Below are 72,089 nucleotides of genomic sequence, written 5' to 3'. Positions count from 1 at the left end.
TTGGTCAGAGAATTCAAAATCAAATGGTGGACAGGATTCAATTAAGAATTTGGAGACCAAGCTAACGTCATCAGATTCTTAACTACATGTGATAAACTCAAGTGGACCAAACAGCTACCTACTCCAACCACTACGGTACCTACTACAACCACTTCTCCACCTACTCCAACTACTATGGCACCAACTCCAACAACTACTCCAATAAAGAAAGAAAAAGAAAAAGATACCGAGATGGTATCCGAGGCAAGCTCAAATGACTTTCTGATGAAAAAGATGATTCAAGATCCAAGACTACTCAAAGAATATTTGGACTATCTACAAAAGCAAGATAAAAAGGAAGAAACCAACAAAATTGACGAGTCAGCAGAATCATCCGAATCTACTTTCGATCCCTTCGGAGGACCATGCGGACAAGATCCAAATGATTTTTGAAAAAGATGTCGGCCACAAATAAAGTGTCTACCAAAAAGTAAAATGAAATTCAAATGAAGATGAAATGAGAAGTCCCGAGCCTCTATAAATAGAATCAAAATTCAGAAGGAAGGCATCGGCGAAATCATCGACCATAGATCAGTGAAAATCCCCTTACTTTGCAATCATCCTTTTCAAGTTCAACCACTCCTTTGTATTCAAGCATCTCTACTTTTTTATATTCAATAATGAAGATTCAAGGTTTTACATCTATCAAGCTTCCGTTGTCTACTCTCACTCAATATTCTTGTAAGTCCATTTACATTAAAACTATTATTTTTCTATGCAATCATTAATAGATAGCAGCCTGGGTTGAAGTGGTATCAGAGCCACACTCTCGTTGCATGCATATTTAAGACTTTGAATTACTATTACCTTATTTGAATTATTCTCTATTTTGATTTGGCTAATTCATGCATTTATGTTTACATATTTTTAAACTTTTACTGAAATCATTGGTAAGACTTTGATGCCTTGTGAGACCGTTGGTAAGTCCAGGATAGGATGTTCCCGGCATAGTGCTCGGTTGTTCCTGATTAGGTAAATCTTTAAATAAATATTAAACATGGCTGCATTTCTTAGACAATTAAAAATAGGATCTAATTCAAAGCAAGCTAATATAGTACAAAGTCATGAATATCATATGCCTATAAATAATTCAGATTGGACTATTCCAGAAGAAAGAATAGAACATATTTATAGAATAGGTCTGTTAGATTTCAAAACAGCCTTATCAGTTAAAACACATGAAGAAACAATATCCATTCAAGAAGAATATCAATCAATTCCATTACTAAATCATAGTACAATTCAGAAATATTTAAGTAAAGGATATCGATACATTCATATAGGTTTGATTCAAATTGCAGTGAAACCTCTATTTCATTTAGGAGTAGATGCTCCAATATATTTAGCATTAAGAGATACTAGACTCAAAAGATATAAAACTTCTTTACTTTCTATGATTCAAACAAATGTATGTAATGGACCAATATATTTTAAGTGTGCTCCAAATTTTTCAATAGACTTAACAGACCCACATATTCTAAACTCAGTTATATTAGATATTCACCTACAAGGAAATGAATTTGAAAAACATACAAAGAATTTTGCAGTAATATATAGACTATATTATAGACCCTTATCTTCACATCTAAATCCCAAATTTATAATGACTCCAACTCTTAAAGAAGAAACAACTTTATTACAAGTAGATGCAGATAGACCTACAACTTATACTCCAAAAAGATTAAAATGGAATGAAATAACAATACCAAGTGAATTTGAAATAAAAAAACCCACAAATAGCAAGAAATATAGAACAAACTACCGCAGAAGATATTATAGAAAACCCGATGGAAATACTTTAATAAGATTTGCTTCATTAAGAGAAAGACCTAGTTCAAGTTATTCATGGTTACCAGCAAGACATTCTAATTATGAATCAACTGAAATAAATTTTCCCTTAGAAAGTACCTCAAATTTTAAATATAAAACTCCTATTCCAGAAGTTATAAATCAGACTCAATCAGAATATTCTCCAACCCAATCACAAATGAAAGGAGAAATAAATGTAATAAACAAACCATATAAAATAAATCATAAATATTTGCAAGAAGATTTTGAAGATGAGGATAATACAGAAAAAAGAATTTGGTTCTTTCAATTAGAATCTGAATATAAGAACAAATTAATTATAGAATGGAAAAATGAATTAGATAAGCAAAAATTTGATTTTCCTTTCTTTACATGGCTAACATTTTATATGTCAAAATTAGGAATAAATTATATATATAATACACCTCAAATAAATGTCCAAACTAATTTATATAAAAAATGAAAATTAAAAGACGAACAAATAATAACATCTATAGAAATTCTACCTCCAAACGTGCTTATGGGATTTCAGACATATCTAAAAAGAGCAAAGGGGGAAGAATATACAAAGCCAATTTTATTTCATATGGAGTTCAAAGTTCCATGGATCTTTTGCTGGAGTTTCAAAATCCATCAAGAATTAGAAAAACCACTTCCAATGTCATTGGTCAGAGAATTCAAAATCAAATGGTGGACAGGATTCAATTAAGAATTTGGAGACCAAGCTAACGTCATCAGATTCTTAACTACATGTGATAAACTCAAGTGGACCAAACAGCTACCTACTCCAACCACTACGGTACCTACTACAACCACTTCTCCACCTACTCCAACTACTATGGCACCAACTCCAACAACTACTCCAATAAAGAAAGAAAAAGAAAAAGATACCGAGATGGTATCCGAGGCAAGCTCAAATGACTTTCTGATGAAAAAGATGATTCAAGATCCAAGACTACTCAAAGAATATTTGGACTATCTACAAAAGCAAGATAAAAAGGAAGAAACCAACAAAATTGACGAGTCAGCAGAATCATCCGAATCTACTTTCGATCCCTTCGGAGGACCATGCGGACAAGATCCAAATGATTTTTGAAAAAGATGTCGGCTACAAATAAAGTGTCTACCAAAAAGTAAAATGAAATTCAAATGAAGATGAAATGAGAAGTCCCGAGCCTCTATAAATAGAATCAAAATTCAGAAGGAAGGCATCGGCGAAATCATCGACCATAGATCAGTGAAAATCCCCTTACTTTGCAATCATCCTTTTCAAGTTCAACCACTCCTTTGTATTCAAGCATCTCTACTTTTTATATTCAATAAAGAAGATTCAAGGTTTTACATCTATCAAGCTTCCGTTGTCTACTCTCACTCAATATTCTTGTAAGTCCATTTACATTAAAACTATTACTTTTCTATGCAATCATTAATAGATAGTAGTCTGGTATTTTGACCAGACTCAGTTTTTATCATAAAATTCTGATATCCTCCATTCACCTACCGTATTTTTCTTTTCCCCTTTGATTCTCTAAATCTGTTGTTATCCAATTCAACAAAACAAAGTTCCAGCCTCTTGATTCTACCGCATATTTTTGACTTGATAATAACTTATTTTTCTTCCTTTATGTATCAGAAACATGTGCAGACTACATTTTCTCTCCAACTCTAGCTGGAAAGCAGTGTGAAAATGAGAAAACTGGCTAAGCAAATTGCAGAAATTCGGCTGCCATACGCGTTTTCACTTTTGACCTCACTTCAACTGCAATTTTCTATATGATAGTCATCGAATTGGCTGTTATGCAAAATGCAAAAGTTGTAACCCTTTGAATTAGCATTGCAATACTTCATGAATCATCTAATTTTGAGATCGGTGGGCAGAGATATGGTCGAAATACCATATATTGGTCAATTCCGGGCTTCAGCTTTTGACCATCCATATAAGTTTCTGTGTTTTGACTTTTTGACCAAGAAAACTGCTGAATTGGACTTTGATGTCTTCATACCAAATGTAGATATATCTCTTAATTTCAAAGTGGTACCAAGATCACCTCGATCCGATCATTACAGCTCGACATATAACCGAAATACCAAGATATGTCGAAATTGTCTTTACTTGAATTCCCTCAATTGAATGTTTTGTACTTCATGCCTTCTTTAAACCACTTCAATTCATCAATTATCATCCAATTTCTTCTCAATTCACTCCAACTGATGATTGAGTCCTTAAACCTATGAAAACATGAAGTTCTTTCCGTTAAAATCTATATAAATGTAATTTTTGCCAATTAAATCGCAACATAGATATCTTGACCAAAATCCTAGTTAATTAACTATAAAACTAGATAAAACACACCAATACTAACTAATAAAATATACTAAAAATACGTAAAATATCCACTTATCAAATACCCCCACACTTGAATCATTGCTTGTCCTCTAGCAACAAGAAATACTAACCAACAATGATGCAAACTTTTAAACATATGTGCACAATTCAGTTTCATTTTCTCAAGACAAGGTAAATAACCATTATGCAATCTTTCATTAATCCTCAAGTACTCATAATATCAAGAAAAGTAGAGTCAATCATACCGCAATTATAACAAATTCAAATCAATTTCTCATTCTTATCCAATTTTACAAGCAAGTAACTCATATGGTAAATAAAATACTTCCTAAACTTATGATCATCTTTTTATTCTATTTAAAAAAATATTTATTCATATAACATATCTAAATATTACTTAAGACGTGAGAATACTTTTTGATGCGAGAATCAACTTTTTTAGATGAAAATCACCGGTTACTCAACATTTCACATATTCAAGTTGATTTGCATACTCTTAATTCAAGTACCGTTTTACGTGAAAGTCGACATTTGTAAATGAAGACACCCGGTTACTAAGTATAAGAATCATTGGAGTAGAACAAATCTTATTTTATTTTTTTCTTCTTTTTTTTTCATTTTTTCTCTTTTTTCTTTCCATTTTTTTTCTCTTTTTCTTTTTATAGCAAAGATAATAATAATTTTCTCAAAAGAATAATCATGAGAAGAGTATTACACTTAGTGACCATATTTATCACTTAACTTATAAAATCTATTTAAGAGAAGAAATTTCATTAAATATGCAAAAAAATAGGCATAATTTTCTCCACTTTACAAGATATACTTTCCTACAAATGCACAAATTATAATCACATAATAATTATTTCCAAATTAAATGAGAAAAGAAGTTTCCAAATCACATATATTATCTCAAATGTAGAAGAAATTTGAACTACTAATGATAAGAAACTTGTTACCCCTTGGATAAATTGAAAAAAAAAATTTGAAACATTTTTGGGGTAACTTTGCAATTCTGGACAAGAAAAATTTTGAATTTTAACACAAGTCCACTATTTACAACTAATAAGTCAATCACATATAATGTATATAATCTCAATTCTTCCCCCCACACTTAACATGTACATTGTCCTCAATGTGTAAAAAGGAAAACTAAGATAAAGAAAATAATAGTCCCCTATTGTTGTGATTGAATATGAAGCTTCAAGATACATTGTCCATTTTTCTCCCATGCTTCATGAGTTCCATTTGATAACCATTAGTAATATTAACCTAAAGATGGAAAATGAAAAACAAAAGTGATAACAAAGGCTTAATAAAACAAAACTGCGATCCGTAACTTCAAGCCATTGTTTTGGTGACGTACCTATATAAAATACACAATAAGCAACTCAAGGTATAAGAAAATATATGAGGAAAAGAAGAAAAAGAGAATCAAGGAAACTACATTTTTTTTAAAAATAAACGTGCTCAGAAAACGCGACTCATCAAAACGCGCCATCAAGCTGTGGTTTGTGAAGTCGCTTTTCTTCATAAAATTTGCAGCATTGAAAATGCGACATCCATTCGCGTATTTAAGGCGCGTTTTTGGTTTCTAATGCAGGCCTGAAAACGTGACTTAGGTGAAAATGCGACTTCAAGTCGTGTTTTATTGGCGCATTTTCTTCAATATGGGTGCAGAATTGAAGACACGATTTGCTGAAAACGTGGCTCCGAGGCGCGTTTTTCAAGCCAGGTGCGTTTTCTTCTGCGAATTTTTGCAGAAATCCAACTTTTGAAAAATTACAAATGGTACCCCAATTTCACAAAATGCATCATAGATCATTTGTTTGCTAAAATACTCAATGCATGCATATGTAAAATGATCAAAACATTCATTTTAATCCCTTCTAACGAATCAAAAACAACAATTACTCAAATCGAGGGGTTGAGTTCCTTGATCAAATTTCGCCCTTTTCACCTCATTTGGTCACTTTTGCTTCTATTTCCAATACCTACAAATGAAAAACAACAAAATATCTCAAACTCATACTTTAAACATAACATCACACCAAAATAACATAAATAGCTAAAACATTGGATTGCCTCCCAATAAGCGCTTTTATTTATAGTCGTTGGCTCGACTATTGAATCTCATTTTTCAAGGAGGCTTATTTAAAGAATAATCCACCATTTTAGGTCGTGGTGGATCATTAAAAGGTGATTTTATAGCAAAAGTCACATGTTCTAATGATATAAGAGATGGAAGTGACTTACCTTTTCCAAGTGTTTCATAAATATTATCTTGGAAATGCACAACTTGAGAACTTACCAAAGGGAATGCCATGAGAGTATCTTGGGCAGCAATACCCTTAGAACCTATACCTTCCATGCACTCCTCAAGAGGGGTGAAAAATGAGTCATTAAAACTCATCTCTTGAGGTTCAAGATTAGTTCCAAAGATATTATCATGTGACATGGATATTTGCGCATTAAAACAAAGTTGAGATTCATCATTTTCATCAAAATGCAATCCATTTTCACATATAACATTCCCACTATTCATGTTAGGGTCATTTTGCATATCATTAGAAGAAATAACTTCACACAACGCATGCAATTGCTCTTGTATTCTACCAAAGTGAGAAGTTAATTCATCTATTCTTTCCTTAACCCTATCAAAACGGTCGGCAGTTGCATTAGCTAATTTTTCTGCAGCTAACTTCCAAGATGGTTTTGATTCATATTGGACACATTCGGATGGATAATCATAAAATCATGAAGAATCATTATAAGTACATTGATTATTCCAACTATAAGCATAAGAATTGCTCAAATTATCACCATATTGATCAAAACAAGGATTGCAATGCCCCAATTCAACACAATAATCCACATTTTGTGCTTGTCTACATATATTAGTAGCATGATAACCTCCACACAAGTCACAAATTATATGATAAGAGTTAAAAATATTAGCATTCCTCCTTTGCTCAATTTCATGCATAATTGTGACCATTTGAATTTGTAATGTTATAACATCAAGTTTAGCTTTTAAGCACTTCAAACCATTTTCAAAAGATATACCTTCGGTAATTTCTGAGTTACCTAGATTCAATGAGCTTTGCACGTAGTAACCATCAATTGTCAATCTTCCATTTCTCAAGCATTGTCCTCCATATTGACCTTCCCTCCTAATCACCTAAAATTACTTTTAAATAATCTCAAAAACAAGATTAGTTAAGAAGGATAGATTCAAAGACACAAACTAAAAAAAATAAAAATTAACTCAACAAAATACTAAAAATGACATAAAACACATAAGACACAACAAAAACAACAAGAATAAGAAAAATTGTCTAAATTAATAAAGTTGCTCTTAGCACCGATATTGACAATTCTTCCCTGGCAAAGGCACCAAAAACTTGACGTGCGCGGGGTATACATATATAATTATGCTCATTTCAATCAAATTTTACATTTATAAATTCTTAAATACTCCACATGCGATTTATCGTAAGTATACGAATCGTGAGCGAGTATAGGGTATTAATGGTCGATCCCACAGGGAAGAGTGCAATTATCGGTGTTTTTCAAACTCCTTTATTATTTAAACTACCACAAATATAAAATTTATGAAAATAACACTAGAAAGCTCCTAGAGATATGGAATTTCTTACCACTCTTGCAAATGACATTACCGGTTAGTTGTATGATATTATCTTGACTAGTTATGGTGTAATTTCCTAATGTATGTGAAACCTACTCTCGCAGTAAATCAACTATACTTGTAACTAAACCATACCTACTCTCGTGGTTATGATTTAATTTCAAGCTCATTTCTTCTATGAAATTACATGAAACAAGTCACTTAAATCACATAGGTGCACCTCTACTCTAGTGAGTGAACTCCCCATGTTTATTACTTTTTTGAACTAGTGTTAAATTCCAATTCTCATTGCAAATTTATCACCTTTAGATAATCACAACTAATGGCCAGTTTGTGACGTCCCCACTTCTCCCTAAGGCGAATCAGAGGGTATCTGCGGAACGTCTGCTCAACTCTTGCCATGACTCAAGTAGTTTCCATTCAAGCTTAAAGCAAAATCATTCAACAACACTAGATAAGTAAGAAAGTGCGAAAACTCCCAAACTTAACAATATACAAAACGCTTATCCAATCATTACATTAAATTCCCAAAAGGTACATCATTACCCAAAATATACTACATCTCGGTACATCAAACATCCAAACCATATATTAGGTTTCCGAAGTACAACCAGTAAGAGGTCTAGCCCAAAATATATTAAAACCCTAAGCTAGAAGTGTATCAAAAGAGTTCCTCCAAGTATCATTCCATGCCCAATCCTGTTAAGGAAAACAAATCTACAGGGTGAGCGAAACGCTCGTGAGGCCAAGGACACACATGCAAGCAAATAGTTCAAGTAACAAACCCAATTAACAGGTCAAATAATAAAGTACAAGTAATTGCCAATTCCAATGAAATGTAAACAGAAACAATTCAAGGATATGGTAGCTCTCAGGAGCTAAGTTCCACTTGCATTGCCAGGGACATTCGTATACCTTCCAGCGATGACTCTCCGTCAACCGGTGGGTATTTCCAATTCGTAGATCACCACTTATTTCTCTCCATCCATCATTTCACCCTCTCGGATCCATAACCAACAGGCATGTAAAGGCGATACTCTACAAGTATGCCAAGCAAGATCTCAAAAGATCAAGTTTCAGGTCCCAAGATTTACCAAATTTTCCCGACCAAGACCTCACGATTGGCTGCGAGATTACGAGGTATAACCATTGGGTTTTGGGCGTCCCCACAGGTCAGGTTTTCAAAAATAAATCAAGTTTTAGTCGATGAGATTTTCTCTGCATTCGACTTTAGGTCATGTACATGTAAAATCCAGCAATTTCATGTAATTCATGTAGCAAGTCATGTATCGATCCAAGTAAAGGAGATAAAGTGTGGTAAAGTACACACTTTCCCCAACAAGTACAGTTCAAGTAACAACAGGTTTAAGTAGAGTTCATGTAGGCAACAGATCTCAAGCGAAGTGCAAGTAAACATGCACTTGACACTTACCAATATAAGTAATGAGGAAGAAATGTCCATCGGAGCTTTAGGCGTTCACTGTAGGATCCTCTTGAAGGTCCTCGTGTGCGCCTGAGCAAATAATAATAAACTATCATTCACAAATCCCTACTATTAAAGAAGATCGTATCATAGTACAATCTTAGAAAGTCTCGTGAAACGAGCCTAACTTATCCTAAATCGAGGCTCTCAAGTGGGGTTTCAAAGTATAGGAGAAATTTAGTTTTCATCTTGGAAATTAAGTATAAATCGTTCAAGTAATATCGAAGGAATAAGGAGTACTTGAAAACTCTATTTCCCTGGAATTCGGAAAATTTCAGTTTTGATACAATACATTAGAAAAATCGTATCTCATGTTTTACAAGTCAAAAATTGGAAAACTTGGTACCGTTGGAAACCTCTTCCAAGGTACTAAAAGTTCCTAGAATAAACGTTTCTAAGATTCCAAATGGAAAATATTTAAAAATAAGCTCAAAGTCGCTGTTTTGGTTCATAAGACAGATTTAGGTTGGTTTTTGGCCAACTTTAAAAATTCGGAAAAATTCACTTGATTGGAACTAGCTTTTGAAATTTGGAACCTTTTTAGATTCGTAATCTAAGTTTACAACAAAATAAGCGGAATGAGAAACGGAGTTTTGAGTACTAAGATATGGCAGTTCAAAGTTACCAAAATTCCCTTGTGAAACATGGGTTTTCCAAACTCGAGTCATGAACTTTGGTAACTTATTTGAGCCATGAAACGGCCTCGGAATAACACCATAATTAGCAGTATAATACTACCATATAAGGGTTGTCCCTCTACCAAATTTCATGGAGAAATAACTTCGGAAAGGTAGTCAACCAAACAACCCAAGTTTCGAAGAATCCTAAGGCAAAACTGTCTTGAGCTTTTTGTTTTCCATTCCAAACATTTGGCCAAGGAAAATCCTTCAAACATGGTTCATTGGTGCAGGAAACGCCTAAGGAACATTCATGGTACATTTGATAATTGTTTTAACTCCAAGAAACTCAATTGGCAAGTCCCCACCAAGTCTAGCATCAATTCTGCCCAAAATTTAGGGTTTTCAAGAACAGGGCAGGTTTCGTATTTTGATCACAAATCACTCAATTCAACTCAGAATTGAGCACGGTTGATGGCGTTGGAAAATACATTCATAAAACTATAATTTCACAGAAGAAATCATTTTGAAATTCAGCACACAACTAGCTCAAATTCGAGCCTCAAGTTGTAGCTTTTGAACTTCATTCTAGGAAAACAGAGAAACATGACAGTCATCTTTAAACGGTTGGTACGGTGTACTCGGGTGGAATGAGGGATTGAATTTTATACCAAATGAAAGTTGGGAATGTCTAGTTACCAGTACCACAAACGTCACTCGATTCCGACATCGGAGCGATGAATTATAGCCTAAACAAGATGGCTGTCTGGTAGTGACGGGAATCATTTCCCAGTTTTGACAGATTTTCTAAATCTCAACATGCACGCCCCAAATTACGTAAAATTTTGATGAAACTTTAAACACAACCTATATTTCACATTTGCATCAGAAACAAGTCAATTGGAATTTAAGAAAGTACACTAAAATGCACGAAAATAGCAGGGCAGAATCGGCACCTTCACATGCAACTCCTCATTTGACTTCCTTTTCATTTTTGCCACTTAACTCTACTAAATTCGCACTTAATCAACACAATTAGCATTCAATCCTATCAAATCAGATCATCGAAGTCATTGTGGGATTTCATAGAGCCCACTCACCCATTTTCCAACAATTTAAAACTGCCTATGAGAATCCAAGAGCTCATGAGTGTATTCTATCTTCCATAAAGTAAGAATTAAGTGGTTGATCATTACTTACTTTCTTAGAGAGCCAAGACCGAAATTTTCGGTCACTTTGAGCTGGAGAAAAACCGTGAGAGGCAGCTCCTTTCCTAGCTTATCTTGATCACCAAGTGATTTGAGGGTTGCATGTAAAATTTGGAAGTGATTGAGCAAGGAATTGAGGAGAGAGAGTGGAGGAATTTTCTGGTCTTGCTCTTCCTTTGTTGCTCGGCTGTTTGTGAGTATGAGAGGAAGGAAATGCTGATGGTATGAGCTTCTAAGGTAAGCTTAAAACGTGTGGCTCAATTGTACTCAAAGCTGTCCACTAAAATAATGCACGTACGCGTGCGTTTCGTGCTCGATTCCTCGCGGGTTTATTGCACTAGTGCACTAAACCTCTAATGCACTTACATTCATATTATTATTATTCACTCTTAATAGTCCCAAAATAATGGCCTAAGGTTCCTCAATTACTCGTGTGCGTAAAAACGCGTATTTCCAATTTAAGTGCGAGATAGTGAAATTTCTAAGAAGTTTCTATGACGGTAATATAACTAATTAACCTTTGAACACTTAAATGTAAAAATACCTATTTTGAGACTAATGCTCAAGTCTCCAATTTTCCAAACTTATTGTATTCTCGAATCGATTATTTACTCCAGTCGCGTATTTACTATTTTCACTTAACGAGCCTTCAGAAATTAAATTTCGAAACGAGTCACTTTAAAAATACAACTAAGCTATGGATACATTTAATTAGGCCTAAAAAGGTTAGAAAATAATAATCGGAGCATTTGGCCAAATAAATAATTAAATGAGTTAGAATTTGGAGTTTAAATTAAATATTTTTTTTTGTGAGTCTTTACATCCTCTCCCCCTTAAGAAAATTTTGTCCTCGAAATTTACCTTGATCTGCGAACAAGTCTGGATACTTTGCTCGGATTGTCTCTTCAACTTCCCAAGTCGCTTTATCTAACTCGTGGTTCCTCCAGAGAACTTTTACTAAAGGTATCTGCTTATTTCTCAATTCTTTCACCTTTCTATCCAGAAGTTTCACTGGTTTCTCCTCATAGGTCAAAGTCTCATTAATCTCAATATTCTCCGGTTGCAATATGTGAGAAGGGTCAGGATGGTATTTCTTAAGCATGGATACATGGAAAATATTATGGATCCGAGATAAACTCGGTGGCAATTCCAACTTATAGGCTACACTCCCCACACGCTGGATAATCTTATAAGGCCTTACGAACCTTGGTTATAGTTTCTTCCCCTTTCCAGACATCAAGCTCACTTTCAAAGGTGTGATCTTGAGAAACACTAGATCTCCAACTGCAAATTTCAAATCCTTCCTCCGGTTATTTGCGTAACTCTTTTGACGACTTTGTGCGGTTTGAATTCTCTGACGTATTAACTTTACTTTCTCATTAGCTTCCTCAATTCATGGCACTGTAGTCGGGTTCAAGATCTTTCGTTCACCTATTTCGTCCCAACAAATCAGAGACCTACACTTTCGACCATAAAGTGCTTCATACGGGGCCATTTGAATAGAAGAGTGGTAACTATTATTATAAGCAAATTCTACCAAAGTTAAATACCTGTTCCAACTTTCCCCAAAATTCAACACACAAGTCCTCAACATATCCTCAAGGGTTTGAATCGTCCGCTCGGACTGTCCATCGGTCTGGGGATGGTAAGTAGTACTAAAACTCAATTTAGTCCCCAACACCTCTTGCATCTTTTGCCAGAACTTCGAAACAAATCTTGGATCTCTATCGGACACGATACTGACAAGGATTTCATGTAATCTAATGATCTCATCCAAATATAACTTGGCCAACTTCTCCAATGGGTACCTCATGTTAATCGGCAGAAAATGAGTCGATTTGGTCAATCTATCCACTATCACCCAAATCGCATCATGGCCTCTTTGTGTCCTCGATAATCCTGATACAAATTCCATAGTGATGTTCTCCCATTTCCACTCAGATATTTTCCAAAGGTTGCAAAAGTCCTGATGGTTTCTGATGTTCGGCTTTAATCTATTGACAAATTAAACAGGTTTGGACAAATTGGGCAATTTCCTTTTTCATGCTCTCCCACCAATACAATCTCTTCAAATCTTGGTACATTTTATTCCCTCCAGGGTGTACCGTAAACTTCGATCGGTGTGTCTCCTCTAAAATTTTCTTCTTAAGCCCTTCATCTTTTGGCACCACTATCCGATTCTGAAACTTCAAAATACCACTTGATCCCAAATCAAAATCCGACTTTTCTCCCTTTTTGACACTTTCCACCCACTTTTACACTTCAGGGTCCTTTTCCTAAGACTCTTTAATACGTCCCATCAAGGTGAAATTCACTACAATGTTCCCAAGAATTATTTTCCTCGGTTCCAATCGAGGATTCCAATAACTAATTTCTTCTAACAAGTGAAGCTCCTTAATCATCAATCCGGCCACTTGTACTTGACGACTTAGAGCATCAGCCACTATATTGGCTTTTTCTGGATGATACTTTATCGTGCAATCATAGTCTTCAAGAAATTCCATCCATCTACATTGCCTTAAATTCAGCTCCTCCTGAGAAAATAAGTACTTAAGGCTTTTGTGATTAGTGAAAATCTCGAATGTCACCCCGTATAGGTAATGCCTCCATTTTTTTAAAGCAAATACACAGCCGCTAACTCTAGATCATGGGTCGGATAATTTCCTTCATGTGGTTTCAATTTCCTAGAGGCGTAGGCTATCACTTTGTTATTTTGCATTAAAATGCAGCCTAATCCTTCCTTGGAAGCATCTGTATAGACCACAAAGTTATCTTTTCCATTCGGTAGGGCTAACACTGGCGCCCTAGTCAAACGTCTTTTCAATTCCTGGAAGCTCTCTTCGCATTTAGGACTCCAAATAAACTTTTCACTTTTCTTGGTCAGCTCAGTCATGGATACAGCAATCCTAGAAAATTCCTGGATAAATCTCCGGTAATACCCTGCCAATCCTATAAAATTTCGAATCTCAGTAGGGTTTTCCGGTCGTTTCCACTTCGAAACAGCTTCAACTTTAGCTGGATCCACTTTAATCCCATCTTTAGAAATTATGTGTCCCAAGAAAGTCACTTCTTTTAACCAAAACTCACACTTGCTAAACTTAGCATACAATTGGTGCTCCCTTAGAGTTTGCAAAACAATCCTCAAGTGTTTCTCATGATCCTCCATATTCTTAGAATACACCAAAATATCGTCAATAAAGACTACGACAAATTGGTCCAAATAAGGTTTAAAAATCCTATGCATCAAATCCATGAAAACAGCAGGTGCATTCGTTAACCCAAACGGCATTATGGCAAACTCAAAATGCCCATATCTTGAGTTAAAAGCAGTTTTGGGTATATCCTTCTCCAAAATCCTCAATTGATAGTAACCCTGTCTCAAATCCAACTTCGAGAATACTATCGCCCCTTGCAATTGGTTAAACAGCTCATCAATGTGGGGCAGTGGGTACTTGTTCTTAATTGTAACATTATTTAAGCCTCGGTAATCTATACACAATTTCAAACTCCCATCCTTTTTCTTAACAAATAAAATCGGGGCTCCCCACGGTGAATCACTTTCCCTTATAAAATCTCGTTCCAACAAATCCTGTAGTTGTAATTTTAATTCTTTCAATTCGGCTGGAGCCATTCGATATGGCGGCTTAGAAATAGGTGTTACTCTCGGGGTCAAATCAATCTTAAAAGTTATATCCCGTTCCGGGGGCAAAAACTCTAACTCTTCAGGAAAAAACATCTAGAAAGTCTTTCACTACAGGCATGTCCTCCAAATTCACCTTATCACTAGGGGTGTTAATAAGGAAGGCCAAATATCCTTGAGCTTCTCTACTTAATAATCTTCTAACCCGAATTCCTGAAATAAGTGCAGACGAAGCCAACTTACCCCTCACATCCAGCTTCAGGGTTGCCTCCCCTGGAATACCCAATTCTACAGTCTTTGTCCTACAATTCAACTGGGCATTATAACGGGCTAGCCAATCCATCCCTAAAATCACATCATACCCCTTAATTGCCAAACCTATCAAATCGGCCAACAATTTTCATTCCCCAACGCAAATTTCACAATCCCTATATACCAGGTTAGCAATTAAACTTTTGTCTCCAGTAGGCGTTTTAACTTCCAAATCATAAGGTAACTTAATTGGTTTCAAGTCTATTCCATTCATGAAATTAGGGTTTACAAAAGAATGAGTCGCACCCGGATCAATCAAAATCTTAGCTAAACGGTGGAAGACGGGAACCGTACCTTCAACCACCTCAGTTGCATCTGATATCTACTGATGATCCAGCGCATAAACCCTATTCGGTACCTTAGGTCGACTTCCTCCAGCACTGGTCTATTTGGAGGTTGACTTTTCTGGCCTCTGAGTGTTACCTCCAATCTTCGTTTTACTTGGACAGTTCACAAGTTGGTGCTCCGTGCTACCACAAGCCAAATACTTTCCAGACTTTCTCCAACATTCATTCTCAGAGTGGTTGGATTTTCCATAATATCCGCAAGTGACTTGAGGGGTCACGGCTGAACCACTAGAAAGCGCTCCCCTAGTATGAACCGGTCCACTACGACCTCCTCTGGATAAATCTCCCCTAGAAGGTCCAGTAGTCCTTATTCCTCCCATTCCTCTTCCAACTTTAGAAGGCTGTGAACTCTTACTAGTCTGTCCAGAAGTACGACTAGAAAAGTTCATCTTCGTATTGTGAAAGTCTTTAACTTGCATTCTTGCAGTTTCCACTCGCTGCGCTTTCTCTGAAGTCTCAGTAAAGGTGGAGATTTGGGCTGTAGCCAAGCCCTCCTGAATCTCTACGTTAAGTCCCTGCACAAACCGCCTTATCCTCTTTCTTTCATTGGTTACCAATTCAGGGGCATACTTAGAAAGCTTAGTAAATTTTCCTTCGTACTCAGCTACACTAAGGGTCCCTTGTTTCAACTTGATAAATTCATCCTCTCTCTTTTCTTGAATAAGGGGTGGAAGAAATTTTTCATTAAACTCTCTCGTGAAATTCTCCCAAATCCAAAGGATTTGAACTCTCCCCCCTTTTCCTTTTATTATGTCCCATCAAGCACGAGCCACTCTCTCAAATTGGAAAGCGGCAAAATTCACTTGCCTATCCTCAATATAGTCTAAGACGGCGAATATATTGGTCATTCTTTCCAACCAATTCTCCGCTACCTCAGGATCAGGTTCACCAATGAATTTAGGCGGATTAAACTTCAAAAATCTTTCTAAGGCTCAGTCCTCTCCTCTTTCCCGTTCCCCAGGTTGGTTAAGTGGTCTAGGACCTTGCCTATCAGCTAAGCGTTCTAGGATGTCAGTCATTCTATTGATGATAGTGGCCATTTCATTTTCCTCAATATTTTCCTGGCCTTGGGTCGGTCCAGTTGCCGATTCCTAGTCATCTCCCTGAGGTTGGGCCTGTCTAGTCCCTCGCCCACGGTCTCGACCACTTCTTAGTCCTTTCATAACCTAGGCGTGCCTAGTGCAAGAAATGAACCAATTTCACGAGAAATGCTTAAAACAAGAACCAATCACGAGAGCATTGAAAATAACAGTAATTTACATTCATTATCACTTCAAGTTCATATAATTAGCAAGTCATGGGAAAATTACAAAAATATAGCACGCACGGGCTACAAAAGTACTTTTAGTCACAGAAAACTATAGTAAAAGCAAGTGCCACAAAAATTGGCCACACAGTCATGCAAAATACAATGACCTCCGCACTTAGCATCACCCCTACTAATCCTATCTACACCAGTCAAAAGGGTCAAAAGAGTCGATCACTAGGGATCTAGTCCACAGTAGGACTACCAGGCGAAATCTCCTCCTCAGGATCCTCCTCCTGGACCGGGCTCTGAACTATATCCGCCACTCCCTCTATCATCTCAGTGGCATCAGCCATGATCTCGGAAGCCCGATCACGGACCTCCTCTCCTAATCTAGTGAGTCGAGCCCTAATACTCTGGAGCTCCTCACGAACAACTGCAGCTGTAGCCACCTCGCCCTGTACTACCTCCTCAAGCTCAGCGATCCTCTCGCCCTGAGTACTAACCATCTGTCTAAACTCGTCCACCTCTGCCTGTAAGTCTAAGTTGGCAGTCACCAACTGACGACGCTCATCGTCCAATGCTAGCACAATGTGGTTCGGGTAGGCAAATGTCACCCTACATGGGTAACGAGAATATCTATTATAAGGCGTATATCGCACACGAGCTCCTCCCCTAATAGCTCGGTAGTAAATGGGCCTAGAAAGCTCTACATGACCATTAGCATAGCCATTCCCGTTAGTTGTCGGAGCTCCGTTTCCATTTTCCATCCCTGCAAAACAATTACACTTTTTGGTTAGAACCTTAATCGCTAACTCGCACGGATGTCACTTAGGGTATGTCCAACTCAGTCACTAGTTCGCCCAAATATCACTTAAGGTATGACTAAGTCGTCCGATTTCAGATCTTAAGGGTAGAGTATCTAGTATGTCTCCCATATAGATCTCTAACCTAGTGCACTGATACCAACTGTGACGTCCCCACTTCTCCCTAAGGCGAACCAGAGAGTATCCACGGAACGTCTACCCAGCTCTCGCCAGGACTCAAGCAGTTTCCATTCAAGCTTAAAGCAAAATCATTCAACAACACTAGATAAGTAAGAAAGTGCGAAAAACTCCCAAACTTAACAATATACATAACGCTTATCCAATCATTACATTAAATTCTCAAAAGGTACATCATTACCCAAAATATACTACATCCGGGTACATCAAATATCCAAACCATATATTAGGTTTCCGAAGTACAACCAGTAAGAGATCTAGTCCAAAATATATAAAAACCCTAAGCCAGAAGTGTATCAAAAGAGTTCCTCCAAGTATCATTCAATGCCCAATCCTGTTAAGGAAAACAAATCTACAGGGTGAGCGAAACGCTCGTGAGGCCAAGGACACACATGCAAGCAAATAATTCAAGTAACAAGCCCAATTAACAGGTCAAATAATAAAGTACAAGTAATTGCCAATTCCAATTAAATGTAAACAGAAACAATTCAAGGATATGGTAGCTCTCAGGAGCTAAGTTCCACTTGCATTGCCAAGGTCATTCGTATACCTTCCCGCGATGACTCTCCGTCAACCGGTGGGTATTTCCAATCTGTAGATCACCACTTACTTCCCTCCATCCATCATTTCACCCTCTCGGATTTGTAACCAACAGGCATGTAAAGGCGATACTCTACAAGTATGCCAAGCAAGATCTCAAAAGATCAAGTTTCAGGTCCCAAGATTTACCAAGTTTTCCCGACCAAGACCTCACGATTGGCTGCGAGATTACGAGGTATAACCATTGGGTTTTGGACGTCCCAATAGGTCAGGTTTTCAAAAACAAATCAAGTTTTAGTCGATGAGATTTTCTCTGCATTTGACTTTAGGTCATGTACATGTAAAATCCAACAATTTCATGAAATTCATGTAGCAAGTCATGTATTGATCCAAGTAAAGGAGATAAAGTGTGGTAAAGTACACACTTTCCCCAACAAGTACAGTTCAAGTAATAACAGGTTCAAGTAGAGTTCATGTAGGCAACAGATCTCAAGCGAAGTGCAAGTAAACATGCACTTGACACTCACCAATATAAGTAATGAGGAAGAAATGTCCCTCGGAGCTTTAGGCATTCACTGTAGGATCCTTTTGAAGGTCCTCATGTGCGCCTGAGCAAATAATAATAAACTATCATTCACAAACCCCTACTATTAAAGAAGATCATACCATAGTACAATCTTAGAAAGTCTCGTGAAACGAGCCTAACTTATCCTAAATCGAGGCTCTCAAGTGGGGTTTCAAAGTACAGGAGAAATTTAGTTTTCATCTTGGAAATTAAGTATAAATCGTTCAAGTAATATCGAAGAAATAAGGAGTACTTGAAAACTCCATTTCCTTGAAATTCGAAAATTTTTAGTTTTGATACGATACATTAGAAAAATCGTATCTCACGTTTTACAAGTCAAAAATTGGAAAACTTGGTACCATTGGAAACCTCTTCCAAAGTACTAAAAGTTCCTAGAATACACTTTTCTAAGATTCCAAATGAAAAATATTTAAAAATAAACTCAAAGTCGCTGTTTTGGTTCATAAGGCAGATTTAGGTTGGTTTTTGGCCAACTTTGAAAATTTGGCAAAATTCACTTGATTGGAACTAGCTTTTGAAATTTGGAACCCTTTTAGAGTCGCAATCCAAGTTTACAACAAAATAAGCGGAATGAGAAACGGAGTTTTGAGTACTAAGATATGGCAGTTCAAAATTACCAAAATTCCCTTGTGAAACATGGATTTTCCAAACTCGAGTCATGAACTTTGGTAACTTATTTGAGCCATGAAACGGCCTCGGAATAAAACCATAATTAGCAGTATAATAATACCATATAAGGTTTGTCCCTCTACCAAATTTCATGGAGAAATAACTTCGGAAAGGTAGTCAACCAAACAACCCAAGTTTCGAAGAATTCTAAGGCAAAACTGTCTTGAGCTTTTTGTTTTCCAATCCAAACATTTGGCCAAGGAAAATCCTTTAAACATGGTTCATTGGTGTAGGAAAAGCCTAAGGAACATTCATGGTACATTTGGTAATTGTATAACTCCAAGAAACTCAATTGGCAAGTCCACACCAAGTCTAGCATCAATTCTGCCCAAAATTTAGGGTTTTCAAGAACAGGGCAGGTTTCGTATTTTGATCACAAATCACTCAATTCAACTCAGAATTGAGCATGGTTGGTAGCGTTCGCAAATACATTCATAAAACTATAATTTCACAGAAGAAATCGTTTTGAAATTCAGCACACAACTAGCTCAAATTCGAGCCTCAAGTTGTAGCTTCTGAACTTCATTCCAGGAAAACAGAGAAACAGGACAGTCATATTTAAACGGTTGGTACGGGGTACTCGGGTGAAATTAGGGATTGAATTTTATACCAAATGAAAGCTGGGAATGTCTAGTTTCCAGTGCCGGAAAAAACACTCGATTCCGACATCGGGGCGATGAATTATAGCCGAAACAAAATGGCTGTCTGGTAGTGACGGGAATCATTTCCCAGTTTTGACAGATTTTCTAAATCTCAACATGCACCCACCCAAATCACGTAAAATTTTGATGAAACTTTAAACACAACCTATATTTCACATTTGCATCAGAAACAAGTCAATTGGACTTCAAGAAAGTACACTAAAATGCATGAAAATAGCAGGGCAGAATCGGCATCTTCACATGCAACTCCTCATTTGACTTTCTTTTCATTTTTGCCACTTAACTCTACTAAATTAGCACTTAATCAACACAATTAGCATTCAATCCTATCAAATCAGATCATCAAAGTCATTGTGGGATTTCATAGAGCCCACTCACCAATTTTCCAACAATTTAAAGCTGCCCATGAGAATTCAAGAGCTCATGAGTGTATTCTATCTTCCATAAAGTAAGAATTAAGTGGTTGATCATTACTTACTTTCTTAGAGAGCCAAGACCGAAATTTTCGGTCACTTTGAGCTGGAAAAAAACCATGAGAGGCAGATCCTTTCCTAGCTTATCTTGATCACCAAGTGATTTGAGGGTTGCATGTAAAATTTGGAAGTGATTGAGCAAGGAATTGAGGAGAGAGAGTGGAGGAATTTTCTGGTCTTGCTCTTCCTTTGTTGCTCGGCTGTTTGTGAGTATGAGAGGAAGGAAATGCTGATGGTATGAGCTTCTACGGTAAGCTTAAAACGTGTGGCTCAATTGTACTCAAAGTTGTCCACTAAAATAATGCACGTACGCGTGCGTTTCGTGCTCGATTCCTCGCGGGTTTATTGCACTAGTGCACTGAACCTCTAATGCACTTACATTCATATTATTATTATTCACTCTTAATAGTCCCAAAATAATGGCCTAAGGTTCCTTAATTACTCGCGTGCGTAAAAACGCGTATTTCCAATTTAAGCGCGAGATAGTGAAATTTCTAAGAAGTTCCTATGACGGTAATATAACTAATTAACCTTTGAACACTTAAATGTAAAAATACCTATTTTGAGACTAATGCTCAAGTCTCCAATTTTTCAAGTTTATTGTATTCTCGAATCGATTATTTACTCCAGTCGCGTATTTACTATTTTCACTTAATGAGCCTTCAGAAATTAAATTTCGAAACGAGTCACTTTAAAAATATAACTAAGCTGTGGATACATTTAATTAGGCCTAAAAAGGTTAGAAAATAATAATCAGAGCATTTGGCCAAATAAATAATTAAATGAGTTAGAATTTGGAGTTTAAATTAAATAATTTTTTTTGTGAGTCTTTACACAGTTAATTATGATTAGAAAATCAAAAGTGATAAATAACAGCATAAAATTTGGTTGCCTATTTCTCCCATAGCTGAGATTAGGGTAATCTCTCCAGTCCGGATTGTATGTATTCAAATACGGATCATATGACTTTTTTGGTGCGGGTACGTGACCAGTCATGTTTACTTGCTCCGCACTCTCTTCTTGAATCATTGGACACATCTCTGTAGAATATTCCGTGGCAATACAAATCCCACACACCTTGGCTTGTGGTGTATTTTCTACAGCCAATTACCTAACAAAAGATGTTAACTCGGATAACTACTGTTGGATAGAGGATGTTTCTATCTCATTTATTCTATGAATCGGGACATCCTCCCTTGTACTAAACTGTTGCAAGTTCTCGTCCATCCCTTCAATCAACTCCCACGCTTCTCGAGGAGTCTTGTTCACCAACGCCCCTCCACTTGTAGTATCAATAATATTCCTATCTCTGAAAAGTAGCCCTTTGTAAAAGTACTAGATGAGTAATTGCTCACTTATTTGGTGTTGAGGGCATTTGATGCATAACTTCTTGAATCTCTCCCAGTAATCATAGAGCGACTCTCCTGGATGTTGTTAGATACCGCATATCTCCTTCCTCAAACTTGCAGCTCGAGATGCAGGAAAATACTTTTCTAGAAATTTTTTATTCAGCTGCTCCCAAGTGATGATACTACCTGGAAGGAGATAGTACAGCTAGTCTTTTGCTAAGTCCTTGAGAGAGAAGGAGAATGCCCTCATTTTTATCTGTTCTTCCGTAATTCCTGAGAATTTCATACTGTTGCAAACAACATCGATCTCTTGCAATTGCTTATGAGGCTCCTCACCTGATAAACCATGGATAGATGGTAAAAGATGAATTAAATCAGATTTTAATTCAAATGCGGTGTTGTCATTTAAATTCGAAAAAATAATGCATAAGAGCTACTGATTTAAATTAGGAGCAGTCAACTCTCTTAATGTTCGTGCATTAGCCATAGTGACTTCTTCTTGATCCGAGTCACTCGAAATATCACCAAGCGAGCTTGTTGATTCAACTTTCAGATCAAGTCTCTGAGATGTAGCACTAGTTTGCTCTTCTATGAGCTGTTTGGTCTCATTTCATGTTCTGCACGCTGTCTTCTCTACTTCAGGGTCGAAAAATACTAGAAAATTAAAACAAAAAAAAAATTAAAAAGAAACAAATTAACTAACGTCAGTCCCTGGCAACGGCGCAAAATATTGATAGATTATCGATCCTGTACAATAATAAATACCTGTTCAAATAAAATATAATTTCTGTAGATAGTAGTAAGTAGGGTCGAATCCACAGGAATTGGGGATATTTGTCTCTTTTAAAATTCAAAGTTTTCTTTATAAGAATAGTAATAATTAAACAGCTCAAATAAAAATAAATTGCCAACTGGAATTTAAATGACAAATTATTAAAACCAAAGTAATAATAACTAAGCTCTAGCCAAAAAATAACTTCGGTAATGGTTTACCCAATTGATCGTCGATGCAGAAATAATTCCAACTATTAACTAATAAATAAGTTATAATTGCCTAACAAGCGATGACAGTCAACTCCTCCTTACTGTGTCGGTGATTAAGGTACGTCCATCAATCACTACTCCAATCGATAAATAATTCTGGGTACGCTTATAAGATTTAATTTTTCAATTGCCTTACGTATTAGAGGAACTCTATTCTAACTAAATAATATACTACCAGGGTTATTTTAAATTAGTCCGCGTATTTCCCTGGCACAAATTCAATCATGCCAGTTGCCACTATTTTAGAGCAATTAAACATTTGTGGATTTAACGCTCCAATTGACATTAAGTTGCTAAAGTAATTCAATATCCAGGTCCAGGATACTTAATTAATAAAACAACAATAAGCACTACAATTAGAGAATATGCAAATACCAGTAAATAAGAGGAATAAATAAAATTAATGAGATCTCACAATTTTTAGATGAACCAAAGCTTTCGTTATTCCTTGACTAGAAAAAGAGATTTAGTTCATCTCCGTCAAAACAAGCTCATGTGAAATTGCAGAAATAATTATCGTGTACATTGTCTTCAATTGAGATGAAAAATCCGATGGAATAAGTCACAAGAATAAGATGAAAAAGTCAAAAACAAAAGTAGTCAAGATGGTCTGCTGTTTTTCCTCCCTAATTTCTACCTCCTATCCAACTACTAAGAGGAATAAAAGGGAAGACTCCTAGGCTTCGCTGACCTCCTTCCTCTTTGGAAACTACCAAAAGAAGAAAAAGGTCATTTTTCACCCCTCTTGAGGAGTGCATGGAAGGTATAGGTTCTAAGGGTATTGCTGCCCAAGATACTCTCATGGCATTCCCTTTGGTAAGTTCTCAAGTTGTGCATTTTCAAAGTAATATTTATGAAACACATGGAATAGGTAAGTCACTTCCATCTCTCATATCATTAGAACATGTGATTTTTGCTATAAAGTCACCTTTTAATGATCCACCACGACCTAAAATGGGGGATTATTCTTTAACCAAGCCTCCTTGAAAAATGAGGTTCAATAGTCGAGCCAACGACTATAAATAAAAGCTCTTATTGAGAGGCAACCCAATGTTTTGGTTATTTATGTTATTTTGGTGTGATTTTATGTTTAAAGTATGAGTTTGAGATATTTTGTTGTTTTTCATTTGTAGGTATTGAAAATTGAAGCAAAAGTGACCAAAAGAGGTGAAAAGGGCGAAGTTTGATCAAGGAACTCAACCCCTCGATTTGAGTAATTGTTGTTTTTGATTCGTTAGAAGGGGTTAAAATGAATGTTTTGATCATTTTACATGTGCATGCATTGAGTATTTTAGCAAACAAATGATCTATGATGCATTTTGTGAAATTGGGGAACCATTTTTAATTTTTCAAAAGTTGAATTTCTACAGAAATTCGCAGAAGAAAACGCACCTGGCTTGAAAAACGTGCATCGGAGCCACATTTTCCGCAAATTGTGTTTTCAGTTCTGCACCCATATTGAAGAAAACGCGCCAATAAAACGCGACATGAAGTCGCGTTTTCACCTAAGTCACGTTTTCACGCCTGCATTAGAAACCTAAAACGCGCCTTAAATACGCGAATGGAATTCGCGTTTTCAATGCTGGAGAGAAAATGTAGAATTTGGTTTTCTAATCATAATCTAATATACAAAGCCAAAGGGGGAAGCCAAAGAGGATGTTTTTGATCACTTAAACATGTTCATTAGAAGCCAAAGAATTAGGGTAATATGGGGGGATATTAAAATCCAGATAAGTTTCTGTGCTTCGACTTTTTGACCAAGAAAATAGCGGAATTGGACTTTGATGTCTTCACACCAAATGTAGATATATCTCTTAGTTTCAAAATGATACCAAGATCACCTCGATCCGATCATTACAGCTTGAGATATAGCCAAAATACCAAGATATGTCGAAACTGTCTTTACTTGAATTCCCTCAATTGAATGTTTTGTACTTCATGCCTTCTTTAAACCACTTCAATTCATCAATTATCATCCAATTTTCTTCTGAATTCACTCCAACGGATGATTGAGTCCTTAAACCTACAAAAACATGAAGTTCTTTCCGTTAAATCTATATAAACACAATTTTTGCCAATTAAACCGTAACATAGATATCTTGACCAAAACCCTAGTTAATTAATTATAAAATTAGATAAAACACACCAATACTAACTAATAAAACATACTAAAAATACGTAAAATATCCACTTATCAAATGCCCCCACACTTGAACCATTGCTTGTCCTCAAGCAATAAGAAATACTAACCAACAATGATGCAAACTTTTAAACATATGTGCACCATTCAGTTTCATTTTCTCAAAACAACGTAAATAACCATTATGCAATCTTTCATTAATCCTCAAGTACTCATAATATCAAGTAAAGTAGAGCCAATCATACCACAATTAAAACAAATTCAAAGCAATTTCTCATCCTTATCCAATTTTACAAGCAAGTAACTCATATGGTAAATAAAATACTTCCTAAACTTATGATCATCTTTTTATTCTATTTAAAAAATATTTATTCATATAACATATCTAAATATTACTTAAGACGTGAGAATGCTTTTTGACACGAGAATCAACATTTTTAGATGAAGATCACCGGTTAGTCAACACTTCACATACTCAAGTTGCTTTGCATACTCTTAATTCAAGTACCGTTTTACGCGAAAGTCGACATTTGAAGATAAAGACACCCGGCTACTAAGTATAAGAATCATTGGAGTAGAACAAATCTTATTTTATTTTTTCTTCTTTTTTTCATTTTTTCTCTTTTTTCTTTCCATTTTTTTTCTTTTTTTATAGCAAAGATAATAATAATTTTCTCAAAAGAATAATCATGAAAAGAGTATTAGACTTAGTGACCATATTTATCACTTAACTTATAAAATCTAATTAAGAGAAGAAATTTCATTAAATATGCAAAAAAAAATAGGCATAATTTTCTCCACTTTACAAGATATAATTTCCTACAAATGCACAAATTATAATCACATAATAGTTATTTTCAAATTAAATGAGAAAAGAAGTTTCCAAATCACATATATTTATTTCAAATGTTGAAGAAATTTGAACTACTAATGATAAGGAACTTGTTACCCCTTAGATAAATTGAAAAAAAAAATTGAAACATTTTTGGGGTAACTTTGCAATTTTGGACAAGAAAAATTTTGAATTTTAACACAAGTCCACTATTTGCAACTAATAAGTCGATCACATATAATGTATATAATCTCAATTCTTCCCCCCACACTTAACATGCACATTGTCCTCAATGTATAAAAAGGGAAATTAAGATAAAGAAAATAATACTCCCCTATTGTTGTGATTGAATATGAAGCTTCAAGATACGTTATCCATTTTTCTCCCATGCTTCATCAGTTCCATTTGATAACCATTAGTAATATTAACCTAAAGATGGAAAATTGAAAAACAAAAGTGATAACAAAGGCTTAATAAAACAAAACGGCGATCCGTAACTTCAAGCCTTTGTGTTTTGGTGACGTACCTATATAAAATACACAATAAGCAACTCAAGGTACAAGAAAATATATGAGGAAAAGAAGAAAAAGAGAATCAAGAAAACTACATTTTTTTTCAAAAAAAAAACGTGCTCAGAAAACGCGACTCATCAAAACGCGCCATGAAGCTACGTTTTGTGAAGTCGCGTTTCTTCACAAAATTTGCAGCATTGAAAACGCGGCTTAGTGAGAAAATGCGACTTCCATTCGCGTATTTAAGGCGCGTTTTTGGATTCTAATGCAGGTGTGAAAACACGACTTAGGTGAAAACGCAACATCATGTCGCGTTTTATTGGCGCATTTTCTTCAATATGGGTGCAGAACTGAAAATGCGATTTGCTGAAAACGTGGCTCCGAGGCGCATTTTTCAAGCCAGGTGCGTTTTCTTCTGCGAATTTTTGCATAAATCCAACTTTTAAAAAATTACAAATGGTACCCCAATTTCACAAAATGCATCATAGATCATTTGTTTGCTAAAATACTCAATGCATGCATATGTAAAATGATCAAAACATTCATTTTATGTTTAAGTGATAAACATGGTAATATGGTAAGAATTAAAAGAGCAAACATTCATTTTATGTTCATTTTATGTTTAATTAAAAGAGCAAAGGGGGAAGAATATACAAAGCCAATTTTATTTCATATGGAGTTCAAAGTTCCATGGATCTTTTGTTGGAGTTCAAAATCCATCAAGAATTAGAAAAACCACTTCCAATGTCATTGGTCAGAGAATTCAAAATCAAATGGTGGACAGGATTCAATCAAGAATTTGGAGACCAAGTTAACGTCATCAGATTCTTAACTACAGGTGATAAACTCAAGTGGACCAAACAGCTACCTACTCCAACCACTACGGTACCTACTACAACCACTTCTCCACCTACTCCAACTACTATGGCACCAACTCCAACAACTACTCCAATAAAGAAAGAAAAAGAAAAAGATACCGAGATGGTATCCGAGGCAAGCTCAAATGACTTTCTGATGAAAAAAATGATTCAAGATCCAAGACTACTCAAAGAATATTTGGACTATCTACAAAAGCAAGATAAAAAGGAAGAAACCAACAAAATTGACGAGTCAGTAGAATCATCCGAATCTACTTTCGATCCCTTCGGAGGACCATGCGGACAAGATCCAAATGATTTTTGAAAAAGATGTCGGCCACAAATAAAGTGTCTACCAAAAAGTAAAATGAAATTCAAATGAAGATGAAATGAGAAGTCCCGAGCCTCTATAAATAGAATCAAAATTCAGAAGGAAGGCATCGGCGAAATCATCGACCATAGATCAGTGAAAATCCCCTTACTTTGCAATCATCCTTATCAAGTTCAACCACTCCTTTGTATTCAAGCATCTCTATTTTTTATATTCAATAAAGAAGATTCAAGGTTTTACATCTATCAAGCTTCCGTTGTCTACTCTCACTCAATATTCTTGTAAGTCCATTTACATTAAAACTATTACTTTTCTATGCAATCATTAATAGATAGCAGCCTTGGTAGAAGTATCAAGATGTAAAACCTTGAATCTTCTTTATTGAATATAAAAAGTAGAGATGCTTGAATACAAAGGAGTGGTTGAACTTGAAAAGGATGATTGCAAAGTAAGGGGATTTTCACTGATCTATGGTCGATGATTTCGCCGATACACAAATACTCTGATATCAAGCATCCTCGGATACCATCTCAGAGCCACACTCTCGTTGCATGCATATTTAAGACTTTGAATTACTATTACCTTATTTGAATTACTCTCTATTTTGATTTGGCTAATTCATGCATTTATGTTTACATATTTTTAAACTTTTACTGAAATCATTGGTAAGACTTTGATGCCTTGTGAGACCGTTGGTAAGTCCAGGATAGGATGTTCCCGGCATAGTGCTCGGTTGTTCCTGATTAGGTAAATCTTTAAATAAATATTAAACATGGCTGTATTTCTTAGACAATTAAAAATAGGATCTAATTCAAAGCAAGCTAATATAGTACAAAGTCATGACTATCATATGCCTATAAATAATTCAGATTGGACTATTCCAGAAGAAAGAATAGAACATATTTATAGAATAGGTCCGTTAGATTTCAAAACAGCCTTATCAGTTAAAACACATGAAGAAACAATATCCATTCAAGAAGAATATCAATCAATTCCATTACTAAATCATAGTACAATTCAGAAATATTTAAGTAAAGGATATCGATACATTCATATAGGTTTGATTCAAATTGCAGTGAAACCTCTATTTCATTTAGGAGTAGATGCTCCAATATATTTAGCATTAAGAGATACTAGACTCAAAAGATATAAAACTTCTTTACTTTCTATGATTCCAACAAATGTATGTAATAGACCAATATATTTTAACTATGCTCCAAATTTTTCAATAGACTTAACAGACCCACATATTCTAAACTCAGTTATATTAGATATTCACCTACAAGGAAATGAATTTGAAAAACATACAAAGAATTTTGCAGTAATATATAGACTATATTATAGACCCTTATCTTCACATCTAAATCCCAAATTTGTAATGACTCCAACTCTTAAAGAAGAAACAACTTTATTACAAGTAGATGCAGATAGACCTACAACTTATACTCCAAAAAGATTAAAATGGAATGAAATAACAATACCAAGTGAATTTGAAATAAAAAACCCACAAATAGCAAGAAATATAGAACAAACTACCGCAGAAGATATTATAGAAAAACCCGATGGAAATACTTTAATAAGATTTGCTTCATTAAGAGAAAGACCTAGTTCAAGTTATTCATGGTTACCAGCAAGACATTCTAATAATGAATCAACTGAAATAAATTTTCCCTTAGAAAGTACCTCAAATTTTAAATATAAAACTCCTATTCCAGAAGTTATAAATCAGACTCAATCAGAATATTCTCCAACCCAATCACAAATGAAAGGAGAAATAAATGTAATAAACAAACCATATAAAATAAATCATAAATATTTGCAAGAAGATTTTGAAGATGAGGAAAATACAGAAAAAAGAATTTGGTTCTTTCAATTAGAATCTGAATATAAGAACAAATTAATTATAGAATGGAAAAATGAATTAGATAAGCAAAAATTTGATTTTCCTTTCTTTACATGGCTAACATTTTATATGTCAAAATTAGGAATAAATGATATATATAATACACCTCAAATGAATGTCCAAACTAATTTATATAAAAAATGGAAATTAAAAGACGAACAAATAATAACATCCATACATCCTCCATTACAAGAAGTAAAATTAAATATAGGACAAGGAGAAGTAATAGCCTCACCTTTTAAAAAGGGAAGAGAAGCTGAATCAAGTACAAATAATTCAGTAAATTTAGAAGATATTAAAAAGATTTATCAACAAAATAATTATACAAATCAAATTCTTCATACAATATCTCAACATATGGAAGTATTAAATACAAAAATAGATACATTAAAGAAACCAGATTTAAAATTCCCTAATGATATTTCAGCACCTCATTTCCAACCTAGAAGTTTGACAAAAGAAAAGGAACAAGATTTAGTACAAAATATTAATAATCAAAAAATAAATAATACAGATAACCTATTAAATAAAATATCTCAAGCCTTACAAAATATTACGGAAGTAAAACCTTCAACACCCAAAATAAATACTTTAGACAAAATTATAGAAGAAAATTCAACTGAAGAATTAGAAAACTCAGAAGAAGAATCAATAAATTCAGATCTAGAAGAAAATTTAGTATTACCTATAGAAAACCAATTTGAAGAACAAAATAATCAAATAAATAAAATAAGAAGAAAAAGAACTTATAATAATAATGACAAAAACTGGAAAATGGTAAGTACAAAAAATTATTATCCTAGACCAAGTCCTCTGGATATTCAATATGAAGAAAGATCTAAATTTCGTACAACAAAATATGATGGAGATTCAATTTACGAATGGAATATAGATGGCAAAGCTTAATATGAAGTATTAAATAATTTGCAAGAAATGGGAATGGCTAGATTAGCTTACAAGATTAAAAACATTCAAGAAAGAAATATTGCAACATTATTAGTCTCAGGATTTACCGGACAATTAAAAAATTGGTGGGATAATGCTTTAACATTACAAGATAAACTATCAATACTAGAACACACCCAAGAAATTGAAGACGATCAAGGAAATATTCAAATACAATCAGATGCTGCAGAATTTTTAATAGTAACAATAGTAATGTATTTCATAGGAAATCCAAAAGAAGAATTAAATTCTAATAAAACATTTTTAACAAATTTAAGATGTCCTACATTATCAGACTTTAGATGGTATAAAGATATGTTTTTAACAAATGTATTAAGAAGACCAGATTGTAATGCTTCATTCTGGAAAGAAAGATTCATAACAGGATTACCAAGTTTATTCTCACAAAGAATAATGGACAGTTTACAAAAAGAAATGGGAACAGATGTAATTTCATTTGAAAATATTACTTTTGGACAATTATTTGCATTTGTCAAAAAAGAAGGATTAATGTTATGTTCAGAATTAAGATTACAAATAAAATATGGTTCTAAAACAAAAGAAGTAGGATCATTTTGTGATGCATTTGGAATAAAAAGAATAAAATCACCATCAGCATACAAAAAGAAAATTAAAAAATATGCTAAGAAAACAAAATATAAAAGACCTAAAGAAGATAAACCAGAAAAGAAGAGAAAATTTATTAAAAGAAAAATAGTTTGTTACAAATGTGGAAAAATAGGACATAAAGCAAACAAATGTAGATTAAAGGAAAAAATTACAGAAATCTGTGTTAATGAAGAAGAAATTAAAAATAAATTAATAAATCTATTAATAAATGAAAAAGATCAAAGTTCTGAAGACGATTATTATGATGATATACCTAGTTCAGAAAGTGAAGAAAATTGTAATTGTACTCCAAAATATATAAATGTTATAACTAAAAAAGAAGATAAATAATTCTTATTAGACATAATAGAAAAAATCGAAGATCCAGTAGCTAAGAAAGAATATTTAGAAAGATTAAAAAGTCTAATTATTCAAGAAGATAAAATGCCAAAAATAATAGAACCTTTTAGTATTTCGAAATTAATAGATAAATACCCAAATATTAATATAATGAAAAAAGAAACTACCAAAGATCTTCAAACAGAAATTAATAATCTTAAAATACAAGTAAAACAATTACAACAAGAGATTATAGAATTAAAAACAAAAGATTTAGAAATAGAAGCAAAAATAACCTTAATAGATAATCAACCATCAACTTCTAATTCCAAAACAGAAGAAATATGTATATCTGAAAAACCAGTAGATGCAGATCAATATTTAAATACAATAGAAAAAATGACATTTCAAAAATGGTATGCTTTAGTAACTATTACTGTAGAAGATTTCAAAGAAACACATGTGACTCTAATAGATAGTGGAGCTGATTCAAGTTGTATTAAAGAAGGAATAATTCCTACTAAATATTGTGAAAGAACAAATGAAACATTAATGGCAGCAAATGGAGAAAATTTACAAGTAAAATATAAATTTACAAAAGGATCAATATGTAATAATGAATATTGTATAAGACATAATTTTATAATTGTAAAAAATATAAATCATGATATAATATTAGGAACACCTTTTTTAATTCAAATTTACCCATTTGCAGTAAACCATGAAGGAATTTCAATAAACATAATGGGAAAAACTATTACTTTTAAATTCTTAACTCCAATAAGACAAAGAGAATTACAAATATTACAAACATCTTCTATTTACAAAACAATAAATACTATTACTAAAGTACAACAACAAATAAATTATATAAAAGAAGAAAAATCTTATTTAAAAATTGAAGAACAATTAAAAGAAGAAAAAAATACAAAAAAGAATTTTAGAAACAGAAAAATTATTACAAAAAGAAATATGTGCTGATATTCCTAATGCTTTTTGGGATAGAAAACAACATATGGTAGAATTACCCTATGAAGCAGGATTTGATGAAAAAAATATTCCAACTAAAGCTAGACCAATACAAATGAATTTTGAATTATTAGAATTTTGTAAAAAAGAAATAAAAGCATTAATAGATAAGAAATTAATAACACCTTCAAAATCACCATGGAGTTGTGCTGCTTTTTATGTAATGAATCAAGCTGAAAAAGAAAGAGGAGTTCCAAGATTAGTAATAAATTATAAACCATTAAATAAAGTATTACAATGGATTAGGTATCCAATTCCCAACAAAAAAGATTTACTCAATAGATTATTTAAAGCAAAGATATTTTCAAAATTTGATTTAAAATCAGGATACTGGTAAATATTAATAACACCAAAAGATAGATATAAAACAGCATTCACAACACCTTTTGGACATTATGAATGGAATGTAATGCCATTTGGATTAAAAAATGCACCATCAGAATTTCAAAATATAATGAATGACATTTTTAATCCTTATAGTTCATTTAGTATCGTCTATATAGATGATGTATTAATATTTTCTGAATCATTAGAACAACATTTTAAACATTTAAATATATTTTTAAAAATAGTTAAGAAAAATGGATTAGTTATTTCTGCACTAAAAATGAAATTATTTCAAACAAAAATAAGATTTTTAGGACATGATATATACCAAGGAACCATAAAACAAATTAATAGAGTTTTAGAATTCACTACTAAATTTCCAGATGAAATAAAAGATAAAAATCAATTACAAAGATTTTTAGGATGCTTAAATTATATAGCAGATTTCTTTCCCAAATTAAGACAAGAATGCTCTATATTATTTAATAGATTAAAAAAGAATCCAAAACCATGGACAGATGAACATACTCAAAAAATAAAATATCTAAAAGAAAAAATTAAATCATTACCATGTTTATGTTTACCACATCCTAAAGCATTCATGATAGTTGAAACAGATGCATCAGAATTAGGATATGGGGGGATATTAAAACAAAAAATAGCAGAATCAAAAGAGGAATTAGTTAGATTCCATTCAGGAACATGGTCTGATTCTCAAAAGAATTATTCAACTATAAAAAAGGAAATTTTATCCATAGTATTATGTATATCAAAATTTCAAGATGATTTATATAATAAAAAATTTTTAATTAGAATAGATTGTAAATCTGCAAAAGAGATTTTACAAAAAGATGTTCAAAATATAGTTTCAAAATAAATATTTGCTAGATGGCAAGCTATTTTATCTGTTTTTTATTTTGAGATAGAATTCATCAAAGGAGAAAATAATTCATTACCAGACTTTCTTACTAGAGAATTTTTACAAGGACATGGATCAAGAAATGAGGAAGCAAAGAGCTGATCGAGAATATACAAATTATCTTAGAAATCAAAGAGATTCTCCTAAACTCCAAAATAAAGAAGCAGTTCTGCGATCCAGAGGATATCAATACTTTGCTCAAACTACAAATGGAAGACAAAGTATTCCAGCTTACCAAATTCCCAAATATGATACCATATATATCCAAAAAAGCCACTATGCAACCCTTACTCCACAAGAGAGAGCTTTTCTCATTCAAAGAGATATTCAGAGAAACCTTATCAGAATTCAAGTTCTTCAAAGAGCAGGAAGAAATGAGCAAAATCCTCAATATGAAGAAATTACAAAATATCACAAGGACCAAAATAAGCAATTATATAACCAGCTTAAAGATGTTGTTTATTGATTTTGCAGGAATATGGATTCAAAAGCAGGAAATTCCAGGCCAAAGACTCCTCAAGATTATGAGATGAGTCTAACCCCTGTAACCCAAAATAGATTCCAAATATTACAAGACTTCCCAGCTTTGACATATAGTCAAGCTGCCTGTACTCCTACTCCTTCTCAAATAAAACCTCTACAACAAATTCCAAAACCTTCAGAAAAATCCAATGAAAATACCTATTTCACCAAGCCATTTACTCAACATATTACTCTAACCAGATTTTAAGAAATACCTCTATACTCTACACTCAATCAAATTACCCAAAGAATCTTTCCTCAGAAATGTTTTTGGCAACCAGATGATCCCTCAAAAAATTTGGATTACTACGAATTAATTCTTACAGATACTCAATCTGTAGAAATATTTCCTATTCCAGACAGAAAAAATCTAAATATAGTCAGCCATTCAAAATGTATAATAAAGAAAGTTTGTTCTCCAAATGAATGGACTTCTCTTTATTCCAAAAAATCCTTTTCAGTCAGATTTATTCCAGATGGATTCACATATCAAGATTACAAAATGGCATGGTATCGTGCTTTCCTTTTTAGACCATTCAACCATTCCTGGTTCTTCACATTCAAAGAAAGTTGTAGCAGAGAATTCCCAATTTGGTTCAATCACTGGTGGAAATGGTTTGGACCACAATCAGAAATTCTACCTCCAAACGTGCTTATGGGATTTCAGACATATCTAAAAAGAGCAAAGGGGGAAGAATATACAAAGCCAATTTTATTTCATATGGAGTTCAAAGTTCCATGGATCTTTTGCTGGAGTTTCAAAATCCATCAAGAATTAGAAAAATCACTTCCAATGTCATTGGTCAGAGAATTCAAAATCAAATGGTGGACGGGATTCAATCAAGAATTTGGAGACCAAGTTAACGTCATCAGATTCTTAACTACAGGTGATAAACTCAAGTGGACCAAACAGGTACCTACTCCAACCACTACGGTACCTACTACAACCACTTCTCCACCTACTCCAACTACTATGGCACCAACTCCAACAACTACTCCAATAAAGAAAGAAAAAGAAAAAGATACCGAGATGGTATCCGAGGCAAGCTCAAATGACTTTCTGATGAAAAAAATGATTCAAGATCCAAGACTACTCAAAGAATATTTGGACTATCTACAAAAGCAAGATAAAAAGGAAGAAACCAACAAAATTGACGAGTCAGTAGAATCATCCGAATCTACTTTCGATCCCTTCGGAGGACCATGCGGACAAGATCCAAATGATTTTTGAAAAAGATGTCGGCCACAAATAAAGTGTCTACCAAAAAGTAAAATGAAATTCAAATGAAGATGAAATGAGAAGTCCCGAGCCTCTATAAATAGAATCAAAATTCAGAAGGAAGGCATCGGCGAAATCATCGACCATAGATCAGTGAAAATCCCCTTACTTTGCAATCATCCTTTTCAAGTTCAACTACTCCTTTGTATTCAAGCATCTCTACTTTTTATATTCAATAAAGAAGATTCAAGGTTTTACATCTATCAAGCTTCCGTTGTCTACTCTCACTCAATATTCTTGTAAGTCCATTTACATTAAAACTATTACTTTTCTATGCAATCTTAATGAATTCACACTATAGAAGTGGTATCAGAGCCACACTCTCGTTACATGCATATTTAAGACTTTGAATTACTATTACCTTATTTGAATTACTCTCTATTTTGATTTGGCTAATTCATGCATTTATATTTACATATTTTTAAACTTTTACTGAAATCATTGGTAAGACTTTGATGCCTTGGGAGACCGTTGGTAAGTCCAGGATAGGATGTTCCCGGCATAGTGCTCGGTTGTTCCTGATTAGGTAAATCTTTAAATAAATATTAAACATGGCTACATTTCTTAGACAATTAAAAATAGGATCTAATTCAAAGCAAGCTAATATAGTACAAAGTCATGAATATCATATGCCTATAAATAATTCAGATTGGACTATTCCAGAAGAAAGAATAGAACATATTTATAGAATAGGTCCGTTAGATTTCAAAACAGCCTTATCAGTTAAAACACATGAAGAAACAACATCCATTCAAGAAGAATATCAATCAATTCCATTACTAAATCATAGTACAATTCAGAAATATTTAAGTAAAGGATATCGATACATTCATATAGGTTTGATTCAAATTGCAGTGAAACCTCTATTTCATTTAGGAATAGATGCTCCAATATATTTAGCATTAAGAGATACTAGACTCAAAAGATATAAAACTTCTTTACTTTCTATGATTCAAACAAATGTATGTAATGGACCAATATATTTTAACTGTGCTCCAAATTTTTCAATAGACTTAACAGACCCACATATTCTAAACTCAGTTATATTAGTTATTCACCTACAAGGAAATGAATTTGAAAAACATACAAAGAATTTTGCAGTAATATATAGACTATATTATAGACCCTTATCTTCACATCTAAATTCCAAATTTATAATGACTCCAACTCTTAAAGAAGAAACAACTTTATTACAAGTAGATGCAGATAGCCCTACAACTTATACTCCAAAAAGATTAAAATGGAATGAAATAACAATACCAAGTGAATTTGAAATAAAAAACCCACAAATAGCAAGAAATATAGAACAAACTACCGCAGAAGATATTATAGAAAAACCCGATGGAAATACTTTAATAAGATTTGCTTCATTAAGAGAAAGACCTAGTTCAAGTTATTCATGGTTACCAGCAAGACATTCTAATTATGAATCAACTGAAATAAATTTTCCCTTAGAAAGTACCTCAAATTTTAAATATAAAACTCCTATTCCAGAAGTTATGCTATTTTTGCTTCTATTTCTAGGTCTTTTGTTTTTAATTCTATAATCTCTTGTTGTAATTGTTTGACTTGTATTTTTAGATTATTAATTTCTGATTGAAGATCTTTAGTAGTTTCTTTCTTCATTATATTTATATTTGGATATTTATCTATTAATTTTGATATACTAAAAGGTTCTATTATTTTTGGCATTTTATCTTCTTGAATAATTAAACTTTTTAATCTTTCTAAATATTCTTTTTTAGTAATCGGATCATTAATTTTTTCTATTATATCTAATAAAAATTCTTTGTCTTCTTTTTTAGTTATTACATTTATATATTTTGGAGTACAATTGCAATTTTCTTCGCTATCTGAACTAGAAATATCATTGTAATAATCATCTTCTGTAATTTGTTCTTTTTCATTTATTAATAAGTTTATTAGTTTATTTTTAATTTCTTCTTCGTTAGAACATATTTCTGTAATTTTTTCTTTTAATCTACATTTGTTTGCTTTATGTCCTATTTTTCCACATTTATAACAAACAATTTTCTTTTTAATAAATTTCTTCCTTTTAGTTGGTTCATTTTCCTTAGGTTTTTTATATCTTATTTTCTTAGAATATTTTTTAATTTTCTTTTTGTATGCTGATGGTGATTTAATTCTTTTAATTCCAAATGCATCACAAAATGATCCTACTTCCTTTGTTTTAGAACCATATTTTATTTGCAATCTTAATTCTGAACATAACATTAATCCTTCTTTTTTGACAAATGCAAATAATTGTCCAAAGGTAATATTCTCAAATGAAATTACATCTGTTCCCATTTCTTTTTGTAAACTATCCATTATTCTTTGTGAAAATAAACTTGGTAATCCAGTTATAAATCTTTCTTTCCAGAATGAAGCATTACAATCTGGTCTTCTTAATACATTTGTTAAAAACATATCTTTGTACCATCTAAAATCCGATAATGTTGGGCATCTTAAATTTGTTAAAAATGTTTTATTAGAATTTAATTCTTCTTTTGGATTTCCTATGAAATACATTACTATTGTAACAATTAGAAATTCTGCAGCGTCTGATTGAACTTGAATGTTTCCTTGATCATCTTCAATTTCCTGTGTGTGTTCTAGTATTGATAATTTATCTTGTAATGTTAAAGCATTATCCCACCAATTTTTTAATTGTCCAGTAAATCCTGAGACTAATAAAGTTGCAATATTTCTTTCTTGAATATTTTTAATTTTATAAGCTAGTCTTGCCATTCCCATTTCTTGCAAATTATTTAATACTTCATATTCTGCTTTGCCATCTATGTTCCATTCATAAATTGAATCTCCATCATATTTAGTTGTTCTAAATTTTGATCTTTCTTCATATTGAATGTCTGGAGGACTTGGTCTTGGATAATAGATTTTTTGAACTTATTATTTTCCAATTTTTTCTATTGTTATAATTTTGTCTTTTTATTCGATTTATTTGATTATTTTCCTTTTCTTCTTCAAATTGGTTTTCTATTGGTAAAAGTAAATTTTCTTCTATATCTGAATTTATTGATTCTTCTGATAAATCTTCTAATTCTTCAGTAGAGTTTTCTTCTATTATTTGATCTAATGTGTTTATTTTGGGTGTTGTTGGTTTAGAATCTGTAGTTAGGTTTTGTAATGCATTAGATATTTTATTTAATAAATTATCTGTATTATTTATCTTTTGATTACTAATACTTTGTACTAAATCTTGTTCTTTTTCTCTTGTCAGACTTCTAGGTTGAAAATGAGGTGCTGATATATCATTAGGGAATTTTAAATCTGGTTTCTTTAGTGTATCAATTTTTGTATTTAAAACTTCCATATGTTGAGATATTGTATGAAGAATTTGATTTGTATAATTATTTTGTTGATAAACCTTTTTAAGATCTTCTAGATTTATTGAATTATTTGTACTTGATTCAGCTTCTCTTCCCTTCTTAAAAGGTGAGGCTATTAGAAGTGGTACCAGATCATGTTGCAGTCCTTATAATTTTCTCTTTGGTATGTCTAAACTCTGTTCAGTTGGAAAATCTTGATAGCTCTCTTTATTATGGATACAACAGACTGCAATGTGTATTATTTAAACTCTGAAGCTGCAATGCACCTTAACTTTATTACTCAATTAACACATTTAACTACCCTCTGCTGCACTGTAATGGTTTTCTTTTTCATTTGCTTCATACATTAAACAACATGGCCTTATAAATGGAGATCAAAGACTTATGCATTCGTGCTTCCATTTCCTTCTAACCCCTCTAGCATAAACCATCACTTTTCCAATGGATAGATCTAAAATCCTTTCAAAAATGGGAAGCAGTTGGAACAAATAAGATTAAGTTTTACCTTTGCAGACTTGATAAGGCATGAGTCCATGCTACAATAGCTAAGACATCAGAAGAAGGAACAACTGTATACTATATCAGCAGAAAGTTCATTGAAGATTATCCAATAGTGGTTGAAATACATAGGTGAACCATCTCTATACTCTATCGCCTCCGTCATTCAATGGTTGCATAACGTCATTAATATCAATCTAGAAGCTTTTGCAAATGCAGGCATCTACATGTTTTAAGCTTTTTTTTGTCCTCATGATGAAAATAATTTCTTTCCTTATTGCAAACTATAATGGTGAAAGAAATGACCGCTCAAGAAGTTCCCCAAATACTAGAAGGAAGACCTTTGCTTCTATCAATTCTATCTATAAAAGTACAAGTACAAGCTGGTATAGTTTTGCATTTCCTCACTTTATTAACTCTCTTTTATTTTTTTGTGTGTGCACTTACTGATCACCTTTTTTTTGGTGCATTTATTGGATCTACCAGAACTTGCAGATCTAAGGCTAAATGAAGATAGGATGCCAACCATAACTCTTACAAATGGTCAGAAATACTATCACGTTGGTATGATCGGCAGATGTTTTGATCAAAATTGAAACCATTTCATTATTGATCATGATTTACAAAATGGTCAAATACTGCTCTTTATTCCACAGTCCAAGACTTCCTTTGTTGTACTGGTGTTTGATCGAAAAGGGTTAGAAAAGTTGTATCCATGGCACTTTGTGTTTTGCATTTGATTAGGCACCTGGTTTATGCTAATTCTATTTCAACAAAATGCCCTTCATTCGCTGCATTTCTATTTTTAATATAGCATAAGTTCGTGTTCGAAAAATGTTTCCGAAGCACTAGACGTTTAACGTTTAGCAAGTTGTTGACGTTTAGCAACTTGTTGCAAATATTTAATGATTCAAGCTTTGATAAAGGATGTTTAGCCACAAAATTCATGTTAAGCTACTCGCTGCACTTATCAAGCTTTGAAGTAAATGTTTGAAGTGTTACTTTGGTTACTTTAATGTCCTCTTTTTCTTTTTTAACTAATAATTAGTCATTGCAATTTCTTTTACAAACAGTTTCCATTTGCAAAACAAATTACTAAATAGGCTTATCTCCATAGACTACACGTTTAAGTATCCATCCCTTTCGAACTTTACTAATAATAATCAGCATACTTTTTCTTCTTAAATTACTATTTTTATTACTTCAAAACTGGGTCAGGTATTTTACATTTCCATCACGCAAAACGCGTTTATACCTCCTAATTCATTTATCAAATGCCATTGTTTCCTCTTTTATTGGTTGCTTTTGGCATGAATTTAAGTCCTTGAGGTCCCTCAAGGCGGACGAACAGCAATCAGTCTTGAGGTCAAATTTTCATCAGCGCAAATTTTCTTTCCTTTTTCTTGTTAAACGCAAGACAATATTAACCGCCGAAGTGGACGTGTACGACACCTATGCATGAAACAAACAGTCCCTTCCCAACTTACTCTACACATGAAACAAACACCTATGCATAAAAGCAATTTCTTGTTTCCCAATTGCTATTATCTCTTCTCGTCGCACAGGCATCTAGCAGCTTGTAGAGCAAAATAAGTAAGGATGATGTCAGCACCTGCTCGTCGAAGACACATCAAAGATTCTAACATCACTCTTTCCTCGTCAATCATTTTAAGAACGCCACCAGCTTTGATCATAGAGTATTCTCCTGAAACCTGGATAGAAGGGGGGAAGATAGGGCCAAATTAGATATAAACAAAACCATAGACGTTAACTGATTTATGCAAATCTGAAAGAACAATCATTCATCCAGTGTATACTTTCAAATTCCTGAGAAAGTAACTTTTTTGAAGCATCAATGGGATACAGATTAATTTTCACCTCATTTTATGCAAAGTACAAACCATGCACAACTAATTGGACCATACTGGCTCTAATTCCAAAGGCATTGCTTTCGTAACTTTATATCCCAAGGAACAACACATGTTTCATGTTTCAGTGTGATTAGTACCAGAAATCAACAGTTACAGCAAAATTGGATTGTGTGCCAAAATAGAACAGCTTTTTTGCTCCCTGTAATTGAGCCATCCATCCAGTCTTATAGAAAGAAAAACTGCTTAAGTTCCTCAGTATGATCACTAAATTCAATCACAGAGATAAATTGATAGGAATAGGTCCAACCTCTCTGACGTAAGCTCAAGTAATGTATAACCATCTTATCAATTAGAACTTGACCCTTCACTTGGAATTAAATCTTCATTCCTATGGCTGTCACTTTTGAAACTTGGCCATTTTATCTCATTATTTGTATCATATACAACTCAAGTAAACAGAATATATCACCCCAAATGAATCATCCTCCAACCACAATATCTCAAACAAAAATAAATCAATAAATACCAATATTGCTATCCACAAGAAAGCATTATGCTTATAATGTGGAAACAAAGATGCATCAAGGCTGTTTCCATGTTATAACTATGAGTTGGGAAGCAGAACTTGCAGCAAAAATACAAGAAGTTTGCGGGAGATTTTTTGTTTGGGGGGGGAGGGAAGAGGAGGATTTCACGAAGCCATTAACATTCAAATAATACACTTAAAATGGTCTTCTTTTCTGATTAATCATGCACTACCCATATCATTTTAAAGAATTTTAAGATCCAAAAATCGAAGTGAAGTCCAGCTGCAAGTATGTATGCCCTTATGATGCAACAAACAAGAGAACAGGAAGAACAAAACTAATGGGTAGATGCATGAACTAAGTAGCATAGAAAGGGTTTTATATCAAGTGACATCATTGGGCTTATTCAACATGCATTTGTCAGACATTGTTCCTAAAATGTTAGATAGCCAATCAATACATGAGTATAAAGATCAAGTACTCTACCAAAATCAGTAGTATGAAGTACTTTATATCACTTAAAAGTTGAGCCCGAAAATTTTGAATCACAGGAGAGTTTCATGTCAATGAGGAATCTCGAACTTTTAGGATTGTATCTATTCTAAATTTGGCTCATCGGTTGTTTAATTCTACAGTCTCCACCTTAAAGGAGTAATTGTTTCAATATTGACTAATCGTTGTGAATGTTTTCCCTAGCCATTCTCCTCTGTAATTTTCTGTGTTACTGACCCAGTATCAGACCCAATTTCATCAGGATGAATGGTCATATAGCTTTTCCTGCAATTAAGTTAGTTCGTGTGCTCATGCGTTGAACTCGCTCATGTACTTATGCCTTGAACCCATCACTCCAAAGATAAAGAAAATAAGAGAACACAAATGAACAATGACAACAGATCATCCCAAACTTTCTTTATTTCCATTGGTTATTTCCTCATTCTTGTGGAACCTGTGCATTCCATCTTATTCAATCCCCAATTTCCATACCCTTGTCCTTGATCAAATTATCACAGCAATTTAGGTGATTTATAGGTGTTAATCTTTCAATTACCTAGAGCTTTATCTTCTTTGTTTCTCCTATTTAGAGAAGCAATTAAGGCAAAAAAAGAAACACGTTTTCATTAATGACTTTCTTAGTTACTATGCCCATGAAAATATTGTGTTCACAATAAGAATTGTAGAATTGGAATCACATTTCAAAACATATTTGCTCCACTTGTATAATGAAGCTGGCACAAGATTGATACTGCAATTCCTATATCAATTTCAGAGTTGAAAATCTAAAAGCATTTCAGGTACCTGATAAGCAGCAATTGGCAAAGAAGAATTGTCACGAAGAAGCCGTATAATATCTAAATAAGGTAAACCAGGTTTCACCTGCAGCACAGGTATCACCAAAAGTCAGCAAAGCAGTAAAAGAAGTAAGGATTTGCAGTCAGATAGATGCAGAAAGCAAAACCTACTAGAAGGATATCAGCTCCCTCAGCCTCATCTTCACTGGTCTCAATAAGAGCCTCCCTATAGTTTGCGGGGTTCATCTGATAACTGTGTATGCCAGAAGAGAACTATGTCAGAGGACTTTCTCAAAGATAACATCTTGAGAATGTGACAAAAAACTTTCACAAAGTATGGTACGTTTTCTTGTCACCAAAACGGGGATTTGAGTCCAATGCATCTCTGAAAGGGCCATAAAATGAGCTTGCGTACCTACAATACCGTTTAAACAAAATTCAAGGAACCAATAAGAAACTCAACAAAATACAGCTATCAGAGTTGGATTGATAGATATTTTAACGAGTTACTAGTTTGCTGACCATGGTATATGGATGAATAGTTTTTCCGGTGAAAGCAGCTTGTGACCAACTCATGTTTCAAATATTACCAAGATCAAAGAAATAAAGAAATGTTGGCACAGGGAAGCCATGAGTTAATTGTACCCTCTCATAAATGAAGTTGATTATTCTCTCCCTCTTTCCACTGATCAGGAATGCATCCATATTATCAGGTAAAGCATATAAAGGGCAACCTATGCCTACAAAAACAAAAAGCTAGAAACTATGGTGACAGATAATGCCTCTGTCAAACTAAGGTTGCTAAAATTGAATTCCTGCAGTCCCATTGTCTGGTAAGATGATTATTTTTCTAGTATATTTCCAACTGTCTGCAAGTTTCAGATCTCATATAGAAATTTGGTAGTATAAAATTAATATTATTCGCACAAAAAAAAAAAGAAAAACTGTTGCAAATCTGGAATATCTTTTTCTATGTATATCCCATGATTTTCTGCTATATCCCATGATTTCTGCTCTATTTTAGGATTGAATAATTTACTCCTAATGTATTTTAGGATAGAATAAATTAGCTCCTAATTTTTAGGAAATTACAGATTTCATGGAATTGATAAAAGTCAAATTCCATTTGTATAAATGCTGTACAGAGCCTAGAACAAAAGATATGACAGAACAATTCAGTTTTTCTTTTTGTTCAAAAACAGATTACTATTATTCGCACTGCAAAAACAAAAAGTAAGATCACAATTATTCAAACAAACATCAATGTCAAATACACTGCTAAAAATGCCCTTTGGCATGAAGAAAAGATTCTTTTTTTGGGGGGGGGGGGGGGGATTGGGTGGGATGGGGCAGAAAGATATTAGAGAGTAGATTGATGTGTCAAAGTAATGATAAATCAGTCATTCACATATCAGTTTAAGCAACAGATTACTTGGCCGTGTAGGACATTATGGACACATGCTGGAAGCCTTCACTGTCAAGGGCTGCTCGAATTGCTCCAACCCGACCATCCATCATATCACTGGGACTAACAACATCAGCCCGTGCCCTGGCCTACATTTTAGAGACATCAAAACATAAAAGAGAGGGAGATCCTGAAAATTGAAAATGATCGCAAGCTTGATGGAATGCGGGTAGGATCCCAGATATATCATGTACAAATTTGAGAAATCTCCCCAAGGATGCCGTGCAAATCAATATCTAGAAACTCAGAAGAAGAGATATGCATCTCATATTGATTATTACCAGGACATCAGGACAGAAGGGGAAAAAAATGCTTGATAAGTTTCCATAGAAGACTTAGATACCTGTGCAATAGCTTGCTTACACAACTGGTGGACAGTTTCATCATTCATTATGACTCCTGCAGATATTTAAATGAGTATAACAATTAATAATACCCATAAAACAGCTTCTAAAGGAGTTCCAATCAATTAGAGAATACTTGAAGGTGCTGAAGCTGAGAACCACAACTGGTAGAAAAAGCCCAACACTCTTTTGGCTAATCACTAATTAAGACCTTTCCCACAATAAAAGAGTTGGATAAAATTCTTCCACTTTATTCTTTTTCCATGTTTTACTTATAATCCTCAGAAATCCTTCAATCTATGAAAATATTTTCATGATACTAACAACAAAGCATTGGCTATGAAATTTATCATTGATACGAAGAATAAAGCATTTCAAATTTCATTTCGCTCAACTTATGTAAATAGTGAGCCTAACATATATCATCTATGATCAAAAGTGCAAGCTACAGTCTGTTGAAGTTACATGTTCAAATTGCAACTACAAGCCAGTCTACTGCTTGACTATTACTATGAAAACTTCAATACTGCACTGACATTGTAATTCGCCTGTCAAATGGAGCTTTTAGTTCTCAAACAAGTATAAAGTCCAACCTTTAACAAGTGGTACATCAAACTTAACAGCTTTCTGATTGTTACACATGATTTTCAGTTTAAGTTGATATGTTTGAGACATGAGACAAACCTAAGGTTTTAGTTTTCCTTTATTTGGGTGGGGTGATAACTTAAAGAATCCCAAGATGCTCCAGTATCTACTATACAAGAGGGCCAAAATATGAATGAAAGTTACAAATCTTAGTAGGATATTTTTCTAGAGGATCCCTTATCCTCTTCATTTGTGGCTTCTCAAAGTTCTTTCTACAAATTGAAATTTTTTATCTGCATTATGACAATGGAAGTTCATCATCCAGATTTAGGTATGGCGTTAAATAACCATATCCAGTAGGAATAATTTTGCAAGTTGTGCCAAAGCTTGAGCGTAAGTACTTGTATAAGAACAGTCATCCTCAAACTTCAAAGGGATTAAGTATATGAACATTGTGCAGTTTCTCAGGCCAAAGATGTCCTCAAGAAAATTGCATACAGTATATTCCTATTACATGTACTTATAAATATAATGTGCAAGAGACAACTATGCTTCAATAAATAGTAGATAACCAGAAGAATCATAATGGTAGACAAATCCAGTGCGCAACTATGAAAGAATCACTAAAGCGAATCAGAATGCTGGGAAATTTGGAAACTATTACAAGCGAAATTCGACCTTGAATTCCAAAGTAAACATGACCATTCAGAAATGATCAAAATTTTAAACTAGGTTTATTCAGCTGTTTTGTATATGTTTTGAGGCAGCGGGAGTTTAGTAACGTGGCCTATAAGCTTCCCAGTATGCAACTTATAGGACTGCAGTTTTGTGGCTCCATCATAGCCTAGGCCAGCTCTCGCAATGTAGTCATGTGCCGTCAAATCTGGGCCATGAACTGTGCTCAGTTCAAGACAACTACAGTATTTCAGCTAATAAAAGAATGTTGCCATAACACCGCCACAACATATTAAACATCCACCTTCATTAATCTTTGAATACCACATACCAGAATAATTGTTAACATAAAACCCTCACCTACTTACACAGTATTTCCTTCAAACAAAAAATCCTTGGGGCTACATCAAGCTTAATGCTAGTAGCTTTTGTTTTCTGCTGCAATCAGAAATCCTACACCAATCTACTTATGACAAAATAATCAATTATTCTTTTCTTCCACTAAAAGTGCCAAACATCAAAACATTAACTTATACCAAAAATGTGTGTTAAATTTGACTTATATTGTACAACTGCATTTGTCGAGCTATAACATCCAGTCTCAAGTGCTTCGTAACAAAGCCACCGCATTTACAACTCTCTTCCAAATTAGTATCATTGTGCTGCTGCAGTTTATCATACACTTGTACAATATTTGACCACATCTAACAATTTACACACTTCTTAGGCTAATTTAGTTGCAACAATTTCAGAGAAGAATTAAAAGACAAAAGGACACATGACAACACCAAGGTACAAGGGGGAAAAACAGACAAAATGGGAAATCAAACAAATACATTGCTTGTGCCATGTCTCTTATTGAATTCAAAAAGAGTAGGTTCATGTTTCATTAGAACCTAAATCTGCAAATCCACTCAAAATAGATAGCCAGGCCAAATTCGCTTAAGTGCCCCATGAGAGGGAACAATGGACCACCAAGGAGAAACTTTTAAAGTGCATGCAGTAGAAGTTCAATAGTACTCATAAACAACCCCACCATTAAAACAAACAAGAAAAGCATACATCAATATACTTAAAAGTGAGCAACAGCAATAAGAATAAATTTATCAATTCATCCCTAGCTTCGAGAAAGTGGGCAACAAATCAATGCAGAATTTAATCCTAGGATTGGAGCAAAAAAGTAAATCTTACCATCTTCCCTCACAATGCCATCATGCCCATCTGAAGAGTAAGGGTCTAAAGCAACATCTGTGTAGATAACCTATTAATTGATGTGTCAGACAACATACATTCCTACATTCGAATGAAAAAACCAACAATGAAGTATTACAACATACAAGATCTGGATATTTGTCTTTGAGCAGTCGAATGGCACGAGGTACTAATCCATTCTCATTGTAAGCTTCATCTCCTGTGGGGGACTAAATGAAGAAAGATGATCAAATTCATCATTTACTTAATCCTGAAGGACAGTCTTAAACAGAATAAGCAAGAACCTTCAGAGCATCTGGAACTTTAGGGAACAGCACAATGCTGTTGACACCAACATCTCGAGCTTTGGAGACCTGCATCAGAACAAGATTAACAAATGACTTCTTGATCTTTTGGACAGATTATTTTAGCCAGAGCAGGAAGGGATATGACAACACACTCAATGTCACATGATAAACCATTCACTAAGGTAGGCAAAATGAAATTTAAAATCTCCTCAGAGTTCCAATTTAAAATCTGACCCTTCTGGTAGCCTTTGTTACATGACCTCAGGTTGGAGTATCAGTACGGGTATGCATCTAGGTGTTAGGCTTGATAATCTTCTATAACATGATATTGGCAACATGGATACCATGCAGGACACACTTTTATGAGTATTATCAAATAATATTAGTGGAAACTTTGTAGGTGTAAGCTGTAACCTTCACTTGGTATATCTGACCTATGTATTTCATGTAACTGCTCAACTGTAACTAAATGGATATTTTTTTCTTCGTTCAATATTCTTTGTAAATGTACTTATTTACGTACACTAATAAGATCATTTCTGTTTCAAATAGGTAGTTAAAGTAGTTATGCCTAGCTGCCAGAAAGTTACCAAGCGCTGGAAGTCAATAGTGACAGTTCCTCCATATCTGAATAAAGGCACAGAGCTACTATTGTAATCTTATTCTGGATGTATAAACTTTTGAATAACCAATTCTTCTGTCCCATTCTGTTCTCTTTCCAATTTCTGTTCTATCTGCTTCCTCTCCACTCTCATTCTGCCATGCTCTCTTCTGTTAGTAGGGATCATAGCAGCTGGTATCGGATCTTCCAGTCCTTGGATCTTGAAGTTTTGATTTCCCTCCAACGGCTGAGGGAACTCAATTGTACTCTCTAAGGAACAAGTTAAGACCGGAAGACTCATTTGCAGAATTATATGTACTCCATTAACGCGATTCTAAAGTCTGCAGAAATGAAAACTTTCATGGCAACCATTACTACTTTTATGAAGAAAGAGGAATTCTTGCTATTCCTACAGGCTAATCACAAAGATTCAGCAGGGGACATAGACAAGGAGAAGGTGGTCATTTGGTTACAGAAAAAGGGGAAACCATTTCCCCAAATTTTGTGGGCATCAAGCCAGGGAATGTGACAGGAAGTGTGTGAAGCTTTTCCAGTCGTATGGCATTACTGATTCCCAAAAAATGTAATGGCAGAAATCCATTTGGAGAAGAAAGTAAACATCTGGTTCCAGAATCTAAAATTGGACAGAGTGGAAGGAATTTAATGAGGAAGAGGTAGAGGTATTGGTAATTTGGGGGATGAAGATGGAGTGCAAGAACTCAACAAGCTACAGCAAACCTCTTCAGCTTTGACTTATGAAGAGAAATTTCAAGAATTGAAAGCCTTAATTTTGCTTAAGAACCCAGGGTTGAGTGAGAACCTATCACTTTGCAAGCAGCCTTGAAGTTGCTAGATAGCAGCAACAAGCTCTTATGGACTCACCAAGACAAATAAAACAGTAACTAGGTCTGCCCCTTTTCCTAAGTCAGGTTCGGGATCAAGTTTTCAGATGAGCAAGGATTTCATTTCTCAGGCTGTGAGTTTTCATTAACCAAAAAAGATAAATGATTGGGTGGCAGCATGCCACTGTGGCACCATGCTACTTCCTTGATTGGTTCTCATAAACACTGAGGAGCATCAAAAGAATGCCTAGATTGTAAAGCAGTACTCTGAAGACAAGATCCAAGAGCACCATCTCAAGTCAAAGCACCCAAAATACCCTCAACCATATCCGACACAGATCCCAAACTAGCATCCATGACAAATCCGTTGAGACAGGTACGTAGGCGATGGATATTGAGTTGATGTAAGACAGTACAAAAGGAACTTCACTCATGAGAAGGTGTTCATGAAGCTGCAAAAATGACAATAAGCAAAAAAATTGACCTTTGAAAAGCTAACATTACATCATCTGACAGATTCAAGGTCCTATGAATGAGGCCTTGGTTAATGAACAATGAAATAACCAAGATTGAGGCCCAAAAGCATGATGTCGTAGACTCAAGTCTTGTTTATAGACATAGGCAAGAAATGCAACTTGACAGCAAAGCAAAACTGAAAGTGATTTTCAAAAGAGAAGACACTATATGCTAAGCTTGTTCATGTTAACCACTACTGAAAATATCTAAAAAAACTATGAATAAAGAAATTTAAGCAAGATTACTAGCATCTAAGGAACTTCAGAAAGCTGATTCTGAATCCAACTAAAACTCCTTTAAAATCATGCAAGCAACTAAAGACCATTAGTGCTGCTGAATAAGAATTATGAGCATCTTGATTCACAGCCAGTGGAAGCAAAACATGATTTGATTGGAAAAGCATGGAAAACATGCTTCAAGAAAGAAAAAAGATTAACTGCAACTATTCATGCGTGCAATAAAAGACAAAACTAGAACACATCTAGAGATGGATTTGGCTAAAAGTGAGAAAGCTACTAAGTCTTTTGACTTCTCCGTAGGTACCCCAGACCCAAAATTGAATGGGACTACATCTTTGCTAACATTAAAACAAAAGATTCAGAAATTCCTATAGCTGATGTGGTTGATGTTTGTGAGGTTGGAAGATAGCCTGTAGTTCAGAATTTCACAAAAGAGACCACAACTGAAAAACAGAAGATTTATTTCACATGAATTTCCAACAAATGTAATAATTACCAAAAGGTGGAAGTGCTAGAAAAAAGATCTCATAAAATCACTGAAGAAACTGAAAAATAAATGGCTAATTTAAAGATATTAACTCCCCTGAAGATGACTAAAACCCACTCCAATACTAAAATGCTGCACTAATAAATTCCTGCAGCCCAGATAGTCTTCAATCTTTTTCTGAACTCCTAACCGTATCACATATGGAGAATATTTTAGCTCATGCAACAGCTAATGGAGATAAACAAAAAGGCCCTAACTGAGGTTTTCTCTCAAAAATAGGAACCTCTTACAGATAAAAAGGATGTTTTGATGGAAGATAAGCTCAAAGAAGTAGATTTGAAGGTACTTAAAGCAACAGCTCATGAAGATATCAAGACTACCATCTTATTTCTACAAGGAAAGTCCACTTATTTTCATCCCTCTTGTATTCAGATACGACAAAGAGTTAATAAGCAGTGGATTTTGATTCTTTCGGATTTCAAAGCTCAAGATCAACTTTTCACCACGAATTGAAGCAGAAAACTAAAGCCTCAATAAGATATCAAATTGATCTAAGCACTTTAGCCCTCATATCCAAGCTACTAGTAAGGCCCAAGCACAAGCTAGTTACTGCCATAATTTGATACCTCAGACAAAGCAACGCCTTAGTGAACTTCTTAATTTGACTCCTTCAAGCTGTGTTTTGTGTGTAGTTCATCGTATGACTTGGACTCCAATAATCGAACACTTAGTTCTGAAGCTATTCGAATCAAGTGGCCAACCTCATATAAAATAGGAGACTACTTCTAGTGAAGTAAAATCAACTAGTTCCCATTTAATGCAGTCAGAAAAGAGTTCACTGAAATCTAAACTTGAAAACCTTCATGATATTTCAAGCCTCAACTAAGCAATTCCATCCCTGGAAGATTAGCAGCCTGACAAGGAGCACAAAACATAGATCAAATGCTTAAATGAAGTTTCATTGTAGTTTTATTCTTTGAGCTTTTTGAACTTTCAGGAGTTTAGTACTGAGGACTGTGATGGTCTTTCAATTATTTTATTATATTAGGAAACTAAATGGGATAGTTGTTATCAGGAAAGGAGTCCCAGAAAAGTTCTAAAAGCATTTTGCTTGGAATACAGGAGTTCATTTCTTAATAGCGTCCTATCTTTTAGGGGAGTTTATGGCTTTTAAATGCTCTTGTTACAACTTTTTTTTTGGTCTTTTATTTGGCTCATGGGAAACTCCAAACCTTACAAAAGGAAAGGGAAGGGTTTGAGAGTCAAACAAGGACCTCTAGTTACCTAATTAATGTTCATACTAGCTGAGCTGGATCTCTGGGATGTTACTAAGTTATCCACATGGAGATTGATCAACAATGAATTCAGATGTTGGGTCATTAGATGTTTTCTTCCTTTCTTCTTCCCCTCTTTCTCCTCGTGTTACTATTTGTGGGTACTGTTCACAGCCCAAGATCATTTCTTCTACTAGCACAGTAGCACTAGGCAAGATTATCCCAAATTTGTCCTAGATCACTACCACTATGTACGCATCCACTGTAAAAGAATCTCAAGATCACCATATCATCTTAAGGAGAAATTCCTTACTCTAGGGGTGGTTCCTGGTAAATCCTAGATATGATTTCCAGACTTCCCTTCTTCCTATTTCCTAAAATCACTTCTTCTAATTGCAGTCCTTAAATCAAATATTTCTTCTGCAATCTGTTGAAATCAAACCTCATCATTAAATTGAATAAAGAACCATTAGGTCAACAATTCTCCAATCAAGTGAACTTGAATGACTCGCAGCAATAGAGCTGTTAGTAAATTCCATAATTCATGAAATTACAAAATATCCCTGATACTGGAATTTAATATGTTTAATGACTACCTACAGGAAGAATACATCAAATATATCATACAAGGCACCTCCTAGGCATTAAATCCATTTTAGGCTGATCCTTCTCATATTAGCTCAATTTGTATGAATTTTGCAACATTACAAATGAACTTGATGGTTTTTTTTCTAATTTTCTCATTTTTCTAAGCAATCTAACAATAGCATTACTGCCCCTTCAATTAATAAACCTGCAAATTATAGTACTGTAAAGGAAATATTTCTCAAACGCGCTTCACGTTCAACAGTTTGATTTCTAAGAAACAAGGTAAGAATTGCATTTTTGCAGAGATGAAAAGAATTTGTAAGAGCCTGTTAACCTCTTCTAGTAAACCATGTCTCCATCCAAGCCTGTAACAACCAGGCATCGCTCCAATTGGTGTGTCCTCTTCACCTACAAATATTGTTAAATAACTGGAATCAATTACATGCCAAGACACGTATAAACAGCCAATATATGAAGTATCTAACCACATCACGCATATATAACAAATACTAGGATGAATGTAGGCCTGCACATTAGATGTAGAAAAAAAATACACATAAATGAACAGCATTATATGACTGACCTTCATGAATGAAAAGTGGATACACAAAGTTTGCAGGAGATAAAGTCGTTTCCTGGAAGGCAGCCCGCAATGCTGGTGATTTACGATTTCGACGAGGACGTCGACTTAGTGGCTGATGCAAGAGTACATATTAGTGGAGCAGATTAAACTATATAGCAACTATATGCTTTCAAGTTACGCAAAATAGACATACAGTAAAAGGATTTTATCAATCAACAGACTCAAACAATCACCATGAGTTGTGCAATACAACATTAAAGAATAATTTCACGTTTAACATTAAAAAATGCTAATATGCATGAACAATGGCCACCATTTGGATTGGGGATTTGAAGGAAGGAAAAAGTGATGGTTTAGGGAGGAAAGTGAGGCAGAAAAAGGCAACATAGAGGTCAAGGTATAATTAACTTCGAATTCTTCTTTCCATCCAAAGGTTGAACTAAAAGAAGAACACAGGAAGATTATTCATAAAACATCGGCTAATGCCAAAACAAGTCTTTCTATTTATGGTTACAGTACAAATAATCCTGGAATTGATACCAAAGTTGTGTCTAATCAATTTTAACAGCAGTGACAACTACAACCACCTACAAATGTAGAATGAACTTCTAATTCATTATACTCTAAGCAAAACCTCTTCCATTAAATACAAAACTTCTAAATCTCCTTGCTTGCAACTCCCATGCTATTATCCCATCCCATTGTTAAAGTCCTATTTCCATCTTAAGTTCCTCTCTCCCTTCCTTATTCCTAATTCCAAGAGGCACATTTACATAATTGTCATCACTACAATAATAGCTGATTGTGGTTTCTCAACACTATTATGAACTTTTTCCAATATGAGTGGTAAAGTTCCAACTAAAGTTGTTATTTTAGTCAGCAAATCTTGTACCAACCATCATAGGAATTTAATCCATTGGTGGTTCATCTCTAGTTTCAAATTTTAGTAAGGGTTAAATCTTAGTTTGCAATTGCAAGAACTGGAATAAGTGAGGCAAACTAGGAAGTACACCCAGATTTACCATAACAAATGGTATGAGACCAGATCTGGAACTGACTATTAATTCTTTCAAAATCTCCTCCAGATTTGCATCTCCCATACAAGAGGAGGTGCACATTCTATATGGTTGGTAAACACTTCATTTTGAAGTAAATCTAAGTTATATCAGCTTTCCAGTTAACTAAAAGTACTTCAGTCCTTAGTATTTGGCTAAAAGAGTCTAGTCATACCAGGAAACTACATGTCAGGTTGCTTTAAGAAAATACAAAAAGAAGAAAAAGTTTAGTTGCAAAATTGAACAACTCTCTAAGGCTTGGGCCTCATAGGAGGCTTGACTTCTAATATTAAAGATCTCAAGTTCAATTAAAATCAAATCAGGTCAGAACATTCTTTATCCAAAAGGTATACACATGGAACCCTTACAGAATAAGTTTCAAGTTCCCATCCAACACCATTGTTAGCAAAATTAATTTTCTCATCTAAAACATAAACCATTTACATCCCACCAAACAAACCTAAATTCTGGTTTACTGAAGCCAACAACTTAACATGTACGAACTCAAATCATGTATTCGTACTACTCCTTATTTCTCTTATTGATGTCTATTTTCATAAATACATTAGCAAAATTCTACAAGTCATTCTTAATAGCTGGGAATACAGTCAAGTGCATCTAATTCTAAAGGTTGTATACCTAATGGTGGATATATTGGTGCCCAAATTTAAATTAAAGATCATTAACTACAAGGCTCTATACATTAATATGAGAATGCACGTCCTAAAATTCATGATTAAAGCAGTGTACCCACATTATGCTAAGGCCTCAATAACATGTAGAGAATTATCTGTTTGCATTGTCATGAGCTCACAAGGTATTAATCCAGGAAAGTGCTAAATAGATTACTCAATTTTTGAGAAATTTGAACAGTGAGATGATGCATCACCAGTTGGCTCCAATCATTCAATATATTAAGAATCTAAGCTACAAAAGAAATGCTTGGATTAAAATATTAAGAGCAAAGGTGTCCCAGAGAGTCCAAATATGATTCCAAGAAAAAGTTTCTCAAACAAAATATGGCAAAGATGATTTGAAGTACTTATTTGGTATTACGAAATTGGATCCTATGCCAAAATAAAGATTGACAACAGGAAACACAGCCAGAGTGTCAGACCAAAAAAAGTGTAAATGACAACAGCAGGTAAGCCAATAAGGCAGATATCAAGAACTCATACAAATAGGAACTACATCTCATAATAATCTCCTCTCCTGAAGATGATTAAATGTGGAATCAATGATCTACAAACTATGTTGTCCAATTATGATAGGAATAATTTGCAACTTTTAGATGCTTAACTGCGTAACAAACACAAGTGCTGAATCATCTAATGCCTGGTGAAGAAAGAGGTGAAGAAAGAGGACAGCAGACCAGTTAACTCTAGCTCATTTTACAAGATATTGAATAGTATTTTCGAGTATAAAGAAATGACTATTTGAAGAAACTATGATTCAGAAAGATTTCATCTTTATTTGATTTGACAATCTTATCCACATATTTGTATTTCTTATCCCACCATTAGTATAAACACTATCAAGTGCCAACTTCAATTATTTAGGGATGTTACATGTGTCATTTGGTTTCCTTTGCAATTGGAGAATCACCCCTTATAATTTCCCAACATCATCTTATTGTGACCAATATACCTCATAGGACATTCATCCCAGAAAGTGTAAAGGCCCAATTTATTTCTTGGATTATTCATAGAATGTAAAACAATACGCAAATGAGAAATATAAAGTAAGTAATTGTCTGCATTGTTTGGTTAATATGCAGATAGATTAGAGTATAAACATTCTTACCTGCATATTTGATATCAGAGCTCAGAAAAGTCAGTTCGCCCAATTTATTCCTAGATACAACCCATACACTATCGCATGGACTTAGTTGACACTCAATTTTAAAAAAGCACTAGTGCGACAACAAACAAGGTTTTTTAAGGTAGGTCCTTGAAAAATTACCAAGTTGGTAGCTCCCATATGAAGTAAATCTTGCACTCTAATTCTTCTCTGAGGGTATTTACATTTTTAAAATAGCAGCAAGCAACACTAGCTATCTGCTTCTGAAATGTGCAGCAATATGATTTGCGATATTTAACAAAGGCAGCTACCTGCTCATGCTGCACAGTAGCATCAGTTTGTTCTAGTCAACAGACACAGGAGTTTCTTCTCAACAACACACATAGGGATTCACTATCTTGAGCAAGGTTCTTATACAAGCAAAGCTACAACTGAATTGTTGTTCTAAATCTTCTAGTCTATTGAATGGTTCAATATTTCCATATGCATTCCCCTGAATTTGACCTTTATCTAAAATAACTTCTCACCTTGCTAAGCAACTAAATTACACTCCCAAACAATCGAAAGGAACTCATGCAATTGTTTCAGTTACTGTTGTACTGCTTTTGGTTAGAAATAAATCAACTTCAAGTTGGACAACCGTGAAGTTCAGATGATGCAAAAGCATGTTGTGCCTCAAACTTTGGAAATTACACGGGCAATTTTTGAGCCAAAAGCCATCACATTTCTTTCAGAAGTTAGAACATCCACAAGGTACAGAAGAAGAACTCTATATAATCTTTCAAAACATGACTCATACACAATAAAGGTTGAACCTCACAGTACTAACTAGTAGCAGTTGCATCTTCGTCCTTTTTCACAGTCCTTTCCAATGGACCTTTGAGAACTTTTGTTTCCTAAACTATATTTCCAAGGCTAACAAATCTTAGAAGCCATAATGGTGCTCATTTTTACTGAAATTCATGGTATTCATGATTTGTTATTATTATATTTTATCATGTCAACAAATTTTTAGAAAAAATTCTTTCTTGTATTTTATCAAAATATGCATTTTTTTTCGAGACAGGGGTATCCGGGCCGAACTAATCCCCAGCAGCCTGAGAGGAGAGGCCCATTCCTCTCGAACGCGTTAACCCCGGGACTCGCTCCATGGTGACCATATCCTAAAAAGGAGCAACACAGCACACGAGCTACCCCGGGTTGGGCGTTTTATCAAGATATGCATGCCGCATCAATAGATGTGTGATTTTTTCCCATGACTTAATAAGTTATACAAAAGAATCTCTGCATCAATACATAATCAAAAGGGGTTTCATATGGATTAGATCATCATCAACTAAAATCAACTAAAAAAAGCCCAATAAAACTCCCAAATGTAATACGTCAATACAACTTTTTTTTATCAAAAAACAAAAATAAATGAAAACAAGTCCCATGACAACAGCAATTTAAATTACAAAAAAAAAGGGAAAGAAAATTATTTACAAGTGAGGGCACCACGGGAGAGCCAGAAGGGGCGGCAGGCTTAGATGGGATTGGGGGCGCCTCCGGCACATTTCCGGCTACTACAGCTGCTTCACATTCAGCGTCAGACAATCCCAATTTCTTCGTAGGCCCATCAGCATGAGTTTCACTCGCTCTGACTGTAAACCTGAGCTTCGGACTTCTTCTCCAACTCTGTTTGACTAACGTCGACGATGATGGCCTCAAAAATAAGGGATTGCGATTCACAACAACTCCTCCTACATTACAGCCTGAATTCAAAGCTGTGGTTGAAGCCATTATCATCCTAATCACAATTCAACGACCAAATCACTGTAATACGCCAAATTGGCCAGTAGAAAGATCAGGTGATGTTAATTTGCTTAATTTGTGAAACCCAAATAATCAAATCTCCGTTGTTATACTCTTTGAGATGAGATGAAATACAACAATTTTCCTTAATTTAAAACCCCAAAAAAATGGACAAGGTCAAAAGAGGGAGAGGCGAACTAGATGCCGAAGGTGGGATTTGGGAGGTGAATCTTATCTGGAACAAAATTTTATTACATTCTTTTGTGTGTTACTAATGAGATTTCCAGACTCATATGATTGGGCCACATCATCACTACGATTACGTGTGATAATGTTTTGGAGAAATGTCCAAGGTATAACAGTGGGATTCACGGTTATAGTGGGATTCATCTATGGTGCAAAATCGAGTCACCCGTACATAATTGGAAGAGCCAAGGGAAAGAAAATAATCCATCAATGTGAACCAATGTTGTACGACTTGGATCAGATTGGTCGGTTCGATCGATCCAATCATGAACCGGTCTTCTACTTATATAGTAAAAGCACGAATGATGGTTGTTGTGTTGATGTGGCTGTGTTTTATTGGCTGGAGGGTGATCGTCATTCACGTGCGAGCCGCGTGCTTTTCCCCGGAGAAGAAGTGGGATTTTTGTTGTCGTTTGTCCGAGAATGAGGACCTTTGGTCCTTTGGTTTTTTTGATGATTAAAGTTGTTTCCAGCGACCATCATTTCTCTGGTCAGCAGATAACCAGTTGAGTAAGTTTATGAGGGTTGGTGATGGTTTGATTGATGACAAGTGTTAGGCGATGGACTCAATGTACTTTTGCATGATTTTACGATTTTGCTCTTCTTTTAAAATCAACTACACCGTTGTATACTGCTAAGCTTCTTTCTTGTTTTCGTTCTCTTGTGAGAAGAAGTTTTAGCTCTGCTTTAGAGAGCTGCCAAAAATAGACTTTTTGCTCTTTCCCTTTGATTGAAAGGACTGAAACCTCTTTGTTTCTCCATGTATGTAGAGGTTTCTATGCTTCTGGTGCCGCCTTTTCCAGATATCCTCATCATTAGGGGTGAGCATCGAATTCGAATTCGGTAATTCGGTAGGTTGAAATCGGTAATTTTCGGTAAATGGTTCTGGAAATATTCGACCTAATTCGCATTCGAATTAGACACTACCGAATTCGAATTCAACCCGAATTCAATTCGGTAAACAAAAAAATACCGAATTACCGAATTCCAGAAAACTGCAAGGGTCGCCAATATCTCTTCGTTCTCGTACTCACTCAGGCACACCACACAAATTTCAGCCTCTTCACGCTCAGCCTGTTTTACACCAGGTGTTGTATGATACCTTCTAGTCTTCAGATGTTGGGAGATGGTTTCTTCCAGCCAATCATCTCCAGGGCCATCCGATTCTTCAACATCAGCATTCGAATCTTCATACAGATCAAACACCGTAGGCTCCTGCCCATGACTCAGTTCAACCAATGCAGTCTCTTCTTCTGGCTCAATCCTAATCCGCATGAAGATATTTGAAAACTGGTAATCAGATTCTTGAAACCAGCCACCAGTATTATTAGTGTTGTTCTCCTCGTACTCCCCAGCCGGAGAAAGAAGTACGAGGTTTGCTGGTTGACTGATGTGGTGATGATTATCAAAGCCAGTTGCTGCTTGCACATAATTCCCTTGCATCAACATTGCAGTGTTGTATGGCAGAGGGCCAAGAGTGAAACAAGAGGCAGGTAGTATTGGATAATGGTGGCAAGGAGGATATTCCAGGCTGCTGAAACCATAAATGGGCAGCGGAGAATGAGGGTACATCGTAATCTGATTGGGAAAGTAAATATTTTATCGTTTTACAAAATTCAATTTGAATTCGGTAAATCCGAATTCAAAAACCCCAAAACCAAATTCGACCCTAATTCGATTCTTACTAATTCGATACCACCGATTTACCGACCGAATTACCGAATTACCGAATTCGAATTACCAAATTGAAATCGATTTCGATCGGTAATTCGGTAATTACCGTAATTGCTCACCCCTACTCATCATGGTCCGCGGTAACTATGCCTCATTTTCATTTTTTTTTCTTCCTCTCCAACTGCTTGCTTCTATCTGCTACCTTTTAATCGCGTTTCTTTTTTCCCTCTTCCTATTTTCTTTCTCAAAGTTGCTGTCTTGCTACCTTCTTTTGTCGAATTTAATTCCGCTGTTATTGTTTACTCTTAACTCCTTGTGAGTCTGTTGTCTGCACTGTCATGTTTATTTGGTTTTTTACCCTAAATCTTATGGCCTGATTAGCTGTTACTGTTGCATTGGCTGTTTGTTTTGCTTTACGCCTCATTCTTGCTTCTTCTTTTTTCTTTTTTTTTTTCCTTTGCATTCCTTCCCACAGCTTTTCAACTTTGTGTTCCATTTCCCTCCTGTCAGTGGTTCTTACTTCACTGTTTTTTTTTATCCCTTTTGTTCTACAATTCTTAATGCATACAAGTTAGCTTTCCCCACCTTCTGTTTGATACTTTTTACCCTTTTCCTCTTGATTTCCTTCTATTTTTTTCCCCTTTGTTCTCTGCTGCCTTTTATAGCACATTTACTCTTTGCCATTGTATCTTCTTAACCTTTTTCCCTCTCGTTGTTTTATTGGGTACAGAAGCAGGTTCTGTCCTATTTTCTGCTGCTCTACTATTGGCTGATAGAGGCTTGTTATATGCATCTAAGGTTAAGGTGACATCGCTTATCCTCCCTTCTATATATGCTTACCTTTTTTGCTTTACCTGTTAGCTTGCTCCTGGCCAATAAACATTTGTTCCATGCTTTTGTTAAAGCATTTTTTTATGTTGCAAGTTTTGTTCAGCCTTTTGTCTGCTTTATGCTTATCTGCTCGGTTTCATGGTTCTGTGTAAGACCTGTGCTTTACCTTTTCTTTCCTCTGTTTCTTTTTGGAGCAGAGCCTTTTGGTGCATGCCTCATGACTCTGTTATGCCATTTCTTTGTGTTACAATTTTCCTTAAACTTTTGCCTCCTTTGTGCTTATTTTGTCGGCCTTATAGAGGTGCATTAGAAGTGTATGTCAGACTTTCTTTCCCTTGCTAAAGTATGTAGTCATCATATGGATAAGAATGCTATGCGGCTCAAAAAATACTCAGAAATGCCACCTCTGAAGAAAGCGGAACTTTTGCGCTGTCGAAGAGAATCTAGAGTAGCAAAGAAAGCTGAAAAAACTTTAGCTGCGCGCGTTCGTAAAGTTCCGTTAGGCTATGTGGAATCTGGTGTGTCGTTCCCAAATACTCATCGCATACCATGTCGTAGTGAGGATCCAACTTCTATGCATTTCAGCCGTTGGGAACCACAGATGTTGTTCTTCCCGCTGACAATGCCTCTGCGATTGGAGAAGTCTTAGAGTTCATGTCGCACCCTCTGCCTGATCCCTTTAGTAGTATGTGTAAATAGGTATCTTGGGAGGAAAACATCTAGTCACCGTATTATGAGTGACCAACTAGTATTTATAGGAGTACAAACCTAACCAACTATTTACAAGAATACCCTTACTAACTTATTATCTACAAGAATACTGATATTCTCCTAACACTCCCCCTCAAGTTGGAGCATATATATTATAAGCATCCAACTTGTCACAAATGTATTTTACCCTAGAGCTCTCTAAACTCTTGGTAAACAAATCAGCCAATTGATCTACAGATGGTACATGAGATGTCTTGATGACTCCGTCAAGCAATTTCTCTCGAATGAAGTGACAATCAACTTCAATGTATTTTGTCCTTTCATGAAACACTAGATTAGACGCAATATGGACAGCCGCCTGATTATCACACACTAAATTCATAGGCTGTTTATGCTCAAACCCAAGTTCAAGTAACATGCTTTTCAACCAAACCAACTCACACACAGTGTGAGCCATAGTACGGTATTCAGATTCTGCACTTGATCTGGATACAACTATTTGTTTCTTACTCTTCCACGACACTAAATTACCACCAACAAACACACAATATCCTATGGTCGATCTTCGATCTGAGGCAGAACCAGCCCAATCTGCATCACTATATCTTTCAATATCAGTGTGTCCATGATTTTGATACAACAACCCTTTTCCAAGAGCACTCTTAAGATATCTGAGAATCCGTATAACAGCATCCCAATGACTAGTACGAGAGGTATCAAGAAATTGACTCACAACACTCACTACAAACGAAATGTCAGGTCTCGTTACAGTGAGATAATTTAATTTATCCACAAGTCTTCGATATTGCTTAAGATCATCAAGTAATGCACCTTGATCTCTTGCTAATTTCACATTGGGATCCATAGGAGTATCCACAGGTCAGCAACCTAACATCCCAACTTCACTCAACATATCGAGTATATATTTCCTTTGACATAAATAAATCTCATATTTAGATCGAGTTACCTCAATACCCAAAAAATACTGTAGATGACCTAAATCCTTTGTCTGAAAGTTTGCCTGCAGATTGGATTTAAGTTTCTGGATCCCCACAATATCATCACCTGTAATCACAATATCATCCACATAGACAACCAATAAAATTTTACCAGCATTAGAATGCCGATAAAATACAGAGTGATCTACACCACATCTTGTCAGACCGAACTCCATGACAACACTACTAAACCGGTCAAACCAAGCCCTTGGAGACTGTTTCAATCCATATAAGGATTTTTTCAAACGACAAACCAACTGCGGATTCTCCCCCTGAACAACAAATCCAGGAGGTTGTTCCATATATACCTCTTCTTCCAAATCTCCATGCAGAAATGCATTTTTCACATCCAACTGATGCAATGGCCAATTATAAGTTGCTGTCAAAGGGATAAGAAAACGAACAGAGGTAATCTTTGCAACAGAAGAAAATGTTTCGAAGTAATCGATTCCATACACCTGAGCAAATCCTTTAGCTACCAGACGAGCCTTCAATCTATCAATAGAACCATTAGATTGTACTTTTATAGTGTACGCCTATTTACAACCAACAACCGATTTACCAGACGGAAGAGGGACAAGATACCAAGTACCATTTTTATCCAAAGTAAGCATCTCTTCCTGCATAGCTAACCTCCAACCAGGATCATTGAGCGTATGGGTAATAGACTTAGGAATGGATACCGAATCAAGAGATGCAACAAAAGAAGAATATGACAGAGAGAGACGAGAATAAGAGACAAAATTAGAAATAGAATGAGAAGCACAATGTCTCTTACCTTTACGTAAAGCAATAGGAAGATCTGACTCACAGGAGGGCGTCATACCTGGATTTGAAGATTGAAAGTTAATTGGTGAAGTGCGTAGCATATCAGGAGCTTTCTCAACCATGGAACGACGAGAATAAACTTGAAAATTAGGACGAGATAATCGAGTGGTGAAATCTGGTGAACTCGATAACTCAGGTAATAAAGATGAAGGAACTGGTAAAACAGGAGGAGAAAAAGAGAAACACTAGTCTAAATCACAAGACATACCTTGCTTCGTAAAATAGGGAGTGGATTCAAAGAAAGTAACATCAGCACAAGTGAAAAAATGATTTAAAACTGAACTGTAACATCTATACCCCTTTTGCGCTCATGCGTATCCTAAGAAAATACATTTAATGGCACGAGAATCTAATTTATCCACTCCGGGAGCAAACTGATGAACAAAACACACACAACCAAAAATACGAGGAGGTAATTTAAATATAGGGTCCTGAGGAAAAAGAATGGAGTGAGGTAGTTGGCCTCCAAGAATATCGGATGGCATGCGATTAATTAAATAACATGCAGTTAAAACTGCATCACTCCAAAATTGTTTGGGCACATTCATATGCAACAAAAGTGTTCGAACAACTTCGATTATGTGACGCCCCCACTTCTCCCTAAGGCGAACCAAAGGGTATCCGCGGGACGCCTGCCCAACTTTCGCCAGGATTCAAGCAATTTCCGTCCAAACTTAATACAATACTAGACGTTACGATTAAATATCATAAATACAATCAGTGCGTAAGCATTCAAGCTTATCAATATTCAACATCTGCCCAATCATTACATCGAGATCTCGAAATATATCAATATTCAAAATATACATCAATCACAAGTCTAGCCCCAAAATGCAACAGAAACCCTAAAAATAAGAGTACGCCAAGAGGGGTTTCTCCAACATTTCTCCAAGTCAAATCCTGTTAAGGAAAACAAATCTACAGGGTGAGCAAAACGCTCGTGAGGCCAAGAACACACATGCAAGCACGTAGTCCAGATAACAGCCCCAAATAACAGTCCAAGAGATAATTACAAGTAATTACTAAAGCCAGTGAAAGTAAGCAGAAACAATTCAAGAATATAGTAGCTCTCCGGAGCTAAGTTCCACTTGCTTTGCCAGTTCATTCGTATATCTTCCCGTGATGACTCTCCGTCAACCGGGCTGATATTTCCAAACTGTAGATCACCACTTACTTCTCATCCGTCCACCCTACACCGCTTCGGGCCCGCACGACATTTATAAGGCTATACTCCACGAGTATGCCAAGCAAGATCTCTCAAATAGATCAAACTTATCATGTGATTCTCATGGCTCACCAAGGTACCCGACCAAGCCCATGCCGGCTCGAGTTCCAAGGTCGGCCTATGAGTTTGGGCGTCCCCCATGTATCATGTAAGTGTCGAGGAGATTCACTCCAACGACGTATGCAGCCATAGCATACCATGTCATGTAATAAAGCATTCGACAGGTTTAAGCATGTAGTTCAGGTCATGTAAACCAGGCAAAACATATTAAGCATGAGTCATTTGTTTCAAATGAGAATGAGTGCGATAAAATACACACTCGACTCTATTTTTCAAAACCAAGTAGGCTAAGCATGTAATCAGGTAAGTCAAGCATGAATCAAGTCCATAGAGTTCAAGTAGCCATACACTTGACACTCACCGAGCAAATCAAGAAAAAATATTTTCTGGAAATTCAAGTGTTCACTGTAGGGTTCTCTTAAAGGTCCTCGAGTGCACCTGAGCAAAATATAATGTATTATCATTCACGTGCCCCAATTATCAAGGAAGATTATATGTTAGTACAATCTAAGAAAATTTCATGAAAATGAACCTCAGTTACTCGTAAATCGATGTTCAATTAGAGTTTCTTAAAGTACAAGAACGATCGAGTTTTCATTTTGGAAAATCAAGTATAAAATGTTCAAGTTATATCGAAGGAATAAGGAGTACTTGAAAACTCCCTTCCTTTGGAATTCGAAAAATTTTCAGTTTTGATACGATATTTTGAAAAATCGTATCTCATATTTTACATGTCAAAAATTGGAAAACTTGGTACCGTTGGAAACCTCTTTGAAAGTACTAAAAGTTTTTAGAAGACACTTTTCCATGATTCTAAATGGAAGACATTGAAAAATGGGCTCAAAGTTACTGTTTCAGGGTACTTAAGGTTGTGTTGGGGTTGGTTTTTCGCTAACTTTGAAAATTCGGCAAAATTCACACGTTATGAGCTAGCCTCTGAAATCTATAACTCAATTAGAGTTGCAAGTAATGTTTTTAACAGAAAAAATGGATCAAGAATCGGAGTTTCGAGCATCGAGATACGGTAGTTCAAAGTTAGGGAAAAATTCAAAACTGGTGAACAAATTTCCAGATTTGAGCTTCCAACTTTGGCACTTTAGTTAGGTATCGAAATGGACTTGGATTGGTACAAAATTTGTCAGTATAATACTCCTATATAAAGAGTATCTCCCTATCAAATTTCATGAAAAAATACCTTCGGGAAGGTAGTCACTCAAACAACCAAAGTTTCGAAAATCCTAAGACAAAACTGCCTTGAGCCTTTTGTTTTCCATTCCAAACATTTGGTCAAGGAAAATCCTCCAAACATAGTTCATTAGTGTAGGCAAAGCCTAAGGAACATTCATGATACATTTGGTAAGTGTTTAACACCCAAAAATTCAATTAGCAAGTCTACACCAAGCCTTGCATCAAATCTGTCCAAAAGTTAGGGTTTTCAAGAGCAGGGCAAGTTCCGTATTTTGATCACAAATCACTCAACTTAACTCGGAATTGAGCATGGTTTATGGTGTTGGAAAAAAAATTCATAGAGCTATAATTTCACAGAAGAAATTATTTTGAAATTCGGCACACAACTAGCTCGAATTCGAGCCACAAGTTGCAGCCTCGGCATTTCGTTCCAGGAAAACAGAGGAACAGGACAGCCGACTTTAAATGGTTGGTTCGGGTCACATATATGGAACTAGAACATGAATTTTATACCGTCGGAAAGGTGGGAATGTCTAGTTTCAAATGCCACTGATGGCACTCGATTTCAACCTTGAAGCACAGAGTTATGGATGAAACAAGAAAGCTGGTCTGAGCATTACGGGAACAGTTTCCAGATTCACTAGCTTTACGAAAATAATTCATTTGACCAACCAAACCTCAATATTTTTCAATGAAATTTTATACACCATCTATACAACATATAAACATCATGTAAAAGCCATTAAACCCTCAAAATTCTGCAAAAATAGGTACGTTCAAAGCAGGGGCAGAATCAGAACTTTTGCATTCTTGCACTCCTTGAAATTTCTACTAGTTATGCACCATTAATCTACCATTTTGAGCACTAAACCAACATTAAATCCATCATCAAGCATGAGATCAGCCCCCAAGATAAAGGTGGGAGTTCATAGAGCCCACCCATTTCATTTTACACCATAAACAAGCTAACCAACGGCATAAATGAACTTAACTAGGTAAGATAACCTCCAAATGACAAGTTTCTAAGGTTGGATCATCACTCACTTGGTTGGAGGTTCAAGAGCATAATTTCGGTCACTCTTTGCTCCAGAAAATCATGGCTTTTCAGCTCCCTTTTGCAGCTTAAGATGATCTTCTAGTGTAGAGTTAAGTGTGGTTAAATTTTGATAGGATTTGGTGATGGTTTGATGATGATTTTTTGTGAAGGAAAATTTGGAAGAACTTGGTGTTCTTGTTGAGCTCAATGGCCGGCCAAATGAGGGGTGAGGAGAGAGAAATTTTGATCAAATTTAGCTTCCTAAGGAAGCTTCATTTGTGTGGCCCATGTTGATGCAAAAGTCAACTCTACTACCGTGCGCACTCGCGCGCGTTTCGTGCTTGATTCCTCTCGCGTTTGTTTCACTAGTGCACTAACCCTCTAATGCACTTATGTTCATATAAATATTATTCACTCTTAATTATCCCAAAATAAGGGTCTAAAGTCCCTCAATTAAAATCACGCGTTTGAGAACGCGTATCTCCAATTTAAGCGCGATAATACGAAACTTCCGAGAAATTCTTACAATGATAATACTAATAACTATCACTTGAGTATTTACACATTAAATTACCTAATTTAGGTCCATTGTATAAATTTTTAATATTTCAAGCCTATTGTACTCTCAATCGGGTAAAATTTCCAAGCACTATTCACTGTTCTCACTAAACGCGCTCCCGAAAATTAATTCTTGAAACAAGTCATTTTAAAAATATAACGAAGCTATATTTCCACGTAATTAGGTTCAATAGGTCTAAAATAATACTCGGAATAAATGAACAAGTAAATAATTAAATAAGTTCAAAATAGGGTTTTAATAGGAGTTTTACGAGTCCTCACATGAGTCGAGTATTAACTCCTCAAATTTCCAATAAATTTGTATCCATGCGTATTTTGGAAAACTATCCATGCGTGAGTAGTATATGCTCACTTAGAACTTATTCAATTTTAATTCTCGATTAACTTTTCTTAATCTGCTATTGTCCGTTCTTAATTTCCCCAAGATAATCATACTCTCGAATATAATATCACCTTGAAACACTCGTGTTCATTATTTCTCACTTAAACAATCCTAAAAAAATTGAAGTTGTTAACGGGACGTTTTAAAAGCATAATGAAGACATTATTCCATACGAATGGATTTAAAATGGTCGTAATAAATTATTTGGGGAAATCAAGTAGATAAATACTTAATTAAACCATTAATATTCGATAAAAATAAGAAATTTTTTGGGTCCTCACAGACTAAATGTCCAATTTTTCTTTCAACAACTCCATTCTGTTGTGGAGTGTGAGGACAAGAGAACTAATGAAGAATACCGGATTTAGTCATAAAGGTATCAAAAGGAGTGAAAAAATATTCTTTCGCATTATCACTGCGAAGTATACATACAGGCACGCCAAATTGAGTCTTTATTTCTGTAACAAACGCACAAAAAATGAAATACAGTTCTGAATGATCTTTCATTAAATATAACCATGTAACTCGGAAAAATCATCAACAAAGATTACAAAATATTTAAAACCTAACTTTGAAGTGACTCAACGAGAACCCCAAACATCAGAATGAACTAACAAAAAGGGTTCTGAAACTCGTTTATTGACCCTAAGGGCAAAAGAAACACGATGATGCTTTCCTAATTGACAAGACTCACATTCTAATGAAGACAACTGACTCAAGGTAGGGACCAACTTCTTCAAATTTTGTAGAAACCGATGACCCAAACGACAGTGAATTTCAAGAGGAGAAACAATAGCAGGGCAAGCAATCGGACCATTAGAGTTGAGAAAATAAAGACCATTATGCTCATGTCCTCCACCAATCGTCCTCTTTGTCTTCAAATTCTGAATGACAACAGAATCAGGAGAAAAAATAACTGAACACTGTAGAGATTTAGTAACCTTACTAACGGACATTAGATTAAAAGGCAAACTGGGAACGTAAAGAACAGAAGGCAGCGAAAGAGATGAGTTAATTTCTACAGTGCCTAGTCCTTTAACTTTAGTTGTAGATCCATCAGCTAAAATAACATGAGAGAAGGAAGTAGACTCTTGAAAATTAGAAAAATTTCTAGAGGTACCTAACATATGATCAGTAGCTCCGGAATCAATGATCCATGAGTCAAAATTAGATGATATGGAGAGACAAGCCATAGCATTACTTTTTTGTGCTAAAGAAGTAGAGGGAAGAGATGCGTGATTTGCAGTTTGGTACTGCAGAAATTTGACATAATCTTCATCAAATATGGTAACAGTCTTCTGGGACCCTTGTGCTAAAGAACTTGATTCAGTTTGGTCAGTGATAACCGTATTAACAAATCGAGGTGGTTTTCCATTTAAATCCCAACAAGTATCACGAGTGTGATTCTTTAAACCACAATGATTGCACTCACGGGTGCCTCGACCTCCACGACCCCCACGACCTCCTCTATTTCTTCTTCCACGAGAGCCACGTCCAAAATTAAGTTGCTCTGTCCGATTGTTGTTAGCAATTAAAGTAGATTTGTCATTAATTAGAGCACCGTCACCCTGTGCATTGTCCTTAGATGCAGAACGTAAGACCCGAGCATATGCCTCTGTAAAGGATGGTAATTGTTCACCTGCTAAAATTTGAGATTTGATTGGTTCAAATTCTGGTTTGAGACCTGCCAGGAATTTGAGCACAAGCATTTGTTCTCTTTGCCTCTGCATAACCGTGATATCACTTGAGAGAGGCATTACAGCATTTAATTCTTCTGAGACTCGCTTAAGATCAGCAAAGTATTCAATTACTGTCTTGTTATCTTGTTGCAACTGAAAATACTCCAAAGAAATATCATACATCCGTGAGAGATTACTGCAATATAATAACCGGACATAATCCCAAACTTCTTTTGTTGTCTCACAATGAGAACACATGTAAGTAATTCGTGGCTCCATAGAATTCCATATTGCTCCAAGAATTTGGACATCCTCTTAAATCCACCTTAGTTTCTTGCTGTCCTCCGTAGGAGAGCCATCTGTGAGATAACGTTACTTTCCTAAGCCTGTCAGATAAATCTTAATAGTTTTTTACCACTATTGATAATTGGTATCATTCAACTTTCAATTTGTGATTTGAGGCATCACCATTGGCATAATATTAGTGGACGTCACAATACCTTTTGATAAACTTTCAGCCATAGCGAATAGCACTTCAAACCCAAGAAAGGGTCAAAACTCGAGACGAACAGTACCGCGTGAACAATGAGCCGTGAACAGTAACGGCGTGAACAGTGCGCCGTGAACAGTAACGTCGTGAACAGTGCGACGTGAACAGTACCTTTGCTAGATGTTTAACCTGAACCCTAGGACTCTTGCTCTGATACCATGTAAACAGGTATCTTGGGAGGAAAACATCTAGTCACCGTATTATGAGTGACCAACTAGTATTTATAGCAGTACAAACCTAACCAACTATTTACAAGAATATCCTTACTAACTTATTATCTACAAGAATACTGATATTCTCTTAACAGTATGCTTCTTCTTCCTTTGGCAGAGAAATTCTTGTGCAGATTACACCTCCTCCTTAAGGTATATCAGCGTTGCTTAACGTCCACTTCCTTGATCTATTTAGCTCCCGCTATTTAACTTTCTTTAACCTTATTCGTCTTTTTTATCTGACGTTCTTTCCCTTGTATATCTCAAATTACGTCTGCCTTTGTTCATAACTGCTGAGCTTCCATTCTGTAATAGCCTTGCACCAACTAAATATCAAAGGTCGTCTGCTGATGCAGACCCAAAAAAAATTCCCGTTTATTCTACTGATTTCCAGCTCAGTGATGCATCAGCTAAAGGAAAACATAAGAACCCATTGTCCCTTTCACCTGAAAATGAACACTTGATGAACACTGAACACTCTGAAGTTAATACTAGGCTCATTTTCTTTGAATTCCACCCTTACCAACGCTGAACAATCAGGCCAAGGAGAGCTTGCTTCTAAAAGTAATTCTTTGTCTGCTAAAATTTCAGATCCTGCTTTACCACCTTCTTGCACAGGTACTGCCTTACCTTAGCCTATTCATTATGTTCACAGAATTACTGAGCTGCTTTGACCAAGCTATAAATAATGAACGCTCATCTTTATAGTCTGGTTTCTGAACACCTTCGATCTTTGTTACCCGTGTACCTTTAAGGGGCTCTGGCCTATTTTAGATAGCTTATTCAGTTCTACAATTCGCAACCGTCTTTCCTCTTCGCGAAGAGGAGCTAGCCAGGTGTGAGCCAGCATCTGGTTCTTTGGAGATAGCTATCAGAAAAGTCGCCCCTTCTGCTAATCCATCTATTAGTCGGCCTCGTAGCAAAAAATGCAGTTCTCCTGAATCTGTGATCAAACAGAGATCAGGTTGGAATTTGTTTCTGATCCGACTTCGCCATTGATTAACTTAGATTCTGATTTACCTAGATGACCAATCAGAGTTAATCAAATCGTTCATGTGAACAATAAAATTGCAGCAATGAAACAAGCAACTCCGCGTTCAGGCAGATCTCGGCTTGCCAATATCCCTGACACATCTCTGGTTTTGCCTGATGCTCCTGATTGTGAGCATTGTGGAGCTAAAAGGTTCCATTTGGAACCTCCAACCTTTTGCTGCTCGGGAGGGGGAAATATCTATCGTTGCTCCTCCAATGCCTTATGATTTGAAATGCCTGTTCATTGACAACGATGAAGAGAGTGCTCATTTCAAAACCGATGTTCATACTTATAACAACAACCTTGGCTTTACATCCTTTGCTGCGAAGTATGACTCTGAATTAACAAAGAACACAAAAGGTGTTTATACCTTCCGTGTTCAAGGTCAGGTTTACCACTTTCTTAATGGCCTTGTTCACTTAGGCAATAAACCATCTGGAATCCAATTATATTTCTTTGACACTGATGAAGAATTAGCAAAGAGGCTTGATAACTCTGAGAAGCTGCGCGAAAGCACTTTAAGATTCCTTATGCGCGTTCTTTCTAATAATCCTTATGCTCTATTCTTTAAAAGTCTTAGAGACATTCCAAACATTGACAATCTGAACATTGTCATTAATTGCTACCCTTCGCTTGACCACTGCGTATATAATCTTCCCTCTACCTCGTAAGTCGCAGCTATATGGACTGAGAATGAAGATCAGTCGTCCGATAGACGCGCTAATATTCAGGTTTATTCTCGTTCAGCTGGTAGCCATAGGATTCAACATTACTATGGCTGTTATGACCCTTTACAATACCCTCTACTTTTCCCTCGTGGTGAGTGTGGCTGGCACCATGGAATTAAAAGACTTAGCAAGAGGAAAAGAGGAGAGGACACCTGTGAGGATGATATTAATATTGATCCAGCTTCAGTTAACTCCGCATCAGAGTTAATTGATTTAGAACAGAGAGGCGAGTACATTCCTCCCTTGCTATAAACTACTAAATCTAGCCATTGCATTATATCACCTAATTATGTACAAAATATTTCCCTTCTTTATAGCTGCTGATTGAGAAAAATCAGAGAAAGATACTGTGTCAGCTAGGGAGTACTACTGTTATAGGTTTCAAATAAGGGACAATGATGAGTCGATGTTGTTGCATGCTCTTAGATTGCTATAGCAGTTTTCGATTGATGGTTATGTCAAGATAGAAACATCTAGGCTCGACTTCCATAGACATCGACAGAACAAAATACGGTCTAAAATTCTACAAGGAGTTCTTGACAGTGTTTCTATTGGCCAAACTGCTGCTTCTAAGGTTGGTCATAAGGTTCTTTTGCCAACTTCCTTTATAGGCGGTCCAAGGGATATGAGGCGCCGTTACCTTGATGCAATGACACTGGTGCAAAAAGTATGAAAAATC

At 35.1% G+C, this 72,089-nt stretch overlaps 1 protein-coding gene and 1 non-coding gene across 2 annotated transcripts; one reads left to right on the top strand and one right to left on the bottom strand.

Annotated features, from left to right (window-relative positions):
• Positions 1-21,985: 21,985 nt before the first annotated feature.
• LOC113705179 (small nucleolar RNA R71) lies at positions 21,986-22,092 on the top strand. The gene has a single exon (XR_003451827.1). It is a non-coding gene; the product is annotated as a small nucleolar RNA R71 (small nucleolar RNA).
• Positions 22,093-40,776: 18,684 nt separating this feature from the next.
• Positions 40,777-57,717, bottom strand: LOC113703773 (delta-aminolevulinic acid dehydratase, chloroplastic-like). The gene is made up of 12 exons (XM_027225249.2): positions 57,142-57,717; positions 52,802-52,913; positions 52,553-52,626; positions 47,669-47,737; positions 47,510-47,593; positions 47,364-47,433; positions 44,912-44,967; positions 44,536-44,657; positions 43,447-43,518; positions 43,275-43,356; positions 43,111-43,188; positions 40,777-41,128 (listed from the first exon to the last, which is right to left on the bottom strand). Exons 1-12 carry the CDS (start codon positions 57,442-57,444, stop codon positions 40,961-40,963), a joined length of 1,290 nt encoding a protein of 429 aa, XP_027081050.1. The 5' UTR covers positions 57,445-57,717; the 3' UTR covers positions 40,777-40,960.
• Between the last annotated feature and the right edge of the window lie 14,372 nt (positions 57,718-72,089).

Source organism: Coffea arabica, chromosome 8e (genome assembly GCF_036785885.1).
Source record: "Coffea arabica cultivar ET-39 chromosome 8e, Coffea Arabica ET-39 HiFi, whole genome shotgun sequence".
Lineage (NCBI taxonomy): Eukaryota > Viridiplantae > Streptophyta > Magnoliopsida > Gentianales > Rubiaceae > Coffea > Coffea arabica.
The sequence above is the reverse complement of the archived record's forward strand: the minus strand, read 5'-3'. Positions and strand labels throughout refer to the sequence as shown.

Excerpts from the sequence above, each read along its gene's own strand:
- LOC113703773 (XM_027225249.2), bottom strand. The coding sequence starts at position 57,444 with ATGATAATGGCTTCAACCACAGCTTTGAATTCAGGCTGTAATGTAGGA. Across the intron at positions 47,594-47,668 it reads AAGTTCCAGATGCTCTGAAG|TCCCCCACAGGAGATGAAGC; the intron begins GTTCTTGCTTAT and ends TTCTTCATTTAG. Across the intron at positions 41,129-43,110 it reads TGCCAATTGCTGCTTATCAG|GTTTCAGGAGAATACTCTAT; the intron begins GTACCTGAAATG and ends CCTTCTATCCAG.